Source organism: Bidens hawaiensis, unplaced genomic scaffold, assembly GCF_021521415.1.
Source record: "Bidens hawaiensis isolate Kalapana, Puna unplaced genomic scaffold, B.hawaiensis_p1.1 tig00009343_1, whole genome shotgun sequence".
Classification (NCBI taxonomy): domain Eukaryota; kingdom Viridiplantae; phylum Streptophyta; class Magnoliopsida; order Asterales; family Asteraceae; genus Bidens; species Bidens hawaiensis.
The window spans coordinates 143,366-200,575 of record NW_027491689.1 but is presented as its reverse complement, the minus strand read 5'-3'; the positions used below and the strand labels follow the sequence as shown (position 1 = coordinate 200,575).

Below are 57,210 nucleotides of genomic sequence, written 5' to 3'. Positions count from 1 at the left end.
TTGGTATCAGAGCGGGTCAAATCTTATGATTCAACTTTGCTCTTGATATTCGGGTTCTATTTCCGTTATTACCCAAACCGAGACGTTAAAACCCGTTGAAGTTTGAAAATAAAGTTTCTAGATCCGGAAATAAATGTGGAAATAAGCATGTTTGAAACATTCTCTTTGTAGATCCGGATGTTCGAGATCTACAAGTGCCCGATCCGGGCGTTTCAGAACCGTTTTCTGGCCGTAGTGGTGGTGACTCGTTTTTCCGGCAAACAAGCAAAGAAGAGAAGGTTTTCCGGCAAACAAAGAAAGGAAGAAGAAGAGATGGCGGCTGTGGTGGTCTCCATATCTCATGGTAGTTGCGTTGTTTTGTGAAAATGGACACGACGGCGGCGCGGCAGTGGTTGGAAATCATTTTTGCGGTAAAGGCCGCCGGCTACCAGAAATGTGGGTTGAATGTTTGATGGTGACATATTTTCAGGTGGCATGTGTTGTGTTCATAGGGAAGAGAGACGATGATTGAAGGACTGTTTTGGCGGAAACGTTTTTTTTGTGGATGTGGTCGGCGGCTGCATTTGTAGGTTGCCGGAATTCGATTTTCCGGTCACTTGTGGTCTGATATTGGATGGTGGTGGAAAATGGCAGCAGCTCCGGCACGTTTTTCCGACGGCCAGTCGCCGGAATCCGTTTTCTGGCAGTCGGAATGGAGGATGGCGGCTGCTGATGTTGTTGGCGGCTTATGCATATTCTTTAATATGCTTTCTTGTTTTGTGCCCTAATTTAAGATAATATACATGTTGGGCTTGGGCTAAAGGTGAAGTAGGTTGGGACTAGGGTGTTGCACATGGGCTGCATGTTTGTGTTGGGATGGGCCTTCTTCAAAGATGTTGTGGACCAGCTTATTAATTATTTGAGTGGGCTTCATTGATTGGCCTGGTTATAGAACATATTTTTTTGATGAAAGAAATTATTGTTCGGGTTTTCGTCATTGTTGGATCGTGTTCAAAGCATGTTATTTCTATGTTATTTTCAATGCGTTCGAGAAGTTGAAGAACTTTGAACAAATTGGAAACAAATTTGGACTTAAAGAGGAAATAACAAGCTTTGTTCATTTGATCGTTATCCCTAATAGTTCTTCTGAACCTATACTATTTGAAGATCCGAGATGGATAAAGAAGCGATAACCACTTAATAAATGTATTAGGTGGATCATACCTTTAGGGGTGATTGAAGAGGCTTAGGCTTTATCGGGTTGATTCGTGAAGATGTGAGACACTGTTCGACGATGTTTTGATAGCACAAGCCGAGGGGGTGATTGTAAGGCCAATTTTAGTGACTTGTGATATCAAATGACGAAACCCGTTATATATTTTGGTCAAGATAATTATTAATATCGGCAAGCAAAACCAAACACGAAACGAGAGCTTCGGGAACACGCGTTTTAGCTTCAACGGGATAAAGTTTCTAGAATATGTTATGCTATAAATAGGTACTTGTATTTCTATTTTAGTGTGTGTTTGTATGGTGTAAACAACCACCCAAGGGGAGCTCACCTTGGGTGGATCAGTTCATTTTTTATTTAAATCTTTTACCGATTACGGAGTCGTTCACTATCCTTTATATTATCTTATATATTTATGTTCGATCGTTTGTTTATACCGCACCTGTCTCGACACGTTTATCGAGAGCAAAACCGTTCGGTGGTCGTTTTGGGACCTACAATTCAAATTAATAATTCGAATTTCAAATAAATAAATTGAATATAATTTATTTATTTATTTTAGGAATTGACTATAATGTGGGTCGGTGTTTCTAAAATTTTTAAAGTTAATAACTTCCTTTAATATTGTTGACCGACTATTAGTTTTGATAGTTACAGAAATTTTGGTAAACAAATTTATAACTTAAATAACCATTTAATATATTCTAATTTAATTCATTTCCTAATATATACTCAACATAAAATGTCAATATCTTAAATGCGTGTCTATTACATTTTCTGTTTGTACGGGATATTCATATATGTTCGTTAGTAATGTCTTTAATAATATTCTCATTTAAATATAACAATTAATTTAATCGTTTTTAATATATTTTTTTTTATTAAAATACATGTATATATGGTATATATATTTTTGTAACATACTTTTTCACCTTTAAATATTTTCAAAGTCAACATAAATTTTTTTAATCTTTCCAAAGTTATTTGAAAATTCATTTATTGTAAAACTTTTTTATGTTTTGCAAGTTTAACAAAATATTAATGTCAGTGACTTAAAAGTTTGTTGCAAGATTGGTCAAAAATAAAAAAAAATCATAATTTTTTGAAGTTGACTAATTCCATTTTTTTTATATTTTGTAACTATCTTGAAAATATTTCAAAACGGGTTTTTTAAAATAGTAACAAATTTGTTAGCTATAAAATGACGGCCAAAAGGTTTTTATTGATATATCTTTTTGATTTAATTGTTTAAGTTAGAAAAATGTTTTATGTTGTTATTTACTTTGTTTGTTGTTGTATGTTATTTTGTTTTAATAAAAACAACAATTTAATAAAAACAACTTTATTAATGTTCAAATGTTACTCATTCTTAAATATGTTATTATGGTATACTTAATTTGGATGCTATTGTTTTATTATATGTCCAGGTGGTAAAGCAAAATTAGTTTCTATTGGTAGAATGTTTGAAGAAGTTGATGGTGGTTTAATATGAAAGCATATGTTTATGTTTTTTGTTGATGTTTTTTGGTTGTTCGATGTACATTAACTTATTGTAACTTTGAACTTTTAATATCTAGACAATGTAAATAGTTAACGTTTTGGTCCGAAAATTTGAAGAAGTTTTGTGTTGCTTAAATTTGTTATTTAAATTTATTATATTTGTTGACATGTTTTTCCACCCGTGTGTAACACAAGCTATACCCTAGTTATACTAAAAACCATTACATTAATCTCACATCTCTATAATTACACTAAAAACACTACATTTATCTCTCATGCTCAATTAAATAATATTTTTTAGACATTTATCAGTACAATATTTTCTCTCATCTACTCACAACCAATTCAACAAATATTAAAAAATAAATAGAGGCAAACTTTGTTTCCCCAAATTTACAAAATATCACTACATTTACTCTCTCAACCCTATAATTGACACTCACAACCACTCAAATCCACACTATAATTTGTAAACTTCCCTCACATACTTCTAGGGATAGGATGAGAGTGCTCTTATATTTTATAACTAGAGTGTGAGACCCATGCATATACTAATGTCCGTCCTGGTAATGACACCAGTTCATATATTGTCCAGTCGGTATCAATTCATCACGGTAATGGTCGGTAATGGCATTCGGTATAGTTTATGATATAGAAAGATATTATTATTTGTAATCTTTTCTTTATTTATAAATTTGTATTTATACCCTTTGGGTATTTATCATAAGAAAATAAACCAATTGAATTCTTTATGGTATCAAATAGGGTTCCCTACCGCTCGAGCCAACCAAAACCCTAAAAACAGCCACAACAGCCGCCGCCGTTCAACACTGCTGCTACCACCACATACAACCTTAATCCTTGCAAACCATCAACGTAGTTATCTCCTGAAACAACCTACACCACTCATAATCATCCTCCATCACAAGATCTTATTTGATTAAAAAAAAGGAAAGAAAGAAGGGACAAGAAAGTGAAAAGGGTCTGACGAATCATGTTTCAAAGGCAACTGAGAAGTTGGTGAATTCAATTGTGGTTACTGTCAAGATTTGTCCTTTTTTGGGATGCTATTTTGAAGCATTCAAATTTAAGAAATATAATTAAACAAAAAAACATAAGGGTGAAACACGACGCGTGTCAATAAAGATAGGAAAAACTATGGCAAAAGTGGCTTGTGTGGAAGCCGAGAACAACCCTATTCCGGGTTTAAACAACAAACAATACCAACAATTTCTTGGTATGTTTAATGCTAAAGACGCCCCGGATAAAATCGAGATCCCACCTATCGCCAACATGGAAGGTAAATTTGACACTATTAGCAAGTGGATTGTGAATTCAAGTGCTACTGATCATATAACTCATAGGCTTGATTGGTTTAATAATGATTTGAAAAACACATGTGAATTGCCCGTTACTATACCCAATGGTTCATCCGTTCTAGTGGAAGGAAGAAGGTCATGCATCCTACCCAACGACATACGTATTAATAATGTTTTACACGTCCCAACGTTTACTTGCAATCTCTTATCAGTTAGTCGTTTGGCGAATGATTTACGGTGTGCTACAACATTTTTCCCCGAATTTTGTGTTATGCATGCCTTAAACTCGAGGAAGTTGATTGGGGTGGGTAAATGCAAACAAGGACTCTATCATATGAGTATGGTGGGAAACGAGAGAAAAACAATGGGCATTGTTAGTGATTTATGGCATAAGCGTCCTGAACATGCTTCGCATGGAAAACTTTGTCATTTGGGTTTTGTTAAGAATGACTCTATGGGAACAAATGGTATGTTTTGTGATTCTTGCATTAGAGCTAAATTTACTAGATTACCTTTTTCCAATTAGTGCAATAAAAACCCAAAGTTGTTTTCAGCTTTTACATTGTGATATTTGGGGAAGATATAGAACTCTATCACTCACAAGTGCCAACTATTTTTTAACCATAGTTGATGATTTTAGTCGGTCTGTGTGGGTGTTCCTCTTAAAACACAAGTCAGAAGCGGGTAATTGTTTGATTGTTTTTTACAAAATGATTAACACAGGGTTTAATAAAACGGTCAAAAGAATTAGAAGTGACAATGGAGGTGAATTTACCTCGAACAAAATGATCAATTTTTACACAGAGCATGGTATTCTTCTAGAGACCACCTCCCCACTTACTCCGCAGCAAAAAGGAGTAGTGGAGCGAAAACACTGTAATCTCCTCGAAACGGCAAGAGCTTTGAAATTTGAAGCTAAGTTGCCCACACGTTTTTGGGAGAATGAATAATGACGACATCCTGCATTGCAAACCGGCTTCCATCAGAAGTTATTGAGATTAAGACTCCTTATGAGATTGTTTATGGACAAAAACCCGATTATGAAGGTTTCAAGATTTTTAGGTGCCTTGCATATTATCGTAGCACTGAAACGAGGGGTGACAAGTTTGAGGAACGGGGGAGACCTGGAATATTTGTCGGTTATCCACGGGGTACCAAGGGTTACAAGATGTGAAGAATGGAAAGATAATAGTGTCTAGAGACGTGAGGTTTGTTGAAAACATATTTCCTCATGACTCACTCGTTGGCCATGGGGAATATGGGGAAGTGGAAATTTTTGAGTTTCCAACATGGTATTATGATGATGATCAAAACCCGCATGAAAACACGAGTAATACACTTGAAGAAAACGAGCCAGATAGCCAAAATAATGACGTGGACGAGAATACACATGAAGGTGATATTGTCATGCAAAATGATACAGATATGGCAATTCGCCACAAAATGAAGAGTCGGCCGAAGTGGCAGAGCCTATGCCCCAAACTGAAAATATTGGGCAGACCAATGTGATCAAACCCATGACCCGAACAGAAATAGAACATGAAGAGCCCATCGGGGAAAAACGAAGTAGAACTCATCCTGCTCGACTCAATGATTATATTATGAGTCTCCCACCGTCCATTGATCAAGATCCACCCGAGTCCAATCAACAATCCTCAACAGTATACCCTATTACCAACTTTATTTCTTATGATAAATTTTCTGATACGCATAAAGCTTTTTTAACGGCCATTAGTTCAAATGATGAGCCAAAGACCTTTAAGCAGGAAGTGCAGAATGAAAATTGGAGAGAAGCGATGAAGAAATAAATACAGGCACTTGAGACTAATTGCACGTGGACCCTTGACCAGAGGGAAAACGAGCCATAGATTCAAAGTGGGTGTACAAATTAAATACAAGCCAAATGGAGAGATAGAAAGATACAAAGCAAGGTTGGTGGCAGAAGGGTTTTACTCAAATGGAAGGAGTTGACTTCCATGAAACCTTTGCCCCTGTGGCAAAACTTGTCACCGTTCGTACACCTTTGACAGTTGCAGTAAAGAAGAACCGGATAATTCATCAATTGGATGTCAATAATGCATTTTTGCATGGTGACTTGGACGAAGAAATTTATATGATGATCCCACAAGGTTTTGACAAAGGAAAGGAAACAAAGGTTTGCAAGTTAAAGAAATCCCTCTATGGGCTAAAACAGGCATCCATGAATTGGTATCAAAAGTTTACATCTCCTTTGCATGAGTTTGGCTTTAAACAATCTAAACCAGATCACTCACTTTTTATATTTAAAGCAGCAACTACCTTCGTGGCGGCTCTTATTTATGTAGATGATGTGATCATAGTTGGTAAAAACTTAAAGAAAATTGAAGATACAAAGAGTTTTCTTGATATATAATTCAGTATCAAAGACCTCGGTGCTCTGAAATATTTCTAGGAATTGAAGTAGCACGAACAAAAGATGGCCTTGTTCTCAGTCAAATAAAGTATGTGATGGACATCTTGGAAGATAGTGGTATGCTAGGTTGTAAACCTAGTGCTTTTCCTATGAAACAAAACACCAAACTTGGTAGGGATGATGAAGAAGTCCGTGTTGATACTGGAAAGTATAGAAGACTAGTGGGTCGGCTTCTCTATTTACAAGCCATTAAACCCGACATTTCTTATTCTGTCAACGTTCTTAGTCAGTTCGTTGCCGATCCTCGAAAAAATCATATGGAAGCAGCTATAAGAGTTCTCAAATACTTGAAGTCCACTCCTGGTCAAGGTATTTTACTTCCAAATAGTGGTGGGGTGAATCTCATTGGCTATACCGATTCAGATTGGCTTGGATGTCAAGATACAAGACGATCACGAACCGGTTATGTTTTACTTCTAGGAGGGGCTCCTACTTCTTGGAAATCTAAAAGGCAATATGTTGTTTATAGGTCTTATGTTGAAGCTGAATATCGGGCTATGGCATCGACAGTTAGTGAAGTTTTATGGGTTTGGTGGCTCTTGAAATATTTGGATGTCTCCCAAACCGGTACGACACAATTGTTTTGTGATAATATGGTTGCTAAACACATAGCAAATAATCCAGTCCTTCATGAACGCACAAAGCATGCCGAAATGGATTGTTACTTCGTCAGAGAACGTGTGGAGTCGAGGGATATTGAGCTGTTACACATTGACACTAAGGAACAGATTGCTGACTTGTTCACAAAAGCTCTTGGTTCTAGACAATTGAGGTTTCTACTCGACAAGTTGGGCATTTGTGATATCCATGCTCCAACTTGCGGGGGAGTATAGAAAGAGATTATTATTTGTAATATTTTCTTATTTATAAACTTGTATTTATACCCTTTGGGTATTTTTTTTTATCGTAAGAGTGTGAGACCCATGCATATACTGATGTCGGTCTTGGTAATGACATCGGTACATATATTGTCCAGTCGGTATCAATTCATCACGGTAATGGCATTCAGTATAGTTCACGATACTAAAGTGATTGTCGGGGAGGTCAACATGACCGTCCGGAGCATTTAACAGAGAAAAAAATATATAATGACAATAATAATACCCACCTCAGCCCATTTTTAATTCATACCTATCTATATTCTCTCCATACATTTTTCTTTTTGAGAAATGGGTCGCTCATCAACATCATCAAACTCATTCTGTACTAGAAGGACCCAATTTAGCTTCTTGTATGTCTGTATGCAAACAATGGAAACAAATAGCTCAAGATGATTACATTTGTAAATGTTTATGTGCCAAAAGATGGCCTTCAACATGTAAGAACACATCACCCATGTTACATAATACAAATGGTTCAAAACCTTTTACAAACGCATAGACCGAAATACCCTTCTTCCAACGAGAATCTCCTTTATAAATGATCTCGAGTTCTACATAGACGTTTGGACCGATGATGATCTAGTGCTCTCACAAGTTGCTGGAATCTGTAACACCCTTAAACATCAATTGGAAGGTCCGGAGTATAAAATGACATTACTTGTTGAACCACAGTTTGTGGTTCCTTATATAGAAACCATTATGGTTTTTGTTCTTGTGGCTAGAAAGGATATGAATAAAGTTGCTTGTATCATCAATAAGTCAATGTGTAACTATATATATTGACCGGTATGCTTGTTGAGCACTTGCGTATTCACGCTTGGATGTCGTTGTTGTTCATTGAACATGTAAATGAAAGTGTGGTACGTTGATGTTTTTGGGATTGAAATGGACTTTTGTACGTGATGCTGCTAATTCTAAAGATGAGGTGTTAATGTGTTATGGTTGTTGGACATGCTTGATTGGAAGTAAGTTGTTTTTCAAGTGTTAAATGACTGTTGTAACTTGTAAGTGTACCAAATGCATAATATCTACTAGTTGAAGGCAATATGTTGTTTATAGGTCTTATGTTGAAGCTGAATATCGGGCTATGGCATCGACAGTTAGTGAAGTTTTATGGGTTTGGTGGCTCTTGAAATATTTGGATGTCTCCCAAACCGGTACGACACAATTGTTTTGTGATAATATGGTTGCTAAACACATAGCAAATAATCCAGTCCTTCATGAACGCACAAAGCATGCCGAAATGGATTGTTACTTCGTCAGAGAACGTGTGGAGTCGAGGGATATTGAGCTGTTACACATTGACACTAAGGAACAGATTGCTGACTTGTTCACAAAAGCTCTTGGTTCTAGACAATTGAGGTTTCTACTCGACAAGTTGGGCATTTGTGATATCCATGCTCCAACTTGCGGGGGAGTATAGAAAGAGATTATTATTTGTAATATTTTCTTATTTATAAACTTGTATTTATACCCTTTGGGTATTTTTTTTTATCGTAAGAGTGTGAGACCCATGCATATACTGATGTCGGTCCTGGTAATGACATCGGTACATATATTGTCCAGTCGGTATCAATTCATCACGGTAATGGCATTCAGTATAGTTCACGATACTAAAGTGATTGTCGGGGAGGTCAACATGACCGTCCGGAGCATTTAACAGAGAAAAAAATATATAATGACAATAATAATACCCACCTCAGCCCATTTTTAATTCATACCTATCTATATTCTCTCCATACATTTTTCTTTTTGAGAAATGGGTCGCTCATCAACATCATCAAACTCATTCTGTACTAGAAGGACCCAATTTAGCTTCTTGTATGTCTGTATGCAAACAATGGAAACAAATAGCTCAAGATGATTACATTTGTAAATGTTTATGTGCCAAAAGATGGCCTTCAACATGTAAGAACACATCGCCCATGTTACATAATACAAATGGTTCAAAACCTTTTACAAACGCATAGACCGAAATACCCTTCTTCCAACGAGAATCTCCTTTATAAATGATCTCGAGTTCTACATAGACGTTTGGACCGATGATGATCTAGTGCTCTCACAAGTTGCTGGAATCTGTGACACCCTTAAACATCAATTGGAAGGTCCGGAGTATAAAATGACATTACTTGTTGAACCACAGTTTGTGGTTCCTTATATAGAAACCATTATGGTTTTTGTTCTTGTGGCTAGAAAGGATATGAATAAAGTTGCTTGTATCATCAATAAGTCAATGTGTAACTATATATATTGACCGGTATGCTTATTGAGCACTTGCGTATTCACGCTTGGATGTCGTTGTTGTTCATTGAACATGTAAATGAAAGTGTGGTACGTTGATGTTTTTGGGATTGAAATGGACTTTTGTACGTGATGCTGCTAATTCTAAAGATGAGGTGTTAATGTGTTATGGTTGTTGGACATGCTTGATTGGAAGTAAGTTGTTTTTCAAGTGTTAAATGACTGTTGTAACTTGTAAGTGTACCAAATGCATAATATCTACTAGTGATGTTTTTATGTTTTTTAGTATACGAGGTTATACAAATATTGAACTTGGTTTCTAGTACATTTGTAATTTGTTTTGTAGTATAGTTAGACGGTGAGAAAATAAAATTATCACACTAAACATATAAATAATTATAATTACAGTTTTGAACTATAGTAATTATGTTATAAAAAACAATATAGTGTAATAATAATTACTCTAGTTCAAAAATTACAGTGTAATAATAATTACTTTAGTTATTTGTACTCTTCTCACGATAAAAGTCATTTGTATTTGATTAAAACTCGTGTAGTTAGATATATACAAGTTTTGTTTTTAAAGCAAGGGTTTTTGTATGTGATTGTTAATTTTTTTTTTAAATTGAAACTAGCTTAGAAATTATATTTATGTAATATAGTCTAGTAAAATTTTTAGCTTTTAACAAAAGATGACTTAAAGTATGTGATTGTTTAGCCTTTAGGTTCTTCATTGCTCCATCAAATGTTAATTCATTTATTTTACTAAAAATACTAATTGAGTTTCAATATTGTTTTATTATTACGAGTGATTTTATTGAAATAATTTTAAAATTTTAATTACTGCTACCGTGACTTTATCGAAGGAATTTGGTTCAATTTGCCCTTCAACCTAATAAGCAATTTTATTTTTTGTATTTAATTGCTACTATCGAGATTAACTCGCCCATTTTTTTTATTTCTCTCGTCTATTGCCATGAAATTGTCGTTAATTACGTTGCATAGTTGCTTCATTTCATAATCAAACGATAGTCACTTCATTTTCTTCTTACTATAAATGCTTTATTCATAATACTTGTGGATCTGAATCGTATCGCATCTACATCATACTATCTTAGTCGTGGTTCCCGGGGAACCATTTCCTATCCTATCTTAGGATATTTTGGTAACACCATGTAGTTCCCTTGGACTTGTCGCTATCTCGAGATACTCTGGTACAACCTTGTGGGTCCCCCAATCTTTGTCGTCATGTTGGGGCCCATTTTGTCTTTTCCGTGTATGATGTCGCTCCCTTTCTTGTCGGACTGTTTATCGGCTGAGACGGACCCACTAATGTGGTGCATGGGTCGGTTGTCCCGTGTGAAAATTTTTTATTCGGTAGTTTATATGTGCTAAAATTCCGACCGACCTCTGTAAAATTTTAACACCTGATCTTGTGGAATTATTGTTGATGGAAACAAATAGCATTTTAGATAAGCAAGAGAAAATTAAAACAAAGTGACAGATTTCTCCAATTGGTGACAACTATTTCGTGGAACTATAAGGTTCTAACAGTTAAAGTTAGAAGAAGACAACCTAATATGTGGGTATATGGTATTTTCTTTTAAATTAAGCCATGGCCCAGTGTTACCCAATTCTATGTCATATGGCCCACATAAATAAAATATTCAATATTTAATAGTTTAACAGTGAATCTTAAAAAGTTATTATAATCATTCATCCATCTCTTTGTTAATTTTTCCAAAATTTAACATATGTACACAAGTTTATGATATGTTTTATTGTGTTTTTAGTTTATTTTTTCATTCATAGTTTATTATTTATTATTATTATTAGGTTGAATAACATTTTTTATTGCATAAATAAATCCTATAAAACTTATTAGTATTATTATTTATCAAGTCCTTTAATTACTAATTAAAGTGATTTTAAAAGAAGTCGACAATCGCTATATTAAAAAAAAGCATGTGGCGTACGACTACTAGTATAAGCTAATGTTAGTTATGCATTTTTAATGATATTTTACGTATTATTTTTGGTTATATGATATTTTGTTTGATTATTTTTTTTGTATTACCCGACTCAAACCAATTTGACCTGATCGAAACGTCCGAACCGGACAGAAAAAAATTATATGGTTAACCTGACCCAAACAACTGAACCAGACCAAATTTTATTTATTTTTTTTGGTAGTCAACTGACTTAAAAAAAGTCCGGCCCCTGTGAGATAATTTCCTAGGTCCGCCCATTGTTTATTTGGGTATTACCCCTACAATCCCAAAATACAACTGTTTTATTATTAACATAGTTCGAATTGAATCAATCTCAATTCATTTGAATCATATGTTATATATGCTCGAATTACTATTCTAGACCAATATTATCATTGTAACACCGTTGGTAATATTAATTGGTTGTATGTTTTTTCATTGTGTCCATGCCTAAACTTTAAATTTGTGCAGGAGTATAAGACTACACGAATATAAGACCACCTACTGTTAATTTAATAATTTTACAGTGTCACACTTAACATCATTTGTATATATGGTTATATATAGTCTATTAATCAAATACAGATATTTTAACATGAAAAGCGTATGAATGATTAAAGTAATTATTGTAACTTTTGAACTAGAATAATAATAATTATTGTTATATATTTTATTTTATAATATAATTACTATAACTTAAAACTGTAACTACATTAATTATTGTATGTTTAGTAAATTAATTTTATTTATACAGATTTTACTGAAATATTTCTTATTTAATATTTTCCTTAAAGACACGTGGATATCCTAACCATTATGTTCATCCATTTATAGTCTACTATGTATTATTTTCTTTTTATTTCTTTTCCATTTTTATCAAATATCATAAACTAAGTAATCGATAATTTATAAGTGAATGTCAACTGTTAACTTGTATGTATGTATATCCTATAATTTTTTTGCACCCATGTACGTTATAATTCTTTAACCTCTACACATCCCATCCATACCATGTAAAATTTTAATCTATTCATATACATATCTTATAATTGTTTAATTTATACATGTACATGCATTACAAATACGATAATAATAATCTTAATATTAAATATATATATAAACGAAACTTTTAAAAGCTATCTGATTGTTCCATGTATTATGTCAAGTTTATTTGTAGATAGAGGTTTCTCATGCATTTAACCCGAATTCACGGGTATGTGTCTCATCAAACCCAGATATAGCCCTTAAACGGGTTAGAACATCTCATTAAATTAAAAATTAATATTATCAAATATTTGATATGAAAATCCTATAATCTATATACTAAAAATTAATATTCGATTTTTTTTAAAAAATATATTATTTATAATTAGAAAATAATTTTATAGTAAAAAAATTAGCGGGTCATGAAATATCTCAGCAAACCCAGATAACTTTTAAACCGGTTTATAACATCTTATTTATTTATGAAACTCTTTCATAATCAAATCTTAAGTATATTATCAACTTCCGTACAATAAATAAAATTTAAATAAAATATATATATAAACATTATAAACGAATAATGTAAAACAACCTCGTAATACATCGTATAAAAGCTAGTTTTAGAATAAACTATATGGATGGTCTGTGGTTTAGAAAAATATGTATACATTTGATACCTAGATCAAAAGCTCCGCATTTATTAAGTTGTTGATTAAGTTAATCAACCCAACCCAAATATTTATTGAAAAAGATGAATTGATAACAATCAATTTTATTTTATTTTGTTTTATTTTGTTTAACGGTCAACGAATCCTTCAGATTGGCTACTAGCAAAATTCACACATCGGGATGTCATCTCCGGACCGGGAAAACCCTCACCTGGGGACAACGCCCATGAACACTCACTCGAATGTACAATGGTGTGGTGAGATAAACCCGTTTACCTACTCTTCCATAATCACCAAGTACCGCTGAAACTAGATGTTGGGAACATGAATCGAATACGAGTCATATGGTACATCAAGTCCCTTCATTATAACTCCACATCTAGTTTATTGACAAATAAACTTTTAATACAACTTAGATCAAAAGCTTTGCATTAATTAAGTTGTTGATTAAGTTAATTAACACAACCCATTCATTTATTAAAAAAGATAATAATAATCAATTTTATTTTAGCTTTTTATTTCCAACCCAAGCATTTATTAAAAAAGATAATAATAATTAATTTTATTTTACCTTTTCTTTTCCAACCCAAGCATTTATTAAAAAAAGATAATAATAATAATAATAATAATAATAATAATCAATTTTATTTTAGCTTTTCTTTTCCAACCCAAGCATTTATTAAAAAAGATAATAATAATCAATTTTATTTTTGTTTTTTTTTTCAACTCAAGCATTTTTTAAAAAAAAGATAATAATAATCAATTTTATTTTAGGTTATTTATTTTTCCAATTCAAGCATTTATTGAAAAATATAATAATAATCAAATTTATTTTAGTTTTTTTTTCAACCCAAGCATTTATTGAAAAACGATAATAATAATATAAATCAATTTTATGTTTTTTTTCAACGAATATTTCAAATGAGCTACTGACAAGATTTACCATATAGGGATACACTCATCTCTGAATCGAGAAAATTCTCACATAGGGCCAACGCCTGTGAACATTCGTCTGAAGACACAACAGTACAGTGAGATAAACACGCTCAGTTCAAGGATATAACTAGTGAACATCGCCAACCCGCCCTCCCATCATCACCAGATTTCGCCGAAATTAAATAGTGAGGACATCAGGACATGAATCAAACATTAACGTCTAAACACTTAAGTTGTTAACTTGTTTATTAAGTTTAATTAACCCAACCCAAGCATTAAATGAAAAAGATTACAATAATCAATTTTACTTTAGTTTAACTTTATAAATAATAATAATAATAATAATAATAATAATATTTTGTTACCGTAATAATATTATTCTTCCCCTGCCAACTGTCCTTCCTATTTTACCCCCAATTCCTCAGATTCATTCAGTAAACTAAAACTGCTCATTTTCCCCAAATTCCACCAAACCAAAACCCTAATTCCACCAATTGATATCAATTAACCACTTCATGATATCAATCAATTAACCACTGATTCAATGTCGAATTCTCGTTCCGGTGACGGCGGACGGTTACCGAAAGGTATCAGCGTCGTCAACACTGTTCATTCCGAAGTTGCTCCGTGCTTGCCGTTGCCGTCGCTGCCGGTGTTCTGCGGCGCGCGTGATCAGGACTTGCGGTTACTTGACGAACAGCCGGTAGGTGCGGTTAATCAGTCGAGGCGGACTGACGTGGCTGATCGGGCTGGTAGGATTGCTAAACTGCTGCAGGATGCTGACGTGTCGTATTTGTGAGTATTCGAACTGGTTGAATTGTTATTATTACGTGTCGGATTGTTTCTAGGGTTACGAGTTTGATTACATTATGTAGAATTGGAATGTGTACATAGCTAAACTGCAATAGGACACTGATAGATCGTATTTGTGAGTTTTCGAATTGCTTGAACTGTAATGTGTACATAGCTAAACTGCTATAACTGTTATAGGATACTGATGTATCGTTTTTGTGAGTTTTTGAACTGGTTGAATTGTAATGCGTACATAGATAAAATGCTATAGGATACCGATGTGTCGTATTTGTGAGTGTTTGAATTGGTTGAATTGTGGTTTTGATATTTTGGATTGGTTCTAGGGTTACATTTTTGTAGAATTGTAATGTGTACATAGATAAACTGCTACAGGATGCTGATGTATCGTGTTTGTGAGTTTTCGAACTGGTTGAATTGTGGTTTTGATGTCTTGGATTGTTTCTAGGGTTACGGTTTTGATTACATTTTGTAGAATTGTAGCTGTTGTTTAGTAAACGAAAATTTTTGAATAATTGAGATTTGAGAGAATTCTGATTTTGAATGAGGATTAGGTATAGACTAGCGTATAGTGCATTTATGCTGAGATAAGAAACATAGCAGTGAGTTTTCGAAGTGTTTGAATTGTGATTTGAATTGTGATTTGACGTGTCGGAATGTGTACTGTTTGTTGATTATTTGATTTTGTAGCAATGCTGAGCGTTCGCAAAACGAGTAATTTTGAATAATTGAGAGGATTCTGATTTTGAATTAGGAAAAATTAGGTCTAGACTAGCTTATAGTGCATTTATGCTGAGATAAGAAACAAAGCATGATTAGAATAGCTAAACTGCTACAGGATACTGATGTGTCGTATTTTGTGAGTTTTCGAACTGTTTAAGTTGTGATTTTGACGTGCCAGATTGTTTCTAGGGTTACATTTTGTAAAATTGAAATGTGTACTGTTTGCTGATTAGAAGGTGAGTTAGCAATATTTCGAATTGAGAAATGAGAAGATTATTTTGAATTAGGATTAGGTCTATACTATCTTTTAGTAATTTTATAAGGAACGGTTTTCAGAGAAAAAGTCATTAGTGCATTTATGCTGAGATAGGAAACAAAGGATGATTAATGATGGTTGTAGGACTTAGAATAGAATAAGGAATGCACATAGATAACTAATTACATGTGTAAAAGAGATCAAATCTTCGGAAATAAAGAAACATAGCGCATTATAATTGATATAATTTTAGTCTAGCAGTAGGTTTGATATTATCTGCAAGTAATTACCAGCGGCCGTGGCATGTAGTAGTACAATCTATAGGGATATAAAGTCCATATGTGTTGATTATGTATGCTGCATGTTACATAACTATTTGCGGAAAATCGGAGTTACATATGAAGAAAGACGAGATTAATATACCGAAAGTTGTAGCTTATACTACATGCTTTGGTACGTGACGTGAATATTAATGGAAGTAAGTGTGGCAGAGAGTTTTGATCATTTAATGCAAGTTGGAAGTGTTATGCAAATGCGTTGATTTTAAAGCATTTCTGTGTTAACTACAGCAGCATAATCGACTCGTGCTAGTTGATTGTGTAAATCTTACTAGATTCGTCTCTAAAGGCTTAAGAGATGGACGGTTTCTAAAAATGATATATAATGAAAATATTTTCTTTCCCTCTTCAAACATCTTTTCATAATTTTATAGGATTTAATTGTCAATCTTCATTCTATCGTCCTGTTGGCAATCTACAGAAGGATTTGCTAATGATTATATGAATTTCCTTTTTTTTTAGTTCATCTCAAAACATTTTCTTTTCTAAACACATACATATAATCACATTGGGTGTGTTGTTTAAAATATCAAATTCTATGTGCAGGAATCTTAAAACAGAGGCGAGGCAAACACCTTTTGGTCATGAAGAACGTCTAGACCTTTACGATGAGGTTCTTAGATGCAATCCTGAAGCATTTGAGCACATTGCTCCAGGTAACAGTTGATGTTGATGTTTTTTTAACAGCCTTATTTTTCCAAGATGTTTAGTGACTTAGTTATGAGGAAAAGAATTTACACAGGAATTTATTTAGCAATCAAGAATTATTCCAAAGTAGCATGAAAATTTTATCTCTATCTTTACCTTTTTAAGCTAACCTTGAGTTTTAGTTGGTGTCATTCTAATCAATAACTAAACTTGGAAGCACACAGTTAGTTATTACGAACTTTTATCTATTCACCATTTATTTATTAAGTAATGTGATATTTATGGTGGTGAGGAAATTAATTGAGGTTGTCATGTGGAGGTGGTAGCGCTGTCTAAGTTTATTTGAAAACCTATATATTGATAAGACTACCCCTTTAATGTTATAATCAGACAACATCATTCTTCTTAACGTCAATTAGTTTAGATATTAATTGTGATTAATAGCATTTCTAATCATAGAGGTTCTTTTGGCTGTCAGTAGTGCTATGAGTTGTATTTTTTTTTATGGTTAGGCTTAGAAAACATTCAAACTCTAGGAAATTTTACGCCATCAAAGGTTTTTCATCTTGCGGAGTAGTTCTTCACCATCCATGTATAGGTTCTGTATTCAACTCATCTTGATTAAATTAAGTTGACAACCATTCGACATATCACCATCGTTTTAAAGGATTCAATAAAATTGGCTACCTTTTTAAAGGCCATTGCATGTCTTTGAGTCTTTAACTGCAATTCTAAACAACTCTAAGATGTTGGATCCTGAATTCTTTGACTACAAAACTGAAAAAGCGTCTCTATATTTGGAACTAAGGAAGTATTGTATCAACTTCCTTTATCAGATGATATTCGCGGACTCCATAAGGTAAAGGAAATGGATCTTTGTGGACTCACTATAGTAAAAGGTTTTGGGTTCAGATTGATCTCCCTGTCTGAATAAAGTCCTGCTTCTAGGCCTTGTAAGCTTGCACTCATTTATAGAGAAAAAAACTAACTTGCTTTGATTGGTATAGCATAATCACGGTTTCCCTTGTCGTTTTTATTCTAAAAAGTGGAAAGTCAAGGAGAATAAGGGGAAGGAGTATAATATGAGATATCTAGTTTTGGTAACCTAGATTCTGTACTTAATGTTGGGCTAAGTCGCTAACAATTAGTATATTCCGAAAAAGAGTGTAACGGTAAGATGGATGCACGAGAAACCTAGAAACCTTGACCAACAATTGTTATAATATGATTATAGATGATTCATAGACCAGTTTCAACTTTCAATTTATAAAGATGCCAGTCAGGCAAAAAGGTATTATAGTAAGAAGATATGTGTATTATAGTAAGATGGCTCCCATATCCTTGATATGAGGGCCAATGAAGATAAAGACCACAGACTCAGAAAGTGTATACACGAAGTAGAAAAAAGTTATTGAAGACTATCTTTTCATTTCTTTTTATGAAGCTATTATATACAGTTTTAAGACATTATTAATCTATTTATGGTTATACGTGATTCTTCTCTCTCGTATGATTTTATAAAGCTATATCCGTGGACCGCAATTATTGGAGGGTATATTTAGGGTTTTAAATTGGACTTGTTACAATTTAGAGGGTAAACTTTTTTGTATACATGTTCTTTTGACATGTGTTATTGCATTTGCTGCACACATGATTTTTTGTACTGGTATTCTTCTATAGGATAAGTTTAGATTCTGGGTTAGTGGCGTTTATAGCTTCCATTGACCTTCATATGCAAAGTCCAACATGTATCTTTGTTTTGATTTGAAAACCGTTATGGTATCCTGGCTTGTAAAAAATACATGAATATTGTTTCCAATTTTCTCGTTAGAAGATAATCACTCAGTTTTAACCTTCTTATATCATCTAAAATATGTAGAGGCAATAGTTATTCCTTTATCTTAAATTGCCTTGTTTATCTTTATTAAAAAAATTTAAGTTTCTCAGGTACTGCCATGGAGCAAATGTATAACAATACGGTAGCTAATAACAAGGTGTCTGAAAGAAAGCTGCTCATGCAGAATTTATCAACAAATAATGAAGCCTTTGAAGACAAAGGGGAAACACCGCGCCCACGCGAGCATGTAGTTGGCACCACACATGTTTTTTTTTATTTTCAATTATTTAATTGTTATGGTTGTAATTATGAAGATAATTTTGCAGGATGTTATTAATTCTGCATCTAAAAAACCCAAACTCAAGAAGAAGGGTGATGATACAGTCTTACCAATTGAACCAGACGAAGCTGAGCGTCAAGGTTCCTTTTTTTCTTTTTTTTTTGTTTTCTAGAAAATGTTTGTCCTATTAAGATATTTAAGATTCAAGCTTCAATCGTTCCAATGCAGCTGTAGAAAGATTCTGTGAAGTACTTGAGGATTTGTGTGGTAAAGCCGAAGTATCAGTGGATGATCGTGAAGAAGGTGAATCAGAATGGTTGGTTTTGCAAGTTGTCAACGTTAGAACTCTCGTGAAAGAAGTTATGTCAATCCGAGCAAACAAATTCCTACATTTGGTTCCTGTTGTTCATCTAGAGAGACTGTTAAAAATTCTTGATCATCAAATCCACAGCGCCGAAGGCCTGTCCATTACTCAATCTGAAAATGTATGTTTCTGACTTCGGTACTTTAATCCTGCTTATTCCTTTTCATATTGGTGATGCTTGATGTGCTAAACACAATAACAATGTTTGCAGTTGCTTCCTTGATCACTTCTGACTGAGAGATTATGCATATAGAAAGTATTTTGTGCATTTATTTAAATCATTTTTCATATACCTTGTATTCTAGTTACTAAATTTAGGAGATTCCTAATGTTTACATTATAGAATTCTTTAATCACAAAATTAAATGATTTAGTTATTTGGATAGGCTTCATAAGTTTATGTGAGGTAGCATCATTTAAATACAGTTGATAGTATCATTTGTGTTGAGTGATTCCATCTTCCTGCAAGTATGCTTGCTTTTAAGTTGGTTATATTATATAGACAAACAGATGCATATTACCATTGGCATATGCTGTCTAGTTTAATCTTAGTCATAATTTCTGATGTTAAATGCTTTTCTGAATTCTGATATATGCATCTCGTCTGCAGATACACTCTATTTAACTTGAAGTTTATAACAGTTTTCTGTATAGGGTGTTTGTTTTTATATTGCTGGCTAGATCATATTTTGACATACCTGGTTCTTTCCTGATTTCCACTCATGCTACCCATCTCTTGTTAAAATTTTGGGGGATGCTTGCTACTAATTCATGTGTTTTTTATTTATTTTATATGTGAATGAATACGCGATCTTCCCTGTGTTCCACCAATAAGGCGCTCTCATTGTTCTGAAACCTGGCCTTTGTTTGGCAAGCCAAAATGTATTAATTAAAAATTATTATTTTTTCCAGTCTCTTTCGGTTGTAGTTTCTGCAATTTCGGTGGCACTTGAGTCTATCCATGCAGCTATTGGTATTATGGCTTATAGTGGAATGCCAAAGCAAATCTACAAGGAGGAGGTATATGCCAACTATATATGTGTATGTGTGTAACAGTGTTTAATGCTGTGTTTCTTTTTAATTTGTATGCTAGATCATTGAAAGAATTGTCGAGTTCTCTAGGCGACAAATAGCAGACGTCATGTCAGCTTGTGATCCAAATCATCGTTCAACTAACAAACCAATTGACAATGGAAATTTTCAAGGTAGTTGCAAATTCTGTAAAGGACCCTCGAGAGATGATGTGGATTTAAATAGTTGTTTTTTCATGTTAGAGCATCTAGAATATCATGTATTAGTTATATTCCTTGACTGATTTCTAACAAGTTTTTTTTATCTCTGCCCCATGTCTTTGACAGACGAAGATGATGATGAGGATTATTATGACGAGGAGCTTGGGAGTGCCAGCAAGAGAAGGCGTACTGCTAGAAGTGTGAAAGTGAAAAAATCAGGATCAAACAAGTAAGTTTAGATGAGTTATCAGTTATCAAAACTTAGTTGTTGAAATCATAGTTATCAAATGCGCTAGGCGCACAGGCCTCACTTGTGGCCTAGGTGCAAGACACGAAAAATGCAAGGGCCTAAGAAAAAAAAGCATGTTTTAATAATAAAATAAAAAATATATTATGTATAAGAAAAATAATACTATTCTTCAATTAAAATAAACAAAAGCTATATTATATAACATTTTATATCATCTAGTTAGTATCAAAAGTTTTAAAATAGTCCTGATTTTCTATCATTTTCTTGTTAAACTCTTTAAAATTTGTTTTTAAAGTTTAAATCATAAAAGGGGTTACTGTAAAGCAAGACGATTAAAAAAATATTTTCTTCTACCTTCAGTCTTGTGTGATTTATAGAAACCAAAAAATTGTCAATGATTATACAGACAAATTGGAGTTAATTAAGTAAATTCTTTATTTTTAAGGAAGTTTTTATCAGTCACATAAGTGATAAATTAAAAGAAATCAATATAAGTAAACAAAAATATCAGAATTCCGGATTTGGCTCCTAAAAAAGCGCATTAACCATGGAAAGTCGGTATCGCCCCAAAAATGCGAACGATCTATATGCTTATAGTTTATGGCTTCCTTGTTGTCAGAATTTCTGCTGCGGCACATAACATACTTCAGAAACTGTGCACTATCATTGCTTTTCTGAAGGATTTGCTGATGATAGAGCGCCTATCAGATAGCTGCATTTTGCAGCTAGTGAAGACATGCTTTTCAACTTTGTCGGTGGATAACATTCAACTTTTGCAATTGAAGGCAATCAGTCTGATTGGCGGGGTATGGAACTTTTATCTCTGTTTGCTTTGTATACATGCTTTGGTTTTCTTGATAATTCTAAATTTTTTGTTCTTTGTTGTTCAGATATTTTTTTCTTACCCTCAGCATCGAGTGTACGTCATGGATGAATTACTTCAACTTCTTTTAAAGTTACCGTTGTCAAAACGAATTCCGAGAACGTATCACCTTGCTGATGAAGAACAGAGACAAATCCAAATGATATCCGCTTTGTTTATTCAGTTGATTCATTGCAGTGTGAACCTTCCTGATTTTTTGAGGGAAGCTTCTGACAACAATCCATTGATTAATATTGGGATCGATTCTAGTTATCCTCACAAATCCCAAGAGTCGGTAACTGAAGCGTGCTGTCTTTTCTGGGGTCGAGTGCTCCAGCGGTTTGCAAATTCAAAGAATCAAAATCAAGAAGCTTCGGACTTTAAGATCATGCTGGAAAATATTGTAACAGATCTTTTAACCACCTTGAATTTGCCTGAATATCCTGCTTCGACTCATATTCTGGAGGTATCATCTATTTATCTCTACAACTTGGTGGCTCGGTTCTTGTGTTTTGTTGTTAATGAAAGTTGCTTTCAGGTTCTTTGTGTCTTACTACTACAGAATGCTGGGCTGAAATCTAAAGATATTGTTGCTCGGTCCCATGCTATTGATATTCTTGGTATGATAGCTGCAAGGCTAAAGCGGGAAGCTGTCCTTTGTAAGAAGGAAAAATTTTGGATTCTTCAGGAGTTACTTGGTGGGGATGCTATTGATAATAACCATCCAGATGATGCATGTTCTGTTTGTTTAGATTCAAAGTCTGAAAATTCATTGGTCCAGTGTGAAGGTTGTGAGAGATTATTTCATGTAGAGTGTTTGGGAACAAGAGAACATGAAGTTTCTAGTAGCAACTGGTTGTGTCAGCTTTGCCAATGCAGGAAACAACTTCTTTCCTTACACTCTTACTGCAAGGCCCAGGGTAGGGATGAAAGTAATCACACTCGTAAGAAGTCAAAATCGAGTGACACTCCTGATGTTACAAAGTTGGAGATTGTTCAACAGATGCTTTTGAATTACCTTCAGGATTCTGGGTCTGCTGAGGATGTGCATATATTCACTAGATGGTCTGTAAACTTTGCACTATTCACCATTAGTCAAACAAGTCATTAATTATGGCAATATAATGTTTTGCAGGTTCTATATATGTCAGTGGTACAAAGAAGATCCCAGTAGTCAAGAGAAGTTTCTCTACTACCTTGCTAGGTTAAAATCAAAAGAAATCTTACGTAGTTCTGGGATGAATTCATCCTTATTGACAAGGAGTTCTGTCAAGAAGATAACAATGGCGCTGGGACAACATAGCTCTTTTTCGAGAGGATTCGATAGAATTCTTCACTTGCTTTTGGTCTGCTAGCTACTCTCTTTTGCTTTTGTTTCATGTTTGACTATTTATGCTTTCTTATTTATTAAGTTTATTAATAATTACAGGCAAGTTTGAGGGAGGGCTCTCCCATTATTCGTGCCAAAGCAATGAAGGCAGTAAGTGAAATTTTATAACAAATTGTAAGGCTCTTATTTGGTTTTAGTAAGTTAACTCACGGTTTTGTCTGTACATTGTTCTGTTGTGAGCAGGTTAGTATAATTGTAGAGGCTGATCCAGAGGTTTTGGGTGATAAATATGTTCAAACAGCAGTTGAGGGAAGGTTTTGTGACTCTGCTATATCTGTACGAGAAGCAGCACTAGAACTTGTTGGTCGATATATTGCTTCACATCCTAATGTTGCTTTAAGGGTAATGATCTTTTAAATTTCTAATCCTTACACATAGTCTTTGATCTTATACTATTCAGATTACATCCCTTTATTTGTTTGTTTTCTATCAGTACTATGGGAAGGTAGCTGAGAGAGTGAAAGATACTGGAGTGAGTGTTCGGAAACGAGCCATAAAGATCATAAGAGATATGTGTACTTCAAATGCTAATTTCCTAGAGTTTACCAATGCCTGCATTGAAATTATTTCTCGTATTAGTGATGAAGAATCCAGCATTCAGGTAGTATCACCTTTTTCTTCTAATATTATTAATTATATGTTCACTGATATAATTGTTGTCTCCTGCTTACAGGACATTGTGTGCCGGACATTCTATGAGTTCTGGTTTGAAGAATCTTCAGGTAGACAAGACCAAATTTTTGCAGAGGGTAGTTCTGTAACAGTAGAAATAGCAAAGAAGACTGAACAAATGGTTGAAGTGTTGAAGAAGATGCCCAGCAACCAGTTGCTTGTCATTATCATCAAGCGGAATTTAGCACTTGACTTTTTTCCACAGTCAACTAAGGCTGCAGGAATCAGTCCTGTGCTTGTTGCATCAGTACGCAAGCGATGCGAGCTTATGTGCAAGTGCTTGTTGGAGAAGATATTACGGGTATTCTTTTGTGTGCTGCTTTAATTCACATTTTAACAGTGTACAATCAGAATGCTTAGTCTTTTCTTTTTGTAAACTATGAATTGTAGGTAGAGGATGATACTAATGAAGCCGATGTGGGTACACTGCATTACGTGTTGCTCTTGCATGCTTTCTGTGTAGTGGATCCTGCACTTTGTGTACCCGCCTCTAATCCTTCTCAGTTCGTGGTCACTTTGCAGCCTTATCTAAAGAGACAGGTTCAAACAATTGCTTTTAGTATTTAGAAAGCCCTCTGTAGTTATATATGCAATTAGCACTAATTATACTGAGCATACATATGACTTATAACCCTTGGTATTATATAGAGCAACTTTAGTTATCAACAGAAATAAGCCACTTTAGCATATCATACATAAATCATTGTTAGGCATAGAAAGACAACTTTCTCTGTTTAACATGATATGAACTGTGCTACATTTAGCTAAGCATACATACGGCTTATAACCCATTTCTTTCATTATCATATATCATGGAAAACCTGAGATAACATAAATGACAATAAGTGTCAGCCATGCCAATGATAGCTTGGTTATGCTTGTATCAGGCCGACAGTCGAGCAGTTGCACAGCTGGTGGAGAGTATAGTGTTTGTTATTGACTCAGTCCTGCCCTTGGTACGAAAGCTTCCTCAAAGTGTAGTTGAAGATCTTGAACAAGATTTGAAGCAGATGATTGTCCGTCATTCTTTTTTGACAGTTGTTCATGCTTGCATCAAGTACAGTTCATTTTCCCCACTTTTATGCCTTTAATTATTATCTTTCCACTGCCTGCTTAATTTTCTAAAATTCTGTTTCTTTTAATTAACTAGAGCAACTGGAGTGTGTTATGTTCAAACATTCCATCATTTCATGATTGTAGTTTAGTTTCTATGAATTAACGAAATATCCTCTTTATAAATTGCATCCATACTGATACCATCACTTTTACTTTCTGTCACCATTGACTTTCTCATCTAACTTTTACTGCATGTATTAATGATAGCAATTTGTTTACCTACAGGTGCCTTTGCTCCATTAGCAAAGTATCAGGAAATGGTGCATCAGTTGTTGGGCATCTTATGCAGTTGTTCTTCAAACGCTTGGATTCTCTGGGTTTCAATAACATACAGGTTGGATTCTTTGATTTTTCTAATTTTTATGTCTACTCTTACCGATCAACTCATTATAATCTCTATTTCTCATAGTCCATGATAATATCTTTTATTATTTACTTTCTTAGAAAATAACTAAACTAACTTTTTCATTATTGTTTTCAGCTAGTGGTCCGGTCCCTTTTCTGTCTAGGATTGCTTATTCGCTATGGAAGCTCTTTACTGTCTATGTCACTACCCAACAAACAGAATCCTGTTTCTGACAGCCTCAGCTTGTTTAAAAAGTACTTCCATGCAGAGGATTTTGCTATAAAAATCAGATCATTTCAGGCATTAGGTTATGTTTTAATTGCTCGGCCCGAATTTATGTTGGAGAAAGACATGCAAGACATCTTAGAGACAACACTTTCTTCTAGCGCTGATGATCGGCTGAAGGTAAATACGTCATACAGCTTTGAGTCTTTACGTAACCTTGGGCTTGCAGTATGTTAACTATTTTTTTGTTGTTTCGTCAATTTTTGTTTTCAGATGCAGTCACTACAGAACTTGTTTGAGTACCTTCTAGATGCAGAACACCAGATGGAGAATGATAAAGCTGGAGATGATACGGTTGCTTATAATACAGCTGCAGGCAGTGTGCCAGTTGCTGCAGGTGCTGGTGATACTAACATTTGTGGTGGAATCATTCAGTTATATTGGAATAGCATTTTAGGGAGATGTTTGGATGCGAGCGAGGAAGTGCGTCAATCCGCTCTTAAGGTGACTAGCGATTTTTTGTGTAACTTGTAACTAGTTAAACTTATGACATCTAAAACCTGCAAAATGAAAGGCTGAAAAAAAAACTTATTAATCATTTACTTTGTGAAACAGATTGTGGAAATTGTGCTGCGTCAAGGTCTAGTTCATCCAATTACTTGTGTACAATACCTTATAGCACTTGAAACAGATCCTCAAGAGGCAAACTCTAAGCTGGCTCATCATTTGCTGATGAATATGAATGAGAAGTACTTTCTTACATTCCTTTTAATTTGTTATTACTCCTTTAATATATTCACATGCCTAAGATATTTAATTATATTTTCAGGTATCCTGCCTTTTTTGAGAGTCGTCTTGGTGATGGACTTCATATGTCGTTTATCTTCATGCAGTCAATGAGTCAAAGTTTTTCTGACGATTCAGACACAAAAGTCCCAACCAAGACACCTACAAAAGGAAAATCAGATGGTAGCTCGTTTTCTTATGCGAGATTGGGTGTTTCTAGAATTTACAAGGTTATTCGTGGAAATCGTGCATCAAGAAATAAATTTATGACGTCGATTGTTCGCAAGTTTGATATGCCTGGCTGGCATAACTCAGTGGTCCCTTTTCTGATGTAGGTTATCTTTAATTTAATTCATAGTGTAATTTTGACTTGATTAAACTTATTATTTTTTTCTCTCAGATATTGCACAGAGATTCTTTCTTTACTCCCGTTTTCATTACCTGAGGAGCCTCTATATCTGATTTATGCTATAAATAGAGTGATACAAGTTAGGGCAGGGGCAATAGAGTCCAATATGAAAACATTTTTGCATAAACTGCAAGAACAAAAACAGAAAGAACCTGCAAATGGGATAGTGCAGCATGATCCAATGGCTCAAAATGTTTCTGGTGTGAATGAACTTGTTGATGATAATCGACACGCTGCACAGGAATACCCCAGTGAGATTTCGTTTACTCAAACTGTGCCCATGGAGCCTGATCATGATGAAACTTCTGTGAACCCAGAGAATGATAATATTATCATCCCACCGGTTGATCTGCCAAATATCCAGGTAGATATTATTTGCATTCAGATGAATATGGTGTCTTTCTTCATTTGCATGCTTAATGTTTTGGTGTTATTATAGGCCGACTGCCTTGCAGCTTGTGCACTGCAACTTCTTCTGAAGCTTAAACGACACCTAAAGATAGTATATGGTTTGGATGATGCTCGATGCCAGGTGTTGCTTTATTCTCTCATAATAATTATCATTCTCGTTAAAAGAGTGATTTTGATTTTATATTTTCATGAAACAATTTTTAATTTTGTATTCGCCATGTTTTGTAGGCGTTTTCTCCAACTGAACCGCACAAACCGGGGGAGTTTCTTTCACGGCAGAATATTCCTTTCAATATCGGCGAGACAAATGTTACTCAACCGACCACCTATCAGGACATTTTCCAAAGATATCAGGTAACCGTTTTTAAACCTAATCAAAGGTGGCAATTTTTGACTCATTTAAACAACATTTTATAATTACTGGGTAATTTAGCTAAGAATGAAATGTGTCAAAATGGTTCAAACATGTCTGAGGTAAAGGTTCAACCCTACTTGAATTTTCACAAGTTAACACGAACACGACCCAAATTTTCACAGGTTAACACGAATAGGACCTAATTTTTCATGGGTTGACACGAACACGAGCCGTTGAAACCATTTTTTTATATTCTGATATTTTATCACATATTAATACTTTAAAATTTCAATTTTACAACAAATAATACAATTTCACATTTACATTTTAGTAATAAAATCTTATGTAGTTTTAAATTTGGCTTAAAGTACCCAACCGATATAATTCATGGCATAGAACACATTTTAAAAGTGTGAGATAAAGAATAAATGGGTTGAACAGGTCAACTGCGAACCTGTCGGGTTGACATGAACCCGTTTATACTAAACCAAAACCCTCGAGTTTTGTGTTAGGTTCGTGTCATGTCTGAAGTTTACACGAAGTCACCTAAAGTGAACTTTTGCAGCATCTTTCCTCTTTTGCAATAATATGCCTTTTTGTTATCATAACCTTTTTGGTAAAAACATAAAAATGTGAAAAAACTGTTTCGGGTCGAACCAACACAGTTCATACCAACAAAGTACCCGTTACCCATATTCGTTTCTCCATTTACCGATTTCTGAACCAACACTCACAAAGCAGGAATTCAAAAACGCGTTGAAGGAAGACACAGTTGACTACTCAGTCTACACATCAAATATCAAAAGGAAGCGTCCTCCCGGGAGGCCGCGTATCGCCAAGGCAGCGGTAGGTCATGTCAACGGTGGCAGGAACAATAGAGAGAAGGACGACGACGACGATGATGACGAGACTTGGGGAAGCAGGACCCGCGTAGCAGCAAGCGGTGGCAGGAGAAATACCAGAAGTCAACATCAGCAGCAGAGGTTATAGTTGTATATACACATTACAGGTACAACAAGCTAACATTGTACAGCTGGTAGTAGAAGCAGAAGAAAAAGAAACAAGCCTTGGTGCAGCATGCAGGTTATATTTTCCGACTCCCCGATTTTTCTCTCCTAAAATAGTCAGATTGCATTAGTTTTTAAAAGATTTATTTTGGTCGTTCGTTAGTAACCATCGTCGTTGGTATGTTGAATGCACCCTTGGTGTATGACCCGAAGGGTGATGTTTTGTATATTATCATAGATTGAGATTTAGTTTGGAGTCGATTATTTGAAGCAATATATTATCATATATTATCATAGAATGCACCCGTGTCTGTACATCAATTGTTTTCTGGGATTATAATTTTCGTGTTGCTTAGTTTTAATTTCTTTTCTTTATATCTTGGTGTTTTGCTATGTATTGGTTGAATGGTTGATCTCTAGCTGCGGTGTTTAAAAATCGTTGGAATTGACTGAACCGTCCAAACCGAAGCAAATCGTTGGTTTGGTATACAAACGGTTTGGTTTTTATGGTTTGATGGTGAACATTCTGGTTTAAAAAGCTACTTTGAAAAAAAAACTGAACATTAAACCACAAGCGAGTAAACCCGGCCAGTTAGCTAGACCACTGAACCTGGCCTAACTTGAAACATCGGTGGAATAGAAAAGTCCGCGCCCACCCCTGGTTGAATGATGCTCCCAGTGATTGCTTCAGTTGTTGGTCGTACGTAAGAAGATATAGAGTGCTCTGTAATCTTATACTAAGTGTTTAAACTAAGAGTAAGTAGCTGATAATTATACCAACTAAAACAGCTAATTATTGCTTCAAATCTAAGTCCAATTATCACCGTGTCCCCGACGACGACGAAAAAAGCTTGGCGTGCTCGAATGGTACATATAGATTAGTTTTAAATGGTAAATAACCCAAAATTTTAAACTAAACACGTTAATTAACTAAGATTCATCATAGTCTAACCAATTAAAGATGGTTAGCTCGCCATATTAGGAATAAAACAAAACATCAAACAAATAAAAAACAAAATATAAGGTTCGGGCTACTTGGAACGGATAGAATGGAGGAGAATATATAAAACTCGTTGAAAACTTTTTTACTTGATTTCAAAACTCGTTGAAAACTTTTTTCAAACAATTGTTTTTCTACAATGGAAGAGAATATATAAAAGTGACACCTCATTTCAATTCTTTGTCGTGGACGGACCTACCCTCAAGTAACCCACGTTGTCACGCACGCACCATGCCTATTTCTAGTTATTATTTTTATGGTTATTTCCTTAAAATTAGTAGATGTGAGCATTGGGTAATTAGTGATTACTGCTGGATTGTAAAGCTATATTTGTTTTACTTCATGATTTGAATGAAAATATTTTTATTCTATGAATTATAATCTGGCTTCTCTCTAAATTAAATTTCTTGGCCAACAATTAAAAACCCGTTAGAACCACATTACCTCTAAAGAATGGACCAACATATTTCTCTATCCATCAACCCAATAAAACAAACAAACTAACTCCACTCCTCGAATATCCCAACCAAACTCCTAATAAGTATAAATTTATAACATATAGGGGTTTGGTTTGGTGAGAAAAAGTAATGCCATTAAGTACACCCAACAGCTCTCAAACCATAATCTTTTGATTTTGTTCTACTGTTTTTCTGTGTTTGTATGTGAATTTTTCTATTATTATTATTATTATTAATGGGTTAATTAGCTATGGGTGAAATGCAATTGATATGTTCTTTACCTGTGTGTATTTCAGTAGGGATGAGCACGGTACCGTGCCGGTACCGAAAATAATTTTACCACTAGGCACATTTTTAATGTAACTTTATAGGATGAATATTTTATTTGTTTTTTCATGTAAATTGGGTATGCTTGTTTAGGAATCATAAATTGCTTGTCAACATTTTAGAAACTCTTTTAGGAGTTAACATAACGTTAACGCTTTCATGTGTTATTTTTAGTTTCTTGAACATGCAACACACCTAAACCCCATAAACTAAACTTCACACCACCACATCATCACTACTCATTGATAATCATGAATCTCCATGAGAGATCCTCCCCGTAGTTCATAGCAGCCGCCTCCTCCGTGGCCGGCTCCCCCTCATCTCCATGGTGGTTTTGTTGTCTTCCTGATACTTACGTCGAATTTCTTCACCCGCTGCCACAATAACGACACCATCCCGTAGGAGTTTTTCTTCTCATTCACGGCTGGTGTCCTGGATTTGCTCTTGCTCTCACCACCGATTGTGAGCTTTGCCATTTTCTTGGCGATGTTCTTACCTTTTCGAGGCATGGTTTTTGATCGATCGGAACTAGTAAAGTGTGTATGTAGTTTTGTGGTTGGTTAAGTATGTAGTTTTGTAGTTTTCGAGGCATGGTTTTAAACAAGACTCTTGTTCATGTTTGTTGGTTTTAAAATACGAACTTCACGTTGAACGGTTCACTCATTCAGGTCATTCACAAGCAAGCCTGGATATAAGTATCGCTTATGAAAATATTATCTAATTAAACAAGCACGAAAACCGCAGTTGAATTGTGTCTTATTAACTTAACAAAAGTTATAATCTTCGTATGCTTTTGTGATCAGGTATGGGCCTTTCTGGATATGTTCCACATACCTTAATATTTGTGGCAGCATCAATTGGTACATTTGCAACATACTTGCCTCACAAGTTCTATGGCTATGTTCTTATTGTCGCCAGCCACAAAACTACATACTTTATCTGTTCCGATCGATCAAAACACATGCCTCGAAAATGTAAGAACATCGCAAGAACTACGGTTAGGATCTCTCTCATGGAGATTCATGAGTAGCGATGATATGGTGTTGGTGTGAAGTTCAATTTTAAGTGGTTTAGTTTAGTTTAGTTGTTGGATATAATGATTGTAATTGTAAGTTTGTCTCTTTTGTAATGACTCCCTTTAGCATTATTATATTATTAGTTGCTAATCAATCAATTATCTATTATAATTTAATAATTGTTTGTCGCTCTAAATCAACTTAATATTTGGGCTAATCAGTTGTTATTCGCTTTGTGTTTTTTGTCATATCACCAAAATGCAATCTTTTGTTGTATTACCAATTTCATCCCGAGCATTAACTTTGTTAGATTTTTATGTTAAACGGAAGGGCATTTCAGTCCTTTTACACCCAAGGCTCTTTTATGTAACTAATTAAAACCATTTTGTTTAATAGTTGGAACATGATATGTACTTTCAAACAAAAAAGACAGGTAATTAAACCATTGAGTGCATATATACAAGAATGATTTAAGATTAAAAAACAAACAGATTAATGTGTTGTTACTTTGATCAAATCATATAAATCATCTTATAAATAATAATCTGTCATAGTGTGATGAGTAACTATAGGTTGAAATTTTGTTTGTAAAGCCAAAGTTGCGGCTTTCGTAAAAGCGTGTGGGCATTTTGGTCATTTTACAATTTTGAAGCAAGTTTATAATTTAAAAGACAATTCAACATAAGAATTTCTTATAGAAATGTAAAGTTTTGATCAAAGTAATTATGGTAACTACTTGTATATGTGATTTATGCGGCTATCTCTTAATACGAGTCGCGTAGGCTAATTACGGGAACAGCTGTAGGTAACAAAGTCTATATACCAAGATTCATTTGTCTCGGTTAAAGTCTGTTACGTGATGACTATTCACAAGAGTCAAGGTCAATCGCTTAACCAAATAGGCCGGTGGCAGTCACGCTAGCTAAACCACTACACAGACTTATATGAATACTTATACGAATACATATATCAAAATCAAATTAATAAAATGTATATTTCCTGTCCATACCGAATATTCATATCAAACAATTATCCCACATTTACTCTATATATCATATATGTAATATATTGGTGCTAATTAGTAAAAACATTAGACACTGACATTGAACAGATACAGCTTAAGTACGAAGGACAGAGCCAACTGCAACACAAATATCCCAGCTACAATAAAGAACCACCTTTCACCAGCCGACGCGATGTGGTTCTTAAGGTTCTGAGCCACAAACAAAGCCGACATCAACCCTGCTACCCCTGTTATCACCCATCTGAAAATCTCCACCGGGATAATGGACAGACACTGCATTTAATCCCGGAAAACTTTATTATTGTCTGTCTATATATCAACTTTCTTAAGTTGTACTATGTTTGGGATTAGGCATGTAAACGAACCGTTCGGTGAACTGTTCGTGATTTGCTCGGCGGGAAGTTTGTTTATGTTCGTTTATTTAATAAGCAAACGAACCTGAACAAAAAATTTGTGTCCGTTTAATAAGCAAACGAATCGAACATAAACGAAGAACACGAACATGATCATTTTTTAAATAACAAACACAAACACAAAATGTGTTCGATTAAGTGTTCTTGTCCGTTTGAAGTTAAACAAACGAACACAAACATGTCCTTGTTCGTGTTATTTTGGTTCGTTTACAGGCCTACTTGGGATAGTTAGATAAATTTCCTCTTATAGCAAAATATCATCCCATTACACAAGTCAAGAATTTCACCTCTAATCCAACCTAAAATAACTTTAAAAAAAAATATCATAAATCATTTTTACTAACCGTGAATGTAAATGTAAACGACGTTATATAAATTCATGCAACTCTAAAGATAATGAAATTGGGAAACAAAATGCTTACCATTGCAGGAATGAAGATGAACAGAGAGTAACCGTATAGACAGAACAGCTGAACGAGGGTCGATGGTGCAGAGAAATACTTGAGAATTACATACAGGCATAGAGGGACAATAAGAACATAGCCATAGAACACGCCAGCAGACCATGTTACAAGATTGATATCATAATTCCACTCTTTGTGATGTAACTTGTGAGACAAGTAAGTTGCAAATGTACCAATTGACGCTGCCACAAATATTAAGGTGGAACATATCCAGAAAGGCCCATACCTGATCACAAAAGCATATGAAGATTGTAACTTTTGTTAAGTTAATAAGACACAATTCAACTGCGGTTTTCGTGCTTGTTTGATTAGATTATATTTTCATAAGCGATACTTATATCTAGGCTTGCTTGTGAATGACCTGAATGAGTGAACCATTCAACGTGAAGTTCGTATTTTATAAACCAACAAACATGAACAAGAGTCTTGTTTAAAAGTCGCGTTGATTCATGTATGTTGTTACTTGTTAGTTTATCTTCATTAAATATTTTAGGCCCGTTACAATATAGGCTACTTTTAATTGGTTGTAACTCGGTTAGTGTTAATTCATCTATGTTCAGTTACATCAGTTCGTTATTGTCCGTGAACCATTCGTTGTACTGTTAACGAACGTACACAAACAAATACATACAAGTTCATTTTGTTAACGAACAAAAACGAATAAGAAAACCTCGCTAGTTTAACTGTTCGCGTTCAATCATTTGTTCGATTAAAATTTTACGAGCGAACACAAACAAGATCTATTTGTGTTTGTTTACAAGTCTACTCGTATCTAAACGATAATCGACTTACAAGTCAGGGTTGCTAGCAGTTTTCTCATTAAAGCTACCTCCAAAAGGCAAGACAGAATCTTTAATTCTTTCTAAAACATCGGATGTGTCAACATCAAAGTAAGGCTGGTAAGCAGCAATTGTGAACATTTTGAACCAACCACCGCTTGATTGTGATTCAGATGAACCAGATACTGGCTTTGAGAATGTATCTACAGATATGGAATTACAGTTTATTATTGCCTCTTGAAGCAAACAAAAACAAAACTGAATAAAACTTGCTATACCATGCAGGCCTCAATGCTTATAAACATAGTTAGCATTAGCTGAGTTAGTTTAATAAACAGTTAAGTCGGCTGAATATTAGTTAGGTCTCTACTATTATAACTACAAAGCAATGTGTAACAATACAGTCTGTAAGTTGTAATGGCAAGTTTCAATCTTCATATTTAGGTTAGATTAGATTTCTTATCCCAAGCACTCTATAACACAGCCTTGCATATGAAGATATGGCATCCATATCCCTAAGTCTAAAACATAACTTCATCCATTTCTTGTATGGAAGACGATTTAGATCATTCTGTTTCTATGAATCTGGCTATAGCTCAATCTCAAGAAGCCAAGACATGTTGTGCATCCTTACATGGTTTTAAAAAGAGTGCATCAGCAGCGCATAACATGTGATGCGCTGAGATCGCATCAAGTGGAGCGGCGCACTTTGATTCCATGATGCAGGGATGAAGCGCACATTTATGAGGTAAAGTGAGTCTCTTTATAGGTTACTTTACTTGCACCTTATACATAGACTACTTGTACACATAGAGTAAAAAGGCTTATACTGATCTCTTACTTTTCTATCATTTAAAAATAATTTCGTAGTACTTTCTAATAACAAACGCCTAACACTCATCACATATCAGATTTTCGAATCAAACGCATCACGCATAACTTATAAACATACAAATCATTTCAGAAATCTAAAACACTATCAATCTAACTCATCCTAACAACTCGACGAACATCATACAGATCACAACTAACTGAGCTATTACTAAACAACATCATCAGAGATTCAGAGATATAAAACATGCACCATCAAACAATACCATATTAGTTAAAGTGAGTTTCGGCATAGGTTACCTACACCTTATGCATAGACTACTTGTACACATAGAGTAAACAACTTATTTTGGTTATACATATAACTTTTTTGGACGTACTACGGTTTTCATTACATTATTTGTTTTGATCTCTTATTTTATTTTTTTATCTTTTAAGTTAACAAGCTATGCAGTCAATCTCGGTGGTATCGCGGTTATCGGCCCTCATGTGAAATATCGGTCAGAATATCGGTACCGATAATATCAGCTATATTGATCGATATATCACCGATATTCCCGAGTGTTTTAAGTCATAATTTTCAACTTTTAGTGTTTAATGTTGGTGTTTCGAGTCTTAATCAGTTCCTACATGCTACAATTGTTAGTGTTTTGCAAGTTGCAAAAAGATAATTTGTTAATAGTAGGAGAATATACTGAACTGTTAGTGTTAAAAGTGCTATATATATATATATATATATAAATTCTGCATGATATTAAAATTACCGATATCTCACCGCGATAACCAATATCTCAAATGTCGGTCTTCAACCGATATCTTCCGCATTAGCTACTTAGTTAACAAGTTAAACATTATCTATAACTAACGCCTCGCACGCATCGCACACTTAAAAACATACAAATAATTTCAGAAATGTAACACACTATCAATCTAACTCATCCTAACAACTCAACGAACATCATACGAATCACAACTAACTGAACTAAACCAGATCAATCCATCAATCAATCAAGTAAAATCTAACCAAAATCAAATAACATTATCAGAGACTTAAAAGTTAAAACACACACCATCTGCATCACGAGGCGGTCCCGCAGCGCCCGAGATCTTGCCGTGCGGTCCAGACGGAGGAAACGTTTCGAGATTCGCATCTGCAACAAGTCAACAACTAATAAGTCATCGGAAACAATAAAATTATAAAATGCAGACAATAATTAGGGCAAAATACGTAACGAGTAAACAATTACCGGTAAACTTTACAGACACGTGTCCAGGAGGATCTGAAACAGCCTATAATAAATCAATTAAAACAGTAAATTAGGGTTTCAATTAAGTATTAGAGTGAGATTTAATTAATTAGAACTGAAGATGATGATAATGATGATGAGACTTACAGGTACAGATCCGGATACATTCTGGTTATCAATCGATGTGTAGTTACCGGACATCATCTTATCTTGCTAGTAGTTTATCGCCGTTGACCTAGCGTTGACCGTTAGCTCCGGTAGGTCGACCGGCCGGACGGAAGAATAGATCTGTGTGAGCTTTGTTACGCCAACAGCTTTTATATAGTTGGGCTAGGTTATTAAACAAGCTTAGGCCCGTTTGTTTTTTTAGAGATTTAAGTCTGAATCTGAATACCACATCTGAATGTTAAGAGGTGGTTCAAATATCTGAAATCTGAATCATTAAGAGGTGGAGGCTAGAGACGAACCTCTAGTCGTTGGAGATGGAGCCTAGTCTCCGGGTTAGAAGTTAATGGAGGCCGGAGACAAACGTATGTTTTTTTTGGGTTAAGAGGTTTTCAGACCCACTAAAAGCTCTTACTAGTTCAGATCCTATTAAGACGCTGAACCTCTTAATGCCAGAAAAAAAAAAACAAACAGCCCCACGTCTGATTACGTCTGACTGAATCAGACGTTTTCCTCTATTCAGAGAAAAGAGGCAAAAACAAACAGGGCCTTAGTTGTAGACTCGAGCTCGGATCAATTATTTTACTTCCTTATTACTTATAAATTTCATAAAAAAGTTTTATAGTGTTTGGCAAAGTTAGAAAGTTGTGAGGAAATAGATTATAAGTTACACTTTGCTAACTTATAGCTTATGAGAATAAGTTATAAGGAGGTGGAAATAAGGAATCCCAAACACCTACGAGTTGGTCTAGAGTAACTTGGAGTGACTTAGGCTCGTTTTCACCCCTAGGTGCGAGTAAGGTTAAAGTTAAAGACTTGACCGACTTCGGGTATTTAACAGCAAGTGCGAGTGCAAATCACAGAGCTTACCGTTTTTTGCATTACCAACCAATGTAGTGCTCCGTAAATGTTTCATCTGAAAATACAGGTGAATGGGGACTTCACGACATGAGTTGGTAAGGTGATTATAACGGTTACAATTGGTGCATTGGCGGCAAGATGAGTAAGTTGGATGGTAACGTTGATAAATGGTGCACATAAGGTGAGGTACGGTGTAAGGTTTATTGTTGGGATGGGCTTTTTGGGCTTGGGGTTGGGTCGGGTCGGTGGAGATTTTAGAATTTGTTTGGTTTAGATGGATTTAAAATTTTAAATATGAGTACACATTTGATTAAAAATAATGGGTCGAACGTATGAGTGGCAAATCATATGGCTCATAAATTTATGGGTTAAAAACGTCTTACATCAAGTGTGTTAAAAGCATCCTTAAAGAAGCTAGTTGTCAAATAATTGGATGTTGTTCGAATAAGTTGGTCTACTTATGTTACCAAAAGTTTCTATTGGATAACATTTATTTGAAATGAAGTACCATCAATCCATCATCATCATCCAACATATCTATTTGTACACATTTTACAAATAATCTAAGATCACTTAAGAAAGCACATCTCTCTAAAGAAGAGTTAGGAGAATAATATAACCAAGTGGAATTAATAATAATGCTTTAATTGCAGATTAGGCCTTCAACTTCTGTTATTGACCAATTTGTCTTGTTGCATCCATTATTCCAACTTATGACACCAAACTTGTAATCCTTACATGTATGTCATGTACACCATTTTAAGTCAGTAATTGAATGACACCAAACTCTTTTTAACTCTTTTAATTTATGCCATGCACACCATATAAGTTAGTAATTGGATTGAGCTATATATTTTTTATCAACTATTCACAAACTCTATTTCCTCTTTAACAAATATAGCTAACTATATTAAGATGTTTTTTCTTAATGTTTGTAATGAAATTGAATAAGATAAATTATCAAGTGATCATCAACATAAGATTGTATATATTGAGCAAAAATGACGTATAAGCAATAACTAAATATCGTGTGTATTTAATTTGCTGACACGTCAAATATTATGTAAAAATATAAAGTCTAAATATCTAAATGATTATAAATTTACCGTGTTATGAATGACTAGTAAAACAAACAAACAAAAAAAAACATTCGTATAACTTTCACAATGTTATGTGTTATTATTTTTCATTGCTCCAGTCCAGTGAATAAAATTACATGAAAAAACACAACCGCATATCATCATTGTCAAGATGAGCAACAGCAACGTCGGACCAGCTCCCTCCCCTCCCTTGTTCGTTCCTCTTGCCCTTCCTCTTGTCCATTTCTCTCTCCTCGATCCTCCTCCCTCACAAAACCCAACTAGACGCTTCCCTCCTCGTCCAAAATCCGGGCTCTCCTCTTTATTCCATTTCATCTCTCTCGTTCCTCTATCCAACTCCATGTTAAATCCAGACGCCTCGATGCTTTAATGTAATTATATAACATGTAAATGAGTCATAGTTTTATTGGGTTAATAAATTTTTCATGAAATTAATCCAGAGTCAATTTCTTTTCTTATAAATTTATGTGATTTTACCATAAAACTAACTCTTTTATTTGTATATAAATAAATATATATCATCACATACGCCATAGTGGTACGAAGGCTAGGGTTCTCTCAAGTTCGATCACCATTTGTATCACTTTGATGAATATTTGCAATGACGAATTTGTGCTAAGACTTGCGAAGTTGTCAGTTCGAATCCCAATCCCATCCGGATTTTCATCTCACTGTGTGTTACGTCAGAGAGTTTTGCTCTTGTGAATATGCAACGACTGTCAACTAAAAGTCGGCATGGGCCCGGTCAACGAGACTCCAATTTAAAAAATACTATTGTCTAAACACAAAAAGAAAGTTTCATTCTAAACCAAAAAAAAGTTAGTTAATTTTGCTTTTTATGTAGGGTCACCCTGCAGATCCAATATATACTTCCTTCCGTGACAAGTATACTACAACTCCACACACTGACACACACACATACACATATATACATATATGTATCTATATACACGGCCTTTAAAAAGTCACAGATCATAACTACTAACTGTGTGTACGCGTGACAGATCTTGTTCTTGTTAAAGATCACTTCTTTACCAAATAATATCTTTTCTTCTCACCCAATTTCACAACATTCAATTAGGGTTTCAGTTTCACAAACCAATCATCAAGATTCAATCTTTCTGCTAATTCTGATCTGGGTATTCAAAATCTTGAACAATGAAACAATATCAAGAACCAAAGATTCATATTTGCAGGTTCTGTAAACAGGGGTTCTTGAATGGTAGACAGCTTGGTGGTCACATGAGGCGTCATTTAGCTTTGATTGCAGCTTGTAAACAGAAAAATCATCAAGAGAATGGTAATGGTGAAATGGGTTTTGATCAAATTGTCAAGAAAATTGAAGACAAAAAACAGAGTATTCAAGAAAATGGTGACGTCATGGTCAAGAAAAGTCAACGGATTGTGGGTGTTGACCAAGATTTTGGTAAGGGTAATTTGGGTAATGGTGAAACTGAAATGGGTTTTGATTTTCTTGATGATCAAGATAATGATGATGATCAAATGATCAAGAAAATTGAAGGTGGAAAACAGAGTATTCAAGAAAATGATGATGTCATGGTCAAGAAAAGTCAACAGATTGTGGGTGTTGACCAAGATTTTGATAAGGGTAAATTGGGTAATAATAATGTGTATGTGTTAAGAGAGAATCCCAAAAAAACTTGGAGGGTTTCAAATGATAATAAAATTTTGAGCAAAGATTATGTTTGTAAAAAAAGATGTGATTCAAGAAAAGAATTGGTGAAAGAGTGTGTGTGTGACAAATGTGGTAAGAGTTTTGGTTCAATGAAGGCTTTGTATGGTCATATGAGGTGTCATTCGGTTAAAAAATCTCGACCGTTGGATCAGGACGATGATGTGGATGATGAGGTGGCGAATCCGGTTAAGAAAAAGAGATCGTGCACAAGGTACAAGTCTCCGAAGCCTAGTAACCATTGTGATAGTTTGAGTTCTTGTTGTGATGAAGTTGAATATGGGGCTGTTTGCTTGATGATGCTTTCTAGGGGAGTTAGGGATTTAGATGAGGTCAAAATGGTAATTTCACAACAAGCTAGTAATGTTGAATTTGAGGTTTCAGTAGATGGGTTGATGAGTAACAAGTCTAAAATGGGTTTCAAAAAAGATTTGGTTTTTGAAACCGGGTCGGGTCAAGTGGATATGAGTCGGGTCGGGTTGACGAAACCGAGGTCATGGGATCAAGAATTTAGGGGGATGGATGTTACTGATTTTGAAATTTCATTTGAGTTGGAAAGGAGATCAAAGGGGCATAATTGTCCAATTTGCTTGAAGGAATTTGGATCGGGTCGAGCTTTGGGTCGTCATAAGAGGGTTCATAATAGTCATATTCCAGATGTTCATACACTTGTTAATCCAGATTTTGAGTTCTTGAGGGAGGTATCAACAATGGTGTTGTGGGGTGCATAGTGATATCAAGTAGTGGTGGATTGAAATTGAAGATCATATGTTGCTTAGTTGTTTTTTGTTTCATATTGTGTTTAGATAAAAAATAATATGTTTGGAAGAGAATCTTTTAAACAATGTTAATAGAGACTGAATTTGGTTCATGTTTTGATTTGGTTGTTTATATAGAAAATGATTATAAGTAGGTGGGTATAGATTTAAACATATAAGATTTGATGATTTAAACAATATAAGCAAAGTATTAACAAGACAATCAGTTGAGAAAATTGTCAAAAGTGTCGATATTTCACAAAGAATCAGTGTACAACATTTTTTACTTTTAAAACGACGGTATGTCACGTAAGATTTTATTTTTCGTTTCATCTCTAACCATCTTTAAACCATGGAAATGTTCATCCTTAGCCACCCCTTAACGTTGTGTGTTGTACATTGAACTTGTTTGGTAGTGCATCACATATGCTTCGAGAATCACTCCCCTCTCCCGTTCGGCTAACACTACCCGGTTTCACCCATCTTTCACCGCACCTCAATGTGGGACAGTGTTCCCTAGCTTCACCGCGATGCCAGTCATCCTGTCACTCCCATTGCCACTCCCACCACCCTTATAAAGGCATTTATGTTATTCTTAGAACATTTCTCGAATAACAATATACATACAAGGTGGCATATATACGATACACGAAACATATCCGAAGTAAGAAACGTTACTTTCAAGTTTAGGATAGTGGATCAAACCTATTTCGGATGATTAATTTATAGATATATGATTTTGATTATTGTTATAACTCATTAGATATCGAGTTGAAAAACTTTAATCAAAAGCATAAACTAATAAATCGTATCATAAACAAACAACAAATAATTATTCATGTGAAATGTGTTTAAACATAAACATGAAACATTACACAACTAATTATTACCACAGCGGGTAATTTCAGAGTTTTTGGTCCACCTGGCACGAGCCTCCGAGAAAATGATGCAAATGGAGCCCAAATTTATTCTACACATTTCTCGTTCTAAACATTTGTTTCCGATTATTAAGAGCTAATCAGTGTAGTTCGAGAGGTTGAATGTTCCATATGTCTCGAGCATACTCGTGAATTGTTCGATCACTGCTGAACTTGTATGACCCGGCTGTGTTCAATATTGACATCCTGGTCCATCTCTGCAAGACAATAGTTGTGCAAATTTAATTACAATGAAAATATATGCATAACTTAAAATGCAGAAGATTGTGAAATGACCTTTTGGTCCCTATATGCCTCGTCAACCTTCTCCTGGCATTCTATATAACTCGGGAAGTCTTTGCCAACAAGGAAGTAGTCCCCACGACCAAAGCCTTCGTTGCCTTCTAAAGAGTCCATTAATTCGTCATAATTGTAAGCCCCGAACGCACCACTTTTTACATATTCCTTTACTTCTTCAAAACGAGCATCCGGCACAAACTGTACATAGTGAATAAGTGAAATCACCAAACATGACATTTATGGAAGAAAGGGTAAATAGGTAATTTTGGTTTACCTTTCCCTCGGCTCTTTCCTTCCGGAACCCGGTAATCTCATGGGCTTGAGCACCAAAAAGGAAGAAATTTTCTTCTCCAACTTCTTCTCTAATTTCTACATTTGCCCCGTCTAATGTCCCAATTAACACGCAACCATTCATGGAAAATTTCATGTTGCTAGTTCCACTTGCTTCCATTCCCGCAGTACTGTAAAAAGGAAGAGTATTAGTTAGGCCTGTAAACGAACCGACCGAACCCGAACAATGAACGAACGGGGTTTTCTTGTCTGTGTTTGTTCGTGAAGAATAACAACGTGTTCGTTTATGTTCGTTCATTAACACTATCAATGATTGGTTCATGAACATAAACGAACAGGCATAACTGAGTTAAAACCAATTAAAAGTAAATATGAACTACAATATGTTAGTCCTAAAAAGGTTAGTAAAACTAGACTAAACTCTAATGGACCTAAAAAATTTTAATGTATATATTAACGACCAAACTGAAACAAACGTAACTAAAGAACATAAATTAACCCGCTTTAACGTTTTATAAGGGTTTCAATCACCTGATATGCTGTGAAAGTTCACTTGCAGGAATTAAGAGTTCAGCAACACTGACATTGTAATCAGGAACAAACACGACCTAAATAATTTAATTCATAACATATCAGTATAAAAAGGCAGGTTCAGAAAAAGAAAAGGAAATTAAATTATTTATTTATTTATTTAAGTAATACCTTAAGTAAGTCGCCAATGTCATTGTCATTGTTTACTGTCGCCCCAACATCTGTGATAAGTTTCACAATTCTTTTGGCTTGTGCATATGTAGCAAATGCTTTCCCGCCAAATATACAAACTCGAGGAGTAAATTTTTCTTTCCTTTCATCGGCATCCATTTCTTTCATCTTCTTGTAGCGATAAATGATTCCCAAGATATTTAACAGTTGTCTCTTGTATTCATGAATCCGTTTCACCTTAAATACAACATACAATTTCACATAACGTAAATTAGGGAGCATTTGTGTTATTAACTTATTATATCATAATATAACTTACAATGTATTTAATGAAAAAGGAGACAAAATGCAAATGTAGAATACCTGGATGTCAAACATTGCATCAGGACTGACGGAATATCCTGTTTTTTCTTTAATGAGTGACACAACCTTGAGTTTATTGATCCTTTTTGCAGCTCTCCACTCACTCTGGAGATCCTCATTATCTGCAAACTGCAACAAGTTTTTGCATATAATTGAGGTACAGTGTATTCTTTTCCTCATTATAAACAATCATAACCATATGCCTTTTTCTATATTAAATTTCCATTATAATGTAGTACCTTACGCAGTTCTGCCAGTTTTTCAGTGTTTAGTACCCAATCTTCTCCACCTGTCCACTTGGTTATAATTTTACTGAGGTCTGGATTGCAGTAATAAATCCATCTTCTTGGTGTCACCCCATTTGTCTTGTTTTGAAATTTATCAGGCCAGAGCTGCCACGTGGACAGTTTAATGTGTGATGTTAGTACTAGATTGCAATTGCAACCCATGGATAAATGGGTCAATTTGATTATGTTATATCTCTAACAGTTCAGATGGGTTAACATGAACCGACCCATTTTGACCTAAAATGGTTTTGACCTGTTACCCATTCCCGCCCGACCTACCCATTATAATGTGTTTTAACTGTTTACCTTATAGAAGTCATTGAAAACATCCTGCTTTACAATCTCACTGTGAATCGCAGCAACTCCATTGACAACATGACCACCAACGACACATAGATTAGCCATACGGACCATTTTGGGTGGTATGGGGACAGGTGGCAGATCCACCTCTTTCTCCTTGCTTTCAACAGGTTCATCTTCTTCATCAGCAAGAGAGCCATTATCAGAAACCTTCGCCACGTCACTTGTATCGACGGCAGATGTTTCTTTTGGTTTAATAAACAGATTAGCTATGGAGGATGGGAGGTCAACATTTTCTAGAATTCTCATAGAATTCAACTTTCTTTCCAACAATTCAGGATCTGATTTACCAAACTCTGCTACTATGCCATTGACTAACTGTAAGAATAGCATAACATTAAGATGAAGAAATGTATTATTATATAGTTTTGAAATAGTTCTTTCGTTACCTCCTCATCAATCATTTCTATGATCTCCACGTGCCTCGGGAGAAGTTTTTGCATGAGCTCTAAACTCCATTTCTCTAATGCTTCAGGTAGCACAGTATGGTTGGTGTAAGCAACAGTTCTGACAAATTAACAAGAGAAAATCAGCATTACAAAAGTTTAGTTATATGTTGTATTAAATAACCAAGCGTGTGTTTAGTTTGAGGATTTTGATTAACTTCCATTTTATGGGTATGTACAATCACTAATTTTAAAACATATACCTCTAAAGAAAACACTTTCTATCACTTTCACTCCCACTCATTCATTGCAAACCCTCAAACCAAGCACACTCATTACTATATATAAAGTGCCCTGTTTTCCATTATGAATTTGAGGATGAAACCATGTATGAAACATTCAGACATTCAGGTTGAAACAGTCATTTTTTACTAAACAGTATCGTAGAGGTGGCAAGATTATTATTATTATTATTATTATTATTATTATTATTATTATTATTATTATTATTATTATTATTATTATTATTGTAATTACAGTGTTTTTGTAATCATATTACACATATTAATTAAGAAATGTTTTAATAAGACGATTTAGGAGGTTTAATGCATTAAAACAGACATTGTCCAACGCACAATCCATAAAACTCGTTCCTCTGTTAGCTAAAATGACTTAAATCTGACCCTGTTTGAGATAAAACATGGCCCAAATAACCCGCTCACAAGTTAATGGGATGAATTTGTGAAAAGAATGATGGGAAAAAAAAGCATCTAGAAGTTTGTGCGTCTAACAAAGTACCTTTGGGTAATATCCCAGGCTTCCTTCCAACTAATCCCCTTCAAATCAATCAATATCCTCATCAGTTCTGGAATGCAAAGTGTAGGATGCGTATCATTCATCTGCACAGCAACCTTTTCCGGGAAATCTTTCCACACCACATTCTCCCCAGATCTCTTTTCGAAACTTTTGATAATATCTTGAAGAGAAGCAGAGCATAATGTATATTGCTGTTTTAGCCTTAGTGTCTTCCCTTCCAATGAATCATCCCCTGGATATAGTATATAGCAAATCTGATAACAGATAAAAATCTTATATTATTATATTGGTAAACTAATATTATATCTACTAATCATCAGCAATACCAACAGCATAAATGATAAACCTTTTCAGCATTTGCTTGGCTTTCACATGCTTTAGTATGTTCTCCAGAGTTAAAAGCAGACAAATCAAAATCACTTGACGGAACTTTAGTAGACCATAAACGAAGATTAATTGTGGTCTTTGTTTTATATCCTGGTATTGGGACATCATGTGCAACTGCCACTATATCTTCACCTCCAATCCACCGCCTCTTTCCATCCGATCCTGTGACAACTTTCCCATAAAACTTTACAGGATATGAGATGTCGTTTCTCACAATCTCCCACGGATTTCCCATCTGCAATCAGAAACTGAAGTTACTTAATGGTGTAACAAGTCTTTTTAACAAATATAATAATGGGCTAAACATATTACATACCTCAAGCCAGTTTTCAGCAACCTCCTCCTGACCTTCTTTTGTTATCAACTGTTTGAATAAACCATACTTGTATCTAAGCCCATAACCCCAAGCTGGATAATTTAATGTTGCTAAGGAGTCCAGGAAACAGGAAGCAAGCCTGCCGAGCCCCCCATTACCTAAAGCAGCATCGGGTTCCTGTGAATGTTTACCCCAAAATTTAATATAAATAAAACTAAAAAAGTAAATACACGTACAAAAACAAAAGCAAAAAAGTTGTTATAACATCAGCACACAAACATATATGTCCATAAAGAAAAGGGTAAAATGTATGTAAATGAGTACGCATATAACTGCAGAAAAAGATTTCACCTGCGAAACCACATTCTCAAGTTTGTGACCAAGTTTTCTTAAAGCCTCTCCATAAGCACCATTTAGCTCTAAGTTACCAACTGCATTCAGTAGTGCTCTTCCCTACAACAAATAGTAGCATTAAACTTTGAATCAAAATCATCATTAACATTATACTCTAATTTAAATAAATTACTGTGGTAAGAGACTGTATTTGCTTACAGCCTTTAATGATTATAGGAAGAGGACAATAAAATTGTGAATGGCACGGTAATGTATTACACCGAGTCCTTTCGAAAAGGCGGAAGATTAATGAAAATAAAGGTAAACATTATGAAACTTTTTATGCTAACTAAATATGACGGTTGAATATTGGTATAGCATCTTCAGTAACCATTAATCAATGTGACAAACCTGTAAAAACTCCATAGACAAATAGTAAGCCTGCTTCACATTCATCTTTTCATACATATTATAAGTTGCATTCCAATTGATGATGAGTGAATCACGTATGCTTTGTGCAGTGGCAAAGTATGCCTTTGGGAGATCAAATCCCTTTGGAGAAAATGATGATGTAAATTCTGCATGGTACGTAATTCTTGATGCCACAGCTTCAGCATCAGATTTTGACTTATCAATACCATTTGCATCTCCTACACAAGCAAACAAAAAAATAGTAATCTTTCATACAACTTCAAAATTCCAAACAAGTTTAATGTGCTGAATCTACATATATTTCACAGATTGATAAATCCAAATTGTTAAAACAAAAAGAAATAAAAAAATATGCAGTTTAGTGTACTATCACTTTCTTCTAGAGACACACCCAAAATTATTGCAAAATTATATTCATACATTATCTCCATATAAAAACAGTTTCAATTCTCACATCATATTCATATTTCATTCTAAGCTACAATGTTATTGCAAATCCGATCCTCAATTCTAACATATCTTTCATAATAACTCATCCAGAATGCTGTTAGATGAAGATTATCAACAACTTAACCTAATGTTTTATTACTGTTTGTGGCATTATACTCATTCTAAGCTACAATATTATTGTAAATCATTCCTCGCGTCTAGTACATCTTTCATGATAACTCATCCAGAGTGTTGTTAATGAATATCATCACAAACTTAACCTAATGTTTTATTACTGCTTGTGACATTACACTCATTCTAAGCTATAATATTATTGTAAATCGATCTACGCTTCTAATAAATCTTTCATGATAACTCATCCACAAAATGCAGTTAAATGAAGATTATCAAAAACTTAACCTAATGTTTTATTACTGTTTGTGACATTACATTCATTCTAAGCTACAATATTATTGTAAATCGTTACTCGCGTCTCATACATCTTTCATGATAACTCATCCAGAATGATGTTAATGAATATCATCATAACTTAACCTAATGTTTATTATTGTTTGTAACATTATACTCGTACACTATATCAAACGTAATCTAGGTAATAAGTTAGTTTATAACCGTTAGGTCAAGAAAGTTACAGTCAGTGGTTATTAATGGCCATTTACAGATGTTGCTTAACTACCAAACTCTATGTATTTATATTGATTAAACACTACCGGATCAGGCATCAAGTTTATCAAAATCATTTCGTTCGTTTAATCCTATTCTCCTATCAAAGGATATTGGTTATCGGTCCAAGTATCGGTTGACCGATATATCACCGATTTTCCCGATATCAGTTTTTTAAGTCCTATTATCAATTTTTAGTGTTTAATGTTAGTGTTTTAAGTCTTAAATCAGTTCCTAGTTTCCTACTTGCTACAACTCTTAGTGTTTTGCAAGTTACAAAATGATAATCTGTTAATGCTAGGAGACTATACCGAAACGTTAGTGTTAAGTTATTATACATATAAATTCTACATGATATTAAAACTACTGATATCCCACCGCGATAACCATCATCTCAAACATCCGTCGACCGATATCCGATATTTTTCCGCATTAACAGATCATCCTTTTGCAACTTGCAAAACACTAAGAGTTATTGTTAATTGTAGGATAATTTGTTAATAGTAGGAGAGCATACGGAATTATTAGTGTTAAGTTATTATACATATAAATTCTACATGATATTAAAACTACCGATGTCCCACCGCGATAACCGATATACGGTATTTAATAGTTTTCCGTATAACCGCTTACCGGTTCAATTTCAGCTAAACAGAGCAACTATAAACCTAAAGTGACGTCACACATCAACAAATCAAAAACCTAACTAATCATCAACTAACCTAAAGCAGTGGAGCATAATCATCATCAATATACAACAATTAGAGCATAATAATCATCATTACCTAACTCGACAGCTACCGGATCAATAAGCTTAGGTTTCGCCTCACTCCTAACACAAAACCTTCGTTTCCGGTAACCGGAACCGACAGTGCCGGTAAATAACAGCTGATTCGACGTGTTGCCGGTGGAATTGGAACTGATTGACGAACGGTTTAATAATAATATCGGTGACGGTGATCCACCGGTAGTAGCACTACAGTAAGCCATTGTGAACCGCAATCGTATGATTAACGGAGTACTGGTTTACTTTATCGGCATTGGAAGTGATGTGATCAAATCCCGAGAGTCATGTGACAGGTGATTGTAACGATGAGTGAGTCACATGTAAGTCGAGTGTGTTACACGCAGAAGAAGAAGAATGTAATAATAAATTAATAATATTTAGTTATTATTATATTATTATATCTGGAAAGATTAACGGAAATAAGGGATTATTTAATATGCATGTAAAGTTTCATACTAGACGTTGATTAGTCTAAACTGATCTCAATTAATCTAACAAGGATTGATATTTAGTAGAATCGGCTTTGCGATTTAAAAGGGGATAGCGGCGCGGCTTGTTGCTCGCTTATCCATTATCCAGATATAGTTCGGTTTGTGTAATTTTGAATTTGGAAATAAGGAATTGAATTTTAGCAATTAACTAGTGTTATACCCGGCGCGTGCAAGTTGGTAAAACCCGGGCGATTATAACCCAAATGTTGTCGGTATCTGGCGTTGAGGTGGTAAGTCGACGCAAATTCGGTCGGTTTCAGTTAAATGTGTTAGGCTACCGGAACTAAAAACCAAAAATAAAAATTTGAGGTGGATCAACTTAGTGGCGTCAGTCGGTAACGCTTGGTGTTGGGAAGATCCGAGCATTGCCGATCCCGGAAGTTGAGGCGGTGAGTCTATGAAAATTCGGCTGATTTCCGTCACATTGGTTACGGTATCGAAATTAAAACAAACTGCAGTGAGTCTGCGCGAATTCGTTTGGTTTTCGTTATGTTTGTCACGATACCATGACTAAAACAAAAAAAATCAAGGACCAATACGGTGTCGCCAAGTGGCCAATCGGCACCTAGCGGCACAAAAGTTTGTAACTGTATATATTTATAATAGTTAGTACTGGTGTTTTACACGGCGCGTTGTGCCGGGAAGGTCGGTAAAACACGAACGGTGATAAGTCGACGCACTTCGGTTACGCGTGTTATTGTACCGGAACTAAAACAAAAAATATATATAAAAATATAGGTAGACCAGTGGGGTAATGTCGGTTGGTAAAACTCAAACGTTGGTAAAATCCATCACGTTTGTTACGGTACCGAAACTAAAACGAAAAAAGAATCTGCATTCGGTCGGTTTTCATACGTTCTTTGCGGTACTGGAACTATAACATAATGTGGCGAGTCTACGCGAATTAGTCATGAATTTTTTACCAAACAAACACTCTTAATCTAATTGAATCAGACCTGAACTATTAAAAGGCTCATTCAAATTCAACCAAACAGCCCCTTATGTAAACACTCCATCGCCAAATAATAAAGCCTGCTTTACATTCATCTTTTCATACATATTATAAGTTGCATTCCAGTGATTAAAAAAAACCCAAAATTATTGCATATCTTATACTCATGTATTATGTCACATAAAAAACAGTTTCAATTCTCATATCATATTCATATTTCATTCTAAGAATAAGAAAATTCTAAGAATAAGAAAAAGAATTAAATTGTCAATGATGGGGTGGGTTAACGTACAATAATGGTTTATCGTACATTATGTACGCGACTTTCCAGAGCGTTAGATTAAAAAACACTCGGTGGCAATTTCGTAAATAACCCAACGGTAGTTCGCGATCAAAATTCGTCGATTACAAATCGACTCTAATCTAAATTTGGAACTCGTCGCTCAATCTAATCCAATTTCTAAACTCTATGCACAGCTTAAAGTATGAAATCTCTAAAGTCAAAAATCAAATCAAAATCGAACAGCGTTGAACAACAAGAAATCTTCAAAATTGATCAAAAAAATGATGATTTGATCAATCGAATTGATGTGTAAAGGTATTTAGATTCATCAATCAATTATGGAATTGCAGAAATAATGCACTCAATCGAGCACTGATTAGGGTTCAAAATATTATGTTTAAACGTTCTGAAACAAAACTAAAGATCTTTAAACGTTCTAATACGTTCAAAGAAGTTTTAACCAAAAAAGAACATCTTTAAATATTCTGAAACAAAAGTGAACATCTTTAAACGTTCTGATACGTTCAAAGAAGTTCTGACCAAAAAAGAACATCTTTAAACATTCTGAAACAAAACTGAACATCTTTAAACGTTCTCATACGTTCAAAGTAGTTATGACAAAAAAAAAAGAACATCTGGAACCGGTTTTTTTAATACCCGGGTGACTATCTGCTAGAGGTGCACAAAAAACCCGAACCCGGAACCGGGCCCGAAATAAAAACCTAGAACCGGTTGTTTCAATACCCGGGTTTTAATACCCGAACCGGTGCCCGAACCTACCCGTAGGGTACGGATAGGATATGCATTTCAGTACTAAAACCCGAACCCGAACCGGACCCGATTTGTATCTAGTAACACCCGAAAACCCGAACCGGTTCCATACCCGGAACCGGGTTTTTTCAATGCCCGAAACCGGGTATTTCAAATACCCAACGTATACCCGAAAAATACCTTAAAAATATCCGAAAAATACCCCTAAAAAGTGCAAACTTTTAAAAAATCCAACCTATACCCGGAAAAAAAGCCCAACAAATAGGGTTTTTCAATACCCGACCCGAACTCGATGCACAGGGTATGGTTTTTGGAGGCAATACCCGGACCCGAACCCGGCCCGGTTATTACCAATACCCGATTTTTCAATACCCGGTCATACCCGAACCCGGGTATTTGAAAAACCCGATTTATGCACCTCTCATGTATGTTATCTATTGGCAATATAAATGCCAACAAATAAGAGTTTGACACGTGGGATAACCCAACAAGACAAAATTGAATTAAAAAAAATAATAAAAAAAAATGACAGTGTTATTTATAACATGGTACAAGACCATGTCTCCTCACCAACCACAAAATTACTACATACTTTACTTTACTTGTTCCTCCGATCGATCGATCAAAAACCATGCCTCCAAAGAACAAGAATGTCGTTAAGAAGACGGCTTCCCTCGGTAAAAAATGTAAACCGAGGGGAGGAGACGGAGGCTGTAAACCGAGGGAAGAAATTCATGAATACTGATGATGTGGTGTTGCTAGTGGTGGTAGTGTTTAGTTTTAAGGGTTAGGGTTTAGATTTAGGTTTAGGTTATTTGTTAAATTATAAATTTATAATGAATGTAATTGTGGGTGGGTCTTATTTGAAATGACCCTTAATTAATTAGTATTATTATTAGTTGCTAATATGTTATAATTTAATTGCTTGTCACACTCTAAATCAACTTAATCTTAGAGCTATGTCAAATTTCGTGAGAATAAAAGGCCCACTTTTTTTTAAAAAAAAATAATGACATCAATAATTCAAGATGAACAAATTATAATATATTGCTTTAAATTGACAATGATGGGGTGGGTTAACGTACAATAATGGCTTATCGTACATTATGTGTGTTAGGTGAAATTTCAGAAAATAATAAAATATGAGTAAAATAATACAAACCGTGGTTTGCAACCACGGATTACACACAAGATGTAAACCTAATACCGTTTTTCGTGAGGGAGATTATTTTGATACTCAAGTCGTGGTTTGAAACCACGGTTCGATGTTTTTTTTTATTCTTTTTGTTAAGTACAGAATGTGCATGCATCCTTATGATACGTAATATCCGCACGAATCGCATGTGAACATTTTGTACTTAACAAAAAAAATAATAAAAGACATCAAACTGTGGTTTCAAACCACGGCTTGACCATCTAAACCACCTCACTAACGGAAAGTTGTATTACGTTTATTTTTGGTGCAATCCTTGGTTTCGAAACACAGTTTGTATTATTGTATTCATATTTTATTGTTTTCTAAAAGCTCACCTGACACACGTAAGAAGAAAAAGACAAACCGTGGTTTCAAACCACGGTTACACCATTTTCGTATTGGGTCGTTTATCAAATATTTTATATTCCATATGTTTTAAATTACATTCACATTATACTTGTAAAACAATTAAGTATGTAAGGAAATCAATTTTTCAATATCCGGTTCCATACCCGAACCCGGGTATTTGAAAAACCCGATTTATGCACCTCTCATGTATGTTATCTATTGGCAATATAAATGCCAACAAATAAGAGTTTGACACGTGGGATAACCAAACAAGACAAAATTGAATTAAAAAATAATAAAAAATGACAGTGTTATTTATAACATGGTACAAGACCATGTCTCCTCACCAACCTCAAAATTACTACATACTTTACTTTACTTGTTCCTTAGATCGATCGATCAAAAACCATGTCTCCAAAGAACAAGAATGTCGTTAAGAAGATGGCTTCCCTCGGTAAAAGCAAAGTTAAGGAACCGGCTGTTGTCAAGCCGGATTTCGGAGCCGGTAATGCCGACAATGGCGGCGGCAGCGGCCGGAAAACCGCAGTAGATAATCTAAACATCTTTCGGGATATTGTCGTTATTGTGGCCACGAGTGAAGAAATTCACCGTAAATATCAAGAAGATGACAAAACCTCCAATGGAGATGATGGGAAGCCGGCCGCGGAGGATGTAAACCGAGGGGAGGATCTTGCAAGGACATTCATGCAGATTCATGAATACTGATGATGTGGTGTTGCTGGTGGTGGTGGTGTTTAGTTTTAAGGGTTAGGGTTTAGGCTTAGGTTAGTTGTTGAATTATAAATTTATAATGAATGTAATTGTGGGCGGGTCTCATTTGAGATGACCCTTAATTAATTAGTATTATTAATTGTTGCAAATCTATTATAATTTAATCGCTTGCCATTCTAAATCAACTTAATTTTTTGGCTATGTCAAATTTTGTGAGAATAAAAAGACCATTTAAAAAAATAATAATAATGACATCAATAATTCAAGATGAACAAAGTATAATATATTGCTTTAAATTGACAATGATGGGGCGGATTAACGTACAATAATGGCTTATCGTACATTACGTGTGTTAGGTGAAATTTCAAAAAATAATAAAGTATGAGTAAAATAATACAAACCGTGGTTTGAAACCACGGATTACACACAAAATGTAAACCTAATACCGCTTTTCGTGAGTGAGATGATTTTGATACTGAAGCCGTGGTTTGAAACCACGGTTCGATGTTTTTTATTATTCTTTTTGTTAAGTACATAATGTACATGCATCCGTATGATACGTAATATCCACATAAATCGCATGTGAACATTTTGTAGTTAATAAAAAAATAATAAAAGACATCAAACCATGGTTTCAAACCACGACTTGACCATCTAAACCACCTCACTCACGGAAAGTTGTATTAGGTTTATAATTTTGGTGCAATCCGTGGTTTAATTTTATTCATACTTTATTGTTTTTTAAAAGCTCACCTGACACACTTAAGAAGAAAAAGACAACCCGTGGTTTCAAACCACGGTTACACCATTTTCGTATGGGATCCTTTATCTAATATTTTATATTCCATATGTTTTAAATTACATTCACATTATACTTGTAAAACAATTAAGTCTGTAAGGAAATCAATTTTTCAATACATGGTCATACCCGAACCCGATTTCATACCCGAACCCGGGTATTTGAAAAACCCGATTTATGCACCTCTGTTTTCTGTTATTTATTGACAACATAAATGTCAACAATTAAGAGTTTGACACGTGAGAGAACCCATCAAGACAAAATTGAATTAAAAAATAATAATAATAAATGACACTGTTATTTATAGCATGGCACAAGACCATGTCTCCTCACCAACCACAAAATTACTACATACTTTACTTTACTTGTTCCTCCGATCGATCGATTAAAAATCATGTCTCCAAAGAACAAGAATGTCGTTAAGAAGATGGCTTCCCTCGGTAAAAGCAAAGTAAGGAACCGGCTGTTGTCAAGCCGGATTTCGGAGCCAGTAATGCCGGCAAAGGCGTCGGCGGAAGGTAAGCCGCAGTAGAGAATCTAAACATCCTTCGGGATGATGTCGTTATTGTGGCCACGGGTGAAGAAAAATTCACCGTAAATATCAAGAAGACAACAAAACCTCGAATGGAGATGATGAGAAGTCGGCCGCGGAGGAGGCGGACGCTGTAAACCGACGGGCGGATCTTGCAAGGACATTCATGTAGATTCATGAATACTGATGATGTGGTGTTGCTGGTGGTGGTGGTGTTTAGTTATAAAGGTTAGGGTTTAGGTTTAGGTTAGTTGTTGAATTATAAATTTATAATGAACGTAATTGTGGGTGGGTCTCATTTGAGATGACCCTTAATTAATTAGTATTATTATTAGTTGCTAATCTATTATAATTTAATCGCTTGCCATTCTAAATCAACTTAATCTTTAGGCTATGTCAAATTTTGTGAGAATAAAAAGACCATTTAAAATAAAAATAATAATGACATCAATAATTCAAGATGAACAAAGTAGAAAATATTGCTTTAAATTGACAATGATGGGGCGGGTTAACGTACAATAATGGCTTATCGTACATTACGTGTGTTAGGTGAAATTTTAAAAAATAATAAAGTATGAGTAAAATAATACAAACCATGGTTTGAAACCACGGATTACACACAAAATGTAAACATAATACCGCTTTTCATGAGTAAGATGATTTTGATACTCAAGTCGTGGTTTGAAACCACGGTTCGATGTTTTTTATTATTCTTTTTGTAATATCCACACGAATCGCATGTAAACATTTTGTACTTAACAAAAAAATATAGTAAAAGACATCAAACTATGGTTTCAAACCACGGATTGACCATCTAAACCACCTCACTCACGGAAAGTTGTATTAGGTTTATAATTTTGGTGAAATCCGTGGTTTTGAACCGCTGTTTGTATTATTTTATTCATACTTTATTGTTTTCTAAAAGCTCACCTGACACGCTTAAGAAGAAAAAGACAAACCGTGGTTTCAAACCACGGTTACACCGTTTTCGTATTGGATTCTTTATATAATATTTTATATTACATATGTTTTAAATTACATTCACATTATACTTGTACAACAATTAAATCTGTAAGGAAATCAATTTTTCAATACACGGTCATACCCGAATCCGGTTCCATATCCGAACCCGGGTATTTGAAAAACCCGATTTATGCACCTCTACTGTCTGTTATCTATTGGCAATATAAATGCCAACAAATAAGAGTTTGACACGTGGGATAACCCAACAAGACAAAATTGAATTAAAAAAATAATAAAAAATTGACAGTGTTATTTATAACATGGTACAAGACCATGTCTCCTCACCAACCACAAAATTACTACATACTTTACTTTACTTGTTCCTCCGATCGATCGATAAAAAACCATGTCTCCAAAGAACAAGAATGTCGTTAAGAAGATGGCTTCCCTCGGTAAAAGCAAAGTTAAGGAACCGGCTGTTGCCAAGCCGGATTTCGGAGCCGGTAATGCCGGCAAAGGCGGCGGCGGCCGGTAAGCCGCAGTAGAGAATCTAAACATCCTTCGGGATGATGTCGTTATTGTGGCCACGGGTGAAGAAATTCACCGTAAGTATCAAGAAGACAACAAAACCTCCAATGGAGATGATGGGAAGCCGGCCGCGGAGGCTGTAAACCGAGGGGAGGATCTTGCAAGGACATTCATGCAGATGAATACTGATGATGTGCTGTTGTTTAGTTTGAAAGGTTAAGGTTTAGGTTAGTTGTTGAATTATAAATTTATAATGAATGTAATTGTGGGTGGGTCTCATTTGAAATGGCCCTTAATTAATTAGTATTATTATTAGTTGCTAATCTATTATAATTTAATAATTGCTTGTCACTCTAAATCAACTCTTTGGGCTATGTCAAATTTCGTGAGAATAAAACGACCATTTAAAAATAATAATAATAATAATAATAATAATAATAATTACATCAATAATTTAAGATGAACAAAGTAGAATATATTGCTTTAAATTGATAATGATGGGGCGGATTAACGTACAATAATGACTTATCGTACATTATGCACATTACACTCTGGTGAAATTTTCAAAAACCATAAAGTATGAGTAAAATAATATAAACCGTGGTTTGAAACCACGGATTACACACAAAATGTAAACCTAATACCGCTTTTTGTGAGTGAGATGATTTTGATACTAAAGTCGTGGTTTGAAACCACGGTTCGATGTTTTTTTATTATTCTTTTTGTTAAGTACATAATGTACATTGTAACATCCTAAAATTTTTAGGTTGAATAAAGAAAGTTATGTTTAGTGATTTCGCGTTATTGATTATTTAATATCGAGTAAGGAGCGGATCATGGACTTAGATTAATTGAGATGAGTTAAATGAGAATGGGCCTTAGGTCCATGGGCTTAAGGGATATAAATATCCCCTAAACCCTAAAACATCACTCATTCCATCTTATTCTCTAACACTCCAAAACACACCCACACCACACACACCGCGGCGGCCGAGGGAGAGGAACGAGCGTGATCCGAGAGAGAGTGAGCGATTAGTTGTGATTAAACAAGTTAAACGAGATCCAAACAAGCACAAAAAGGTATGATTCTTGATCTTTGAAGTTTAAAGATCCAAGCTTTATAGTGTTTATACGACCGAAAACGGTTGGGGAGCGTAGTGGGTGATGTCGAACCATAACAAGGGTGTTAAA

The 57,210-nt window shown here is 34.7% G+C and overlaps 4 protein-coding genes and 2 pseudogenes across 4 annotated transcripts; 4 read left to right on the top strand and 2 right to left on the bottom strand.

Annotated features, from left to right (window-relative positions):
• Positions 1 to 7,431: 7,431 nt before the first annotated feature.
• LOC143532097 (F-box protein At5g39250 pseudogene) lies at positions 7,432 to 8,265 on the top strand (annotated as a pseudogene).
• Positions 8,266 to 8,902: 637 nt separating this feature from the next.
• Positions 8,903 to 9,736, top strand: LOC143532096 (F-box protein At5g39250 pseudogene; annotated as a pseudogene).
• Positions 9,737 to 14,538: 4,802 nt separating this feature from the next.
• On the top strand, positions 14,539 to 28,755 carry LOC143532072 (sister chromatid cohesion protein SCC2-like). The gene is made up of 27 exons (XM_077027218.1): positions 14,539 to 14,977; positions 16,856 to 16,965; positions 18,905 to 19,041; positions 19,121 to 19,214; positions 19,303 to 19,559; positions 20,351 to 20,458; positions 20,532 to 20,643; positions 20,797 to 20,899; positions 21,540 to 21,726; positions 21,811 to 22,248; positions 22,321 to 22,847; positions 22,918 to 23,128; positions 23,212 to 23,262; positions 23,356 to 23,514; positions 23,606 to 23,773; positions 23,846 to 24,145; positions 24,235 to 24,384; positions 24,732 to 24,901; positions 25,186 to 25,294; positions 25,442 to 25,711; positions 25,805 to 26,035; positions 26,147 to 26,280; positions 26,361 to 26,648; positions 26,718 to 27,090; positions 27,166 to 27,258; positions 27,366 to 27,491; positions 28,234 to 28,755. The coding sequence occupies exons 1-27, from the start codon at positions 14,727 to 14,729 to the stop codon at positions 28,480 to 28,482; spliced, it is 5,406 nt and encodes a 1,801-aa protein (XP_076883333.1). The 5' UTR covers positions 14,539 to 14,726; the 3' UTR covers positions 28,483 to 28,755.
• A 3,485-nt stretch (positions 28,756 to 32,240) lies between these two features.
• On the bottom strand, positions 32,241 to 36,375 carry LOC143532043 (uncharacterized). Its single transcript, XM_077027195.1, has 6 exons — positions 36,206 to 36,375; positions 36,059 to 36,101; positions 35,882 to 35,962; positions 33,994 to 34,183; positions 33,160 to 33,427; positions 32,241 to 32,597 (listed from the first exon to the last, which is right to left on the bottom strand). The coding sequence occupies exons 1-6, from the start codon at positions 36,260 to 36,262 to the stop codon at positions 32,391 to 32,393; spliced, it is 846 nt and encodes a 281-aa protein (XP_076883310.1). The 5' UTR covers positions 36,263 to 36,375; the 3' UTR covers positions 32,241 to 32,390.
• A 2,863-nt stretch (positions 36,376 to 39,238) lies between these two features.
• Positions 39,239 to 40,731, top strand: LOC143532073 (uncharacterized). Its single transcript, XM_077027219.1, has one exon. It carries the CDS (start codon positions 39,343 to 39,345, stop codon positions 40,606 to 40,608), a length of 1,266 nt encoding a protein of 421 aa, XP_076883334.1. The 5' UTR covers positions 39,239 to 39,342; the 3' UTR covers positions 40,609 to 40,731.
• Positions 40,732 to 41,614: 883 nt separating this feature from the next.
• On the bottom strand, positions 41,615 to 48,770 carry LOC143532071 (alpha-1,4 glucan phosphorylase L isozyme, chloroplastic/amyloplastic-like). The gene is made up of 15 exons (XM_077027217.1): positions 48,424 to 48,770; positions 46,505 to 46,743; positions 46,112 to 46,213; positions 45,761 to 45,937; positions 45,404 to 45,679; positions 45,040 to 45,311; positions 44,245 to 44,362; positions 43,802 to 44,173; positions 43,448 to 43,600; positions 43,209 to 43,337; positions 42,846 to 43,082; positions 42,675 to 42,751; positions 42,127 to 42,313; positions 41,850 to 42,050; positions 41,615 to 41,770 (listed from the first exon to the last, which is right to left on the bottom strand). The coding sequence occupies exons 1-15, from the start codon at positions 48,626 to 48,628 to the stop codon at positions 41,654 to 41,656; spliced, it is 2,862 nt and encodes a 953-aa protein (XP_076883332.1). The 5' UTR covers positions 48,629 to 48,770; the 3' UTR covers positions 41,615 to 41,653.
• Between the last annotated feature and the right edge of the window lie 8,440 nt (positions 48,771 to 57,210).

What these genes read in the sequence shown, in the direction of transcription:
- LOC143532072 (XM_077027218.1), top strand. Translation starts at nt 14,727, where the DNA reads ATGTCGAATTCTCGTTCCGGTGACGGCGGACGGTTACCGAAAGGTATC. An exon ending in TGACAATGGAAATTTTCAAG is followed by an intron (nt 20,644 to 20,796) that starts GTAGTTGCAAAT and finishes TGTCTTTGACAG; the next exon opens with ACGAAGATGATGATGAGGAT. An exon ending in AGCCTTATCTAAAGAGACAG is followed by an intron (nt 24,385 to 24,731) that starts GTTCAAACAATT and finishes TGCTTGTATCAG; the next exon opens with GCCGACAGTCGAGCAGTTGC.
- LOC143532043 (XM_077027195.1), bottom strand. Translation starts at nt 36,262, where the DNA reads ATGATGTCCGGTAACTACACATCGATTGATAACCAGAATGTATCCGGA. An exon ending in ATGTATCCGGATCTGTACCT is followed by an intron (nt 36,102 to 36,205) that starts GTAAGTCTCATC and finishes GATTTATTATAG; the next exon opens with GCTGTTTCAGATCCTCCTGG. An exon ending in ACCGCCTCGTGATGCAGATG is followed by an intron (nt 34,184 to 35,881) that starts GTGTGTGTTTTA and finishes CCATATCTGTAG; the next exon opens with ATACATTCTCAAAGCCAGTA.
- LOC143532073 (XM_077027219.1), top strand. Translation starts at nt 39,343, where the DNA reads ATGAAACAATATCAAGAACCAAAGATTCATATTTGCAGGTTCTGTAAA.
- LOC143532071 (XM_077027217.1), bottom strand. Translation starts at nt 48,628, where the DNA reads ATGGCTTACTGTAGTGCTACTACCGGTGGATCACCGTCACCGATATTA. An exon ending in TAGAAATGATTGATGAGGAG is followed by an intron (nt 44,174 to 44,244) that starts GTAACGAAAGAA and finishes CTATTCTTACAG; the next exon opens with TTAGTCAATGGCATAGTAGC. An exon ending in AGGCATATAGGGACCAAAAG is followed by an intron (nt 41,771 to 41,849) that starts GTCATTTCACAA and finishes ATTGTCTTGCAG; the next exon opens with AGATGGACCAGGATGTCAAT.